This window comes from Pelecanus crispus, chromosome 2 (assembly GCF_030463565.1).
Source record: "Pelecanus crispus isolate bPelCri1 chromosome 2, bPelCri1.pri, whole genome shotgun sequence".
In the NCBI taxonomy this organism is placed as follows: Eukaryota; Metazoa; Chordata; class Aves; order Pelecaniformes; family Pelecanidae; genus Pelecanus; species Pelecanus crispus.
The window spans coordinates 48,587,555-48,659,643 of NC_134644.1; the positions used below are offsets into that span (position 1 = coordinate 48,587,555).

The 72,089-nt window shown below is 39.5% G+C and overlaps 2 protein-coding genes across 2 annotated transcripts; both read left to right on the forward strand.

Moving 5' to 3' along the window:
- Nucleotides 1-951: 951 nt before the first annotated feature.
- Nucleotides 952-42,305, forward strand: COL6A6 (collagen type VI alpha 6 chain). Its single transcript, XM_075705824.1, is given in 32 exon segments — nt 952-1,042; nt 2,105-2,710; nt 4,837-5,403; nt 6,429-7,043; nt 7,930-8,490; nt 9,737-10,300; nt 12,501-13,076; nt 13,903-14,469; nt 16,172-16,518; nt 16,631-16,709; nt 18,860-19,005; nt 19,241-19,333; nt 21,482-21,535; nt 23,078-23,149; nt 23,254-23,280; nt 23,668-23,712; nt 23,799-23,852; nt 25,277-25,339; nt 25,731-25,796; nt 26,778-26,831; nt 27,176-27,211; nt 27,925-27,987; nt 28,080-28,142; nt 33,673-33,735; nt 35,315-35,377; nt 36,389-36,439; nt 37,796-37,831; nt 39,987-40,049; nt 40,860-40,922; nt 41,993-42,028; nt 42,128-42,169; nt 42,171-42,305. Coding segments are annotated over 32 exon segments (5,961 nt in total).
- A 2,257-nt stretch (nt 42,306-44,562) lies between these two features.
- LOC142592873 (collagen alpha-6(VI) chain-like) lies at nt 44,563-58,779 on the forward strand. Its single transcript, XM_075705006.1, has 5 exons — nt 44,563-44,605; nt 45,514-46,007; nt 52,260-52,353; nt 54,142-54,813; nt 58,643-58,779. Exons 1-5 carry the CDS (start codon nt 44,563-44,565, stop codon nt 58,777-58,779), a joined length of 1,440 nt encoding a protein of 479 aa, XP_075561121.1.
- The last annotated feature ends 13,310 nt before the right edge of the window (nt 58,780-72,089 follow it).

Consider the following 72,089-nt stretch of genomic DNA (forward strand, 5'->3'; position numbering starts at 1 on the left):
CTTCAAGCACAGGCAGCTGTGGGTGTAGTATTTCCATGATGCAGGATGTTTACAGGCATGGACAAATCATAGCCTGAGATTACGAGGAATGTTTACAGAATAACTGACTTAAGGTTTCCTGTGAAAGACTGGAAATTATTTCTATGAAATATTTTTGCTTTTAAAAGCCTGTCAGCTGGCAACTGAATTGGAATGCAGAGGGCTTCACCTTATAGGGAGGGTCAGGAGTGACGGATCACTCACAGAGATGTTTAAAGTGCCATTTTCCACAGCACAACCCACACTAAAATAACCTTTATCTGGCATAGGTTTACTCCTGCAGCTGTTCAAATTCAGCATAGTGCAAACAGAAAAGCTCACTATTAAATGGGACTTTTCCTCCTCCTTTCATATGGCTATCAAGAGCAGGAGCAACATTCAGGAGAGCAATGACTCCTTTGGTTGTTAGTTTATTTCCATAAACTTTCAGCATCTGAATACTGTTACCCGATGCACACTGAATATCAGCTAAAATAAGTTCACACAAATCAAGCCTCAGAGTGCAGTCTTGCTCCCACTAAAATCAGCAGAAGTTGGATCATCTGTCAATATTGTGTAAAAAGCTTCTCACCGCAGATTAAAAAACAAAATGAAAACCTTTCATGGAAAATAGTAGTTTTTCAGTATAAGATACCCAGCTTTCCTGAAGTCACAAACATGCCCATTCATTAAGGGCTAATAGCTGTTCAAAAGACACATTTCTGTAGTAATTATTTTTGTTATAATAATTACCATTTGATTAACAGCTGGCTAGTTAAGTGCTTTCCGCTTTCCCCCAAATTTAAAAATAATACAAAGCAGGATGCATTTGGACCTCAATAGAGCTGACTCTTTCTGATACACATGCATGGTTAAAAATCAGTTTCTTCACCTTTCTGACTGTGACCATTCTTTTCACCTCCTTCAGAGAGGATGCTCAGAGGACTCTGCCTTGAGATGAAGATGCTGCTGGCTTTGTTCTTCATACTCTCTGAGATGCATGCGTCTGTTCCCCAGAACATTGGTATTTTGTTATATCTTTTTCTAATGCAATTCTTAATGGGAAAATGCTGTCCAGAAGCTTGAGAGGTTAAAGAAACTTCTATGCACAGTAGCTGAGGCTGAGTTTGGATGGCAACAGGTGAAGTTTGAGGTGTAAGATACGATGTGGGAGGTAAGGTGAGAGGTGATGTGTGAGGTAACGAGGTGTGAAGTGACATTTGAGGGGTGAAGTTTGAGGTGAGATGTGAGGTGTAAGGCAAGGTTTGAGGGGTGAGGTGAGATTTGAAGGGTGAGTTGAAGTGCGAGGTGAGGTGTGAGCTGAGATTTTTGGGGGTGAGGTGAAATTCAAGATATGAACTGAAGTATGAGTTGTGAAGTGAGGGCTGAGGTGTGAGCTGAAGCATGAGGTGAGGTATGAAGTGAGACACTGAGGGGAGGGGTGAGGTGAGGTGAGATGAGATGAGGTGAGGCTGGCCATTTTCCAGAGTGCAGCCTTGCCTGGGAATGGGCTGCAGGAAGTTGGTCCCTGCCCTGACCCCACCTTGCAACTCATCCCCACAGGCATGCCAGGGGATAGTGTAGCTGCCAGTCACCCCCATACAGGGTGCCTGGGCATTTTTAAACATGGTTTGCTGTGGCCCTTTTTGCTGAATTTCCCATGCTGGCAATCTACCTCCTATCCTGTTCCTCCATGTTTTTCGTGAAACAGTGAACTCTCCCATTCTCGGAAAATTTTACTTACGTGATGATCTTCTGTGCAAGAGAAACAACCTAAGTCTGACTTAGGCGTAAGCAGGCAAAACAGAAAGAGGTTATATCTTAGTCCTGCTCTCCTTCATTTGTATGTTGTTAGCTTGCTAAGTGAAGCTACACTTGATGGAATATATGATTAATTTTGTCATGGTGCAGTTGCCTAGAGATTTCCCTATCTGCAGGCATCCATTTTTCTATGTGGTCACTAGCACACTTAACTGAGGTTTAGAATTTCTTTTAAAGTCTTGTTTCTTGACAGCTGCAGCGTCTGACTATTTTATAACTCCGGAAGAGAAAGGCAGTGTAGCAAACTAAGTTTTCTGTGTTTCAGTCCCTACAGATATTGTCCTCTTAATTGACAGCTCTGACGCTATGAAACCTTCGTCTCTCCCCTATGTGAAAAAATTTATGATCCGTATGATTGAAAACCTACCAATAGGGCCTAACCAGTTTCGGCTGGCGCTTGTTCAGTACAGCGATGATTTGTCCATTGAATTTGTGCTGGAAGCTTACAGAAAAGCGAGTCCTATGATGAATCGTATCAAGAATTACTTTACATTTAAAGGCGGGAGTTCAGTGCAAATTGGAAATGCCCTCAATAAGGCTTATGAAACCTTTTTCCAAAAGTCAGCAGATGAAAAAGAAAGGCAGCAAATCATTGTGATTTTGACATCAGCACCCTCAGAAGATGATGTTCAAGAAGCTGCCAGAGGCTTGCAGAGCCTTGGAGTAAAGATAATAGCTATAGGGACAAAAGAAGCTCCATATAACGAACTTTTTGAGATGGCCACCCCACCATTTTATTACAAAATTCCAGTGATACAGGAGCTGCCTAAATTCTCAGAATATATGCCACAAATCATTGATGATATTATCCAAGAACACAACGCCGACTTAATAAGTATACCTGATTACAATGATATAGCTGTGCAAGAAGGTAAGCTGTGCTACTTCATGTCAGTCCCATAGAGAGTAATGATAATTTTCAATATTCTAATGAAAAAAAATCCATTAGAAAAGTTGGGCTATATTGCATTGTATTTCAAAATGTTAAGACAACTTTTGTGTAGCATTTAAAAAGGAACATCAGTTAGCAAATATTTCATCTGGGCTTGTGGCTAGATGCCAGGTTCTGAACACTAGTTCAATATTGCATGTGTGATCTGTAATGTATATTGTGTGGTCTGTACAGAGAGGCAGCTGGAAGAGAGAGAAAAGGAAAGAGCACAACATCACCTGTGGGCTTTTCCTTTTTGGATTAGGCTCCTTACCGTTCAGCTGGACTAAGGCAATAGCTCTGTGGCAAATAAAATGGGAAGATTGCTTGTAGTCTTAATCTTTTCCCTCCCCTCTTTAGACTCCTCCTAATTTTTAAGTGTGTGTATCGCATTTCTGAAATACAGTTTTTGGCATATGCAGTAGGCTCTGCACTGAAGCTTTAGTGCAAGCCATATTTCTTCCCTAACTGCATCCTCAGTGAGAGCTGTAAGGGAGTCAACAGGCATGCAGGCTCTTGAGTGGCACAATAAATTTCTGTGCTGAAGATCAGACCTTGCTGATGTAGGGAACTTCTTACAGATATTATGACAGTGCATAATTTTCATATTTCAATTTACAGTACTAGAGTTCCACAGGATGAATGCATTTGCAGGGAATTAAAAGATACTACTCTGAGATTAGGGCAGCTTTTTATTACTTTTAAAATATTTGTCAGGCAGGGGGTCCTAAACATCATTTTCCTGGAGTTTTTCTACCATCCAGAGGGATGTTAAGAAGGGAAGGAGGGGAAGAGTTATGATTTGTTACAGGAGAGAGTGATCATGCCAAGTGATCTCATGGCCCATTTCAGGCAGTTGCGCTGCTTGAGGGCAGTGTTACTTTTACTGCTTTGAGCATTTCTGTCTGGCAGTTGTTTCATCCAGCTGCCTAAACTCTCCTTGGTAAGAGATGCAAAGTAAAAGAAATATTAATTTTTAGCTGTATGCAAATTTCCTAAATCTGGATAAAACTTCTGTGGGATAAAGCTGTTTTCCCACCTTGTCTGAAAGGGCTGCGGTAGACAAAGGATGTGTACGGTTTCCTTTAAAAAAAAATTACTAAACTTTTTCAGCAGAAAGTCTCAAATAACTCTAAACATAGTTAGTGAAACTGTGAATTCTCCTGTATTAGACAAACTTCACACAGAGAGAAAGTTAAGGTTGCCAAAATGATCCCTGCAAAGGAAGGAAAGCATAAACTGAAAATTTCCTGAGCAATGTTAAATAGTACTCCCTCTTGCATGTTAACTACAGGCTTGTCTTTGGTCACTTTCTAATTTTTCCCATGAGGACTCTGTGTCATGCAGAGACAGGGTGTCTGGGTAGAAAAATTGGTGCTGACAAGCAGTTCTGAACCGGCCAACTTCCAAATGATAGATTTTGCAACTTTGTTGTGTGTTTTATTCCATTCTTTGAAAAATTTGTTTCCATTTCCATATTAAAGTGTCTGTGAAGAATTAGGTATTTGGAGCAGAACTCCTGTGCTGGGTTTTGACATATGAAATATTTCAAAATATGGAATATTTTGAAATATGAACTGAATCCAGGCCCTTGATATTTGTAACTGAAAGAAGACACAGGAAAGAAATTGTTTTCAAGAATTCAAATTCTGAAAGAAATTGAATACTTGAAAGCATTTTCTTTACTAGGAGTAATGTAAAGAATTCATTTCCTTAATAAGAAATGTAAGATCTCAGTGTTTCCTCAAAATGAAGTTACAGTCTGATCTTGAGGAATCACGGATGCGGCAGCCTCTGTTAAAGCCAGCAAGTATTTCAGAAGTTGGGCAAGTCAGCATTTGTCTTGAACCCCATTCGTTGAATGTTCTAACAGTGAAAAGGCTTTTAAAAAGTAAAATTATGTAGACCAGCTTCTAGGTATAGAAACTGTTTAAGCTTTTCTATTTCCACTCCTGGACTATTGCTGAATGAGCACTATGTCACTTTATTGCCTCAACATTGTGTTCTTTGTATCTGGAATCTTAGTTAAAAATTCTTAATGCTATGTTTTTGTGTGGCCTCTGCAGATAGTACAGATATAGTCCTGCTGCTTCCTGGCCAACGGGACACGGAAAATTACATATTTCCTTACATGAAAGACTTTACTAGCAAATTGATATATGATCTGCCGCTGGAATCTAACCAATACCGTCTTGCACTTGCCCAGTACGATGATGATGTTCATGAAGAGTTTGAACTGGACACATATAAAACAAAGAAGCAGATGTTGATGCATGTGCAAGAAATGCAAGCACTTCAAGGCGGGCCACTCAAAACTGGCAATGCCCTTCGTTACATTTATGAAAAGTATTTCAAAGAACCAGTTAATGGAGCAGATAGAAATCAGGTTTTAGTGGTCCTGTCTTCTTTGCCTTCTGAAGATGATGTGGAAGAGTCAGCGAAAATGTTACAAGACAATGGAGTAAAAGTGATAGCCCTCGGGGTACGTGAAGCTGCGATTCCACAACTGAGATTGATGGCTACACAATCATTCTATTATTATTTTCGTAAGGAATGGGACCTCCCTATGTTTTCTAAAAATGTCTCCATTATTATTGAGGAGTTCCAAATAGATAGCATTGAAGAAGAAGAAGGTAAGAAAATCAATAATATGGGAGATGACATTTAAGAACTTAGACCTTCAGTCTGATGCTAGCCACTCTAGGCCTCATGTACCTTCTCATGTCCAGCAAATTGTGTAATGTTCAAGATGCACAGGCTGCTAAAAAAAACAAGTAGGAATGTGTTAGCCAGGGTTTTAAATACCTGGCCTAGCCTTAGCATGTTTTAAAATAGGGAAGTAAGAATATGGATGAGATGGACATACTCTTGTGCCCATGAAGTTTTGCGCTTGGCATTATTCTTAAAACTTCGTGCTTTTACATGTGTAGGTGTGTGTGAGGCACTTGTACTCTCTGATACTAAAAGGAATGGAGGTGAAGTAATCTTTTTTTGCTTTTACTAATTGGTAATTGATACAACTAGTATCTGTTAATGAAATACAACTCCTTATGACACTATGAACCCTCCAGAATTAGTAAATTAATGAATAGTCTTTGAGGACCTTTGGCAAGTGTGAATTAAAGGACTTATATTAGACTCTCTATTATCAAATCATTAATGGTACAGCTGAGAAACTTATACTTTTCATGTAGCATTGAAAATAGGTTTGTGTATTGAGATTTTTCTTATATATATCAGATGAGTGATTAAAAAATAAATAAAAAACCCTGTACTTGAAGATTTTTAGCATGCATGGTCCAACCAATATCCTTACATATGTATCTTCTGGATCAATACACTAGAAAATACAGGTAAGAGTTGAAGTTACAAGAATATGCTTCATATAAATACCGTAAACACTTCTGTTGTTATATCTCCTAGCTTTTCTGATCTTTTGGTCATTTATTTTAACTTAAAATGAGGTTTTATCAGTTTGTCTTTTGGTAGCTTGTCATCTTTGGCTAAAAAACTTTTTTACAAACTTGTTTTACTTTAAAATAAAGCAGAAAACCTTGTCTTAAAAAAAAACCCCAACAGTCCAAAGTTAGTTAATTATAGAGATAGCATAGAAGATGGCCACTAACATTGCTTTATTCTCATCCTTTTTCCACTGCAGTATGTGATGGACACTTGGTTGCTGACATTGTGTTTATAGTTGATCATGGTACTTCAAAGTCAAACTTTGAAGAATTAAAAAAATTCCTGCAAAACCTAACATCCTCATTTCATGTGAATGAGAAATGCATAAGAATTGGACTGGTGACGTACGCTGACGGACAAGAAGTGGTGTCTCATCTGAACACAGATACAAACAAAGCTGAAATTCTGAAGATAATACAGGACCTTTCTGCTGGGTCAGGAGAAGCCAACACTGGTGCAGCTATTAATGTCACAAGGCTAAAACTCTTTACTGAAAGTGCTGGGAGCAGAAGGAAGCAAGGGGTAGAGCAAATAGCTTTTCTTCTTACCCACAGACCCTCTCAAGACAATGTGACTGATGTTGCTACTCTTCTGCGGAGAAGTGGCGTGACAGTGTTTGCCACAGGTGTTGGAGATGCTTCTGATCAACAGCTGGTCCAGATAGCTTCTTATCCTCAAGAGCAGTATGTTACCCGTCTCAAGGTGTTTTCTGATCTGCAAAGGCAAAGTACGACGTTTCAAAAGAAGCTCTTAAATGAAATACAAAACAAGCTCTATGTCCACTCTGAAAGAAGAGAGATTCTCAAAACAGGTAAAGCTTTCCAAATAACTTTGGTTCTTTCCAGGTTAAGGGGTTTTAACTGAAGACTTTATTTGTACCATTATTTAATAGGAAGGACTAATACTGGAAGAAACATTAACTGTTTCTGTTAGAGAGTAAGCTAAAAACCTACTAAGGCACCATTAGAGCTTGATCTGTTGGAAGATGCTGCATCTGAATGAGATTTCCCTAGGAATGTTAACCTTCCAGTCAGTCTACCCTTTATTTTGATCAAACCTAGATAATAGACGGGAATGTGTACATCATGGGTTTTTGGGCAGATCTTAAGTCATCAGGGTGTATGTCCCAGCAAAATGAAGTGGCTGAAGGTTTCAGACTGGTCTAGAAGCAGTAATAACAATAGAGCAGCCTTAGATATTTTATTAAAAATTACCAGTGGATTTATGCCTGAGAGCACTAAAAGTCAGTGGTTTCCTGCTGTGAACTATCAGAACGTTAAGTGGACTGCTGCTGGTCCATGGAACCTTATTCAACGGTAAAACCAGTCACAGTGGTTGAATGTTTAACATGGCTGTGTAATGATGCATGATCAATTCTGATTGTTGATATAAGTGGTACTCAGAAGTCTGGGAATTGCTGGAGGTAGTTGCTTAAAAGCATTTCAGATGTGTTTGAAAACTCCAAGCTATCAGTTTTGTATTCTGTGGGGAAAGCAGTCATATAGCCATGGATGAAGTGTTTTGTTTCTTGCTGCCATGCCTAAGAGAACTAGCAGATTAAGTCTGCCAACTTTTTTGTTACCAGATGGAGAGTTTATCCATGTATTAGTTTATTATGTATTACAAAAGGAGTGGAGATAGGTGATCTGTCCATGTGCACAACAGTGATGTAATGGAGACTTTCTCATTCTGCATAGGATGCCTGGACACAGAAGAAGCTGATATTTATTTGCTCATTGATGGCTCGTCAAGTGTTGACTACTCGGATTTTGTCGATATGAAGAATTTTTTGAAGGAAATTATTACGCTGTTTGACATCGGAACAAAGAAAGTTCGATTTGGACTCGTGCAGTTCTCCCATTTCAATGAACTGGAGTTTGAACTTAATAAATACACTTCAGCAAGTGATTTGATAAAAGGGATTGAAAACATTCGGCAAGTAGGTGGAAATACCAGTACAGGGGGAGCTCTAAGTTACATGAAGCCATTGTTTGAAGAGGCCAGGAGGCAGCGAGGAGTTACAGTGCCTTGCCATCTAGTTGTTCTCACAGACGGAGAGTCACAGGACAGTGTGAAGGAACCAGCCATGAAACTCAGGGAAGACCTGATTAACATTTATGTCATTGGTGTGAAGGAAGCTAATAAAACTCAGCTTTATGAGATTGCAGGAGTGAAAAACAGAGTGTACTTTGTACATGATTTTAGCTTGCTGAAAGACATTAAAAATGAAGTTGTCCGAGAGATCTGTACCACAGAAGGTAAGACCATGCTTTCACTTTGCCTTGACAACACAGAAAATAAACAGATTCCTTTTGATTTGATAGAGAAATTATTTCATGAATAATGTAAGATACCATTTCTCTAGCTTGAACAATTTCACTGCCAGTCAGTTGAAATTTTCAGAGGGTGATGGTGATTTTTGTGTAGATTAAATGTTGGCCAATATCATGAAAAGGTCTTATTTCCAGAAAACACCAAGCATCTCTTGCCTGTATATTACAAACTTTATTCTCTGCTTGCCCAGAGAAGTTGTGGATGCCCCATCTTTTGAAGTGCTCAGGGCTTTGAGCAACATGATCTAGTGAAAGATGTTAGACTAGATGATCTTTAAAGGTCCCTTCCAACCCAAACCATTCTATGATTCCATGATTCTATAAAATCAACCTACCAATGTCAAAGGCACCCAAAATCACATATCACTGTAGAATGACTAGGTCCGTGAATGTACCTAATTTTGAACATATCTTTCTTAAAGCTAGCTGTTGAGCCTGCTGTTTTCCTTATCTCAGACAAGCCAGTCTCTTTTATCAGGTGTAGATAGGCACAGCATATCCCTCAAAGAGGATTCTAGAATTGAGATGTGCAGAAGTTAAAATAAGACAGTTTTACAATTTAAAGTAATGGTGTAGAAATAAGTATTCTCTAAACAGTAGCTTTTTGGCTAGCAGTCAGCAGGAAACAAGCAAAGGTTGTGTTGCACTAATACCTTCATCCCTGGTTTATTTCTTACAACCCTATAAAACATTAATGAAAAAAATGTGCTTAAATGTGACCCACTAGTGTGCAGGCTGTCCATTTGTCCCTACCTATTGTTTGGCTCACCTTTTTCTGTAAAACAAGTTGCTGTTTCCTACCTCACTGAAATGAAGAGAAAATTTTCAGGTTTCTCAGGCTCCAAAACTTGACCAGCAACATGCTATAGATTTTTATTTCAGAAATTCCTTGCTGATCTTAAGACGCTGCTTCAGTTGCTTAGCTGTGATTTAATGCTGACTGAATTGCAACTGTTTAAGTTAATGATGCCCTTGTTCAGATCTGAGGGGGCATTTTAGTCACAGTCATAACTTATCAATGAAATAATAAAATCTAAAGTTTGAAAAGGCTTATGCTGATTTTTTTTTCCTGTCTTTTCTGTTTATGAGGTTATTCTGTCTAACCTGTTTATGTTTTTTCTCAAAAAAAATTTAAAAACCCTAAGCCTAAATATCTTTTTTTCCTTGACAGTCTGCAAAGAAATGAAAGCTGATATCATGTTTTTAGTGGACAGTTCTGGAAGTATTAGAAATGAGGATTTTCTGAAAATGAAAAACTTCATGAGACAGCTGGTGAATGGAACAGATGTTGGTGCAGACAGAGTGCAGATTGGTGTTGTCCAATTCAGTGACAAACCAAAGGAAGAGTTCAAGCTCAACACCTACTCCACCAAAAGAGATATCCTCAGTGCTATTGATAGGATATCTCCCCTTCAATCCTCCACACTGACAGGAGAAGCACTGAAGTTCATGCTTAAATACTTTCAAGCCAGCAGTGGTTCACGTCACGCAGTTAAAAAAGTTCTCATCCTGATCACAGATGGGGAATCGCAAGATGAAGTTAAAGTCCCTGCCACAGTACTCCGAGATAAAGGCATTCTTATCTACTCTGTTGGAGTTTTTAACGCAAACAAAACTCAGCTTGAAGAGATTAGTGGGAAGCGTGAGATGGTATTCTATGTTGAAAACTTTGATATTCTAAACCAGAGAAAAAGCGACCTCATTTTTCAGATTTGCAGTAGTCCTCCTGATGATAGTAAGTATGGTAACTCCGAGTGATTTATTAATGCATGAGCAGTCATGGGGTTTTTGTTCTGAACTTGTTATGATCAAGTGTTGCAGTCACAGAGCTGGCTGCCTCTCTGTCCTAGTATTAGTTTGTCCCATGCAAATTCTCTGTTTCCCACTGTTCTGTCTCTGAGGGGGGCACTTCACAGGTCTCCTAGGGTACCACTCTGGGTCACAGGGCTCTGACCACTCTCTGTTCACACTCTGGAGGTCTAGCTAAGCACGGGTGCCTCTGATTCTTTCCCTTGGGTGTGCGAGATTAGACACCTGCGTGGAAAAGTATGGGTGTTTACACAGGGTGAATAAAACTTACAGAGAAAAGGCTTCACTCACTCCTTCCTTTGAAGTCTAACTGCCATCTCGTTATGCACGCCTTTCAGCTGCTATTTCTGCGGACTCCACACAGGGGCAAGAAAGGGAGCTGCTGATGACTCAGTCTCATTTTTTCTGAGTAGCAGTGTTGGAAGGGCCCACACTGGCACTGAATGCGGTTCTCAGGGGCCAGAGGCAACTAGAGTGCAATCAGTGTCTTTGGCAAGAGTACATTTGTAATCCCACTTGAAATTTGTTATTCGTCTGTGTTCCCTGATGTTGTCCTTTCTGGACAAAACCAATTAAGAATTCAAGCCATTCTCTTATTTAACTAATTTTTTTTTTCCCCTATGCAGATTAAATTAATGTAGTCATATTAAACCACACTGGCAGGCAAGCTTGCATACAGTATTTATAAACTTTACAGACTTGGCCAACTAAGTGAACTGGATTGTTTTTTTCTTGGGATGATAACTTTAGCTAAGGGTGTAAATGGGGAAAGTGGTCAGGCTGCAAAAAGAAGCAGATGGGGTTTCCTGTTGCTGTGGGCTCTCGTGGATGTCAACCAGGCTTGCAAACATGAGACAGGATTTTAAAAAACACTTGAGTAGCAGCTATGCATTGTCTGACTCAGCTGCACTAAGGCGTGCTGTATTGCTGTGACACTGCAAAAGACTTTAAATGGTGTGTGCTTTTTGCTCGCTCTCTCTGCTGTATGAACATAGAACATAGAGTAGCTTGCTAAAACTCACATTCAGAGTTGGTGCTTCAGTCATGGAAATTGCATTCATTTAAAAGAGGTGGACCTAACTGTTGAGTTCAGCACTGAAGTCTACCCAGCATCCAGTTTCTGAGCTTTCAAAACTCCCTTCACCTAGGGGTGAGGCAGCAGGGGCAGGGGGCAGAGTGGGGACAAGAGCAAAGCTTAAGGCATGCAAGCATGATTTGTTCAGAATCCCAAGAGGTCCAAACAGTCAATGTTCAGACATGTGGCTATGTCTTTGCGCTACTGCAATACAGAACTTGTAACTAACAAGAGTTTTTAAGTACTACTGCAATTAGCCAAGATGCTAAGCATCATTTTTTCTTCTCAGCAATTTTGGAAAAGGCATCAGTAGCTTATGTAATGAGAAAGATCAGGTGTAAACAGGGAAGCTTGAAATATAATGAGTCAGCAGCTATCACCTGTGCTGCTCTGTATGTCTGCAACTGGGAGAACATGGCCATTCAGAGGGACCAGACTGTTCTCCCACCAGGGAGTAAGCTGGAGGAAGGGTGTTAGCCCAGCTCCTCAAAGCAACAATTTACAACACTGAGACTGTAGGAGGCAAGCCCACTGCTATATTTAATTCAGATGTGAAATAAACTTCTTGATTTTTTCTGCTAGATGTTAAATATTAACGGACAAAATGTGCTGTATGCAAGAAGGGGAAAATTTCAGTTAATATTCATATCCTGTGTAAGGATAGCTTTAGATATTGTAAGCTAATACAAACAGTTCCACAATATCAACTGAAATATGACAATTTCTGTTTGCTCTATAAGCCCTGTACTGTGGTGTCCAGAGCAAAAGGATAGCATTTTTGCTAACTAAGATGACATTCAGTTTAGTCTAACTCTGCTCTGATTACTGGAATCATGAAGTTCACACCGAACAGTCTCACAAGCAACAAGAATCTGTCATATGTGCAACTTGCTGATAGTAACAAAACAGGTATCTGTGCAAACACCATTCAGTTAGCAAAGTTATACAGACATTGCAAAGAACTGGGAAATGGACTTGAGTTATAATAATCAGTAAGATTCTGCATAATTTTACACATTAAATCTTCACTTTTGTCAATTTTCTTTTACAGAATGCAGAAGAATAGAACGTTTAGACATTGTGTTTGTTATAGACAGCTCTGGAAGCATAAACTACTTACAGTACCAGGCCATGAAAGACTTCATGATTGCCCTGGTGAAACAATCTGATGTCGGCCCAGATGGAGTTCAGTTTGGAGCACTAAAATATTCTGATGATCCAGTAGTGCTCTTCTACCTCAATAACTATACTACAAAACAGGAGATTAATGAGACTATCCAGCGAGATACCCTTCTAGGACAATCAACTTACACGGCAAAGGCCCTGGTCCATTCAGAAATGTTGTTCACTGAAGAACATGGCAGCCGCAAGAGCAAAGGAGTTCCCCAAGTCCTAGTAGTGATAACTGATGGGGATTCCCATGATAGAAATCATCTGGATGGTGTGGCCCAGGGATTAAGGAACAAAGGAATTACCATCTACGCAGTTGGCGTAAAAGGAGCAAGTCGAAGTGAGCTTCTGACAATGGCTGGATCAGAGGACAAATGTTTCTATGTGGATACCTTTGAAGGACTTCAGAACTTAACTGCAAATATAACAAATAACATATGTGATATTTCAGTACCAGGTAAGTGTATACTCACTACTGGTTTTTGTGTTCAGTTTCCTCTTCCCCTACAACTGCGTTTGAAAGGAAGTCTTGCAAAGACATCAGATCGATACAGATAACATAATCTGTTCTGATTAACGTGATTTAAATTACAGTCATCTCTGTTCCCTGCTTGTTCGGTTCAGCTCCTGTAGTGGCTACTCTTTCCTACCTTCTCCTTCTGCCATCTTTCTGAATGGAAGTAGCTGTGGCTGCTCTACTTTATTTGGAAGTCGGTCCTTTTGGGCTATGGAAAGCATGCTGAGAGCAACTTGGTTCTTGGACAGGGGAGACACCTCATCTATGAATCCCGAAGAGTCTCAATTTTGTATATACACAGAGGATGGGATTTATCTTACTTAGTTTTAGCTGTGTATAGGTGTCATATCTAGTCACTGTAGTTTCCCTTTCTAAGCAGCATGGAGAGAAATAGGCATTTTTGGTGTGTGAGGCACCTGACCTCTTTAGGCATTTGCATGAGGCTGAGATTAAACGTGCCCTTGCCCTGTGAACATTTGGTTAGGCCAACATAACTTTGTTTGCTCAGTAGGTAAGAGGGTAATGTACCTATGTTTACTCTGCAACATACGTGCTTACAGGAGTATGTTTTGTGTTCTGGGACTAGATGTCTGAATTTCTGTGTACATAACATTTTATGTGCTTAACTTTCTTTTTGTAGATCTATTTGTTGGGGTTTTTTTTGTCAATATAACTAGTAGGATGTGGGAGGCAGAGGCAGGATTACTAATGATAGACATAGAATTGTGTACTTTATTAATAATATATTTTCCTTTATCTTCTGCAGAATGTCCAAAGAAAGCAGACATCATGTTCCTAATAGATGGTTCCAGAAACATAGATGAAGAAAACTTCAGGATAATGAAGGACTTTGTGACAAATGTAATCAATCCAGCTGTTACTGCTCAAAATACCAAAATTGGCTTTGCACTGTATGGTGGTGTCTATAAAGAAGAGTTCAAACTAGGCATTTTTCCGAACAGATCAGAACTAGAATTTAAAATTCAAAGCGTCAAACAAATGAGAGGACACCGAAGTAATATTGAAAATGCACTTGAGAAAGTGAAACTCAACTTCCAACCAGAAAACGGCAGCAGAATACATGAAAATATCCAACAGATTTTACTGGTAATCATTGCTGGACGAACAACCAGTAGAGCTGCAAGAGCAGCAGAAAGCCTGAGGAAGAAAGGTGTTGATATATACGCCATAGGCGTGGGAAATGTTGATCAGTCCCACCTAACACAGATAACTGGATCATCAAGTAGGAAATATGCCGTTGATGACTTTTCTAACTTGAAGACCATAAAAAAAAGACTGGTTGATATTATGTGTGAGGATGATAATAGAAAAGGTAAACATCTCTGAACCAAACTGTTCTAAAATCTCTGTGTGCTGCTTTAAGTATGCTTTCCAGTTAGAGTGGTTCTTTAGAATACATTTGGTTGATCTTCTGCAACACTCTAAAAACAGAATAGAAAAATTCTTCTGACTCACATGAAGATAATGATCTCTGTGGAAATAATTAGCTACATCCAGTCCCTCTAAAATTGCTGAAAGAAATGACCTAGATGTTTTCTCTTTGCTCCCTCCATAGAATAAAGGATATGAGATGACAAACAAATAACCACCCATGTCAGTTTGCATTGTGTTAGCTTCTCCCTTGCTGCCCATGCAAATACTCTTCTTCCCTGGTACGTAAGGTAGTTCCCATTTTCTCCCCTTCAGGAAGGGTAAAAAGACACACGTGAGCAGTTGCTGTGAATTCACTAATTTTTCTGCAAGCTCACACCCTACTGTACTCCTCGTTAACTTATCCATGCATTTATGTTCTCATTTCTGCAAATTTGAACTGATTGATTAAGATCACACAACCCAGGCTTGAAGATTTTAGGTTTAATTGTTTAAACTTCTATCTGAGCTTTAGAGTGTATAATTTTCTCCTGCTTCCTTACTCGAAGGACAGCTTTAGCACTTTCAAATATGTTTTGCTTCTGGGTTAACAGCAACTGTGATGCCATATCACCCAAACACTAATTTAAGAAAGTTGGAAGCAGTTACAACTATTGCAGAGCAGAAATAAAGTACTACTAGCAAGAGGTGTACTTCTTAAAAATGTGTATTTCCTCCTCTCCTGAGTTGCAGACAGAAATAGTACGAGAAAGACATTAATCTCATAGAATACCCACGCAGCAACTCAGTCATCCTACAGATTAGAGTGACCTTACATCTAGTTAAACAAGGGACACGGTGGCAGTACTTCTCATTTTGTGGCATGTGCTTTCATTTCACTTCTGATTTTCCCATCACCTCACATGCAGTGAGAAATTATGCTAAAATGCATATTGAGAGTTGGGGGCCCCTGCTCTGTCTGCTAACTATGCAGAGCAGTGCATGCCACAATGAATGTGCAAGCACAGGTAAAAAGCATGATGAGGAGCACAGAAGGGAAGTGATTTGGTATTGACCCAAATCTTAAACATTAGGCATAGCATTACTTTTAAAGTAATGAGACTACTACAGCAGTTATGTGTTAACTCTCCAGCACAACATGTTGAAAACAAACAGCCGCCTGACCTTCTAAATGATACCTGCTCAATTGCCTGTAGCTGGGAAATAAGAGGAAGGAAGGGCCAAAAACGTCTGAATGGAGAAGTACCTCCAGTGAAATAATTTCTGAAGCTGATGTTGCTATTAAGAAGGATGGGGTCTCAGATTTGTTATATAAGGATAATTACAGAACACATTTTCAGTTAAAGGCATTTAGGGATTTTTGACAGCTTTATCTATCCAATGTGCTTTTCATTTCCACAATTTTTCTCTAGAAATTAAAAATCTGTCTCAGTGGGTTTAAGATGAACGTGTGTCTAAATGAATCAGAGACCTAAAGATTCATTTTAGATAATCTCCCTGAGGCTTGGAGATGACAGATTCCAGAGGCTCCTGCCTACTTTGCTGATGTGCATTGGTCTCCCCTTGTCGTGTTTTTTCTTTTGTGTTTTTCTTTACCTGAAATGAAAATTGTTTGATGCATTTATTTATGATTTTCCCAACAGTAGCTTGTCTTGTGGATATCACTGTGGGATTTGACATCTCATCACAGAGAGAAGGCCACCACTTTTTTCATGGACAGACCAAACTGGAAAAGCATTTCCCTGAGATTTTGCAAGCCCTCCTGTCTCTAAGGGACGTGAGCTGCAATGTTGGGTCCCAGGCACAGAGCAGCGTGGCTGTTCAAGTGAAGAATACTGTTACTCCAATATCCACAAAGTTCTATATTGACAGTGAATCTGTCCTGCGTAACTTGTCAGATGCTGTGATCAAGAGACCATCCCAACTTAATGTTGAATTTTTGCAGTCACTCTGGGAAACATTTCCAAACAAGGATGAGACCCGACAAAAGGTAATGTGATGACTTAGGCAAAATCCTTTGGTCAAAATTGTGTAAGAAAGATTGAAATACAATTGTTCTTGGTTTCTGTGTGATTTAAATTCTCTCTTTTATGTCTTTGTAGGTATTACTTGTATTTTCAGATGGTGTGGATGATGACTTAGAAGCACTTGAACAAAAATCTGAAGAACTTAAAGAGAAAGGTATCTATTTTAGAAAAGTCAGATTGTTTCATTTCTCAGGTGCCCTAGTAGTGGGGTGAGAAGAGGTATTTAATTTTTTCTGCAGAAGGAGCAGAGGGAGATTAGCAGCAAATAAAAGGAGTTATAGTCTCAGATGCCCAGTCAACATAAATCAGAATAGCTCCATTGAAGTGAGATTGACAATGCCAGGTAAGACTGTCTTCCTAGCTTGGCCCTTATCTTTGTCTATGGCCAGTAGTGGATGTTTCAGAAAACACCTAATAATGGGGCTAAGGAAACAGTAGTGCTTCTTTGGGGTGACTTCCCCATTCAGAGATTTTATGACCTGGAACAATCTTTCTTACAATGTTTAACTAACTTTCCCACAGCCACACACCTATTGTGTTTCACCAATCAATCTGCCTTGTCCTTGCTATCTGTTATCACCCAGAAACCTAGCAGAGTGGGGAGAAGATAGATTGAGTAGTTATCTTCACGCCTCCCCTGTAGGCTTCAGTATCTGCATCAGCACCTGATTTCAGAGCCCAGCGTCAGAGAGGTAGGGCAGGAGGAATAGAGAAGCTGCCACAGGCTTAGCCTTTCTGATGCGTGCAGGAGACTGTCATGCAAGAAACAGTGAAGAACAGAACTGGAGTTGAAAGGGCTAGATTTGCTAAAGGGAGATGCAAGGGGCTTCTCAACTGGTACTAGGCCCTTTGGTGTGTGCTTGTCCCTCATCCCAAACAGACGTCTGTTGTCTCATGTCTATTGTCTCTCTCTCTTCCCAACAACAACCTTGCAAAGAATTACCTGTTCTGAACAGCAGGCAAGTGGCAAGAAGAGCTATAGTGGAGTACAAGGGTGACAAGTGCAGGCAGTAAAATGGAGCATAACAGTCCTCTTAGCAAAGATGCTATTAACTGCAGAGCAGTAATAATGGGGAGAACATGAGGCTTCTTTTGACACCATGGCAGCCACATGGGAAAGATGAGAAGATAGATAAATATGCCTAACAGCTTGCTCAGCTGTACCAAAGACTGTTTTCCTTGAGGTGTTGTGCATTGTTGGTCAGTTGTGTTGCATCAATAAGCAAATTAGGTACAGAAGTGTGATTTGGGATTGAGTTTTAAAATAAATTTTAAAATATCTTTGGTCTTAGGTTTGGGTGGGTTTTGTTTGTTTCTGTTGTTTTTCAATTTCATTTGCTGGGGCTTTGGAGCATCATTCAGCTAGAGACTGCTCTCATCTCTGTTCAAGTGAGTCAAGAGTCTGTCTGCTAGATTCCGGGAATTTACATCAGAGTATGAACTTTTGTTTGGATTTGAATCTGCTGAAATTGCCAGCTGTGTTGTACAACTGTATAAAAGGGACTCAGGACCAAGCCAGAAAGCTGGAAAAGTACTGCTTGTTGCTGTTGCTGTGACCAGCATTTGGCTCCTTCCTTAAGTCTCACCCTGCAATCCCAATATACCTGTATTTTGCCCTGAATTGTTTCCTCACTGTGCTTTTTTCCCTTGCACAGGGAAATAGTCTTTTCTCTGTTTTTTCTCTGAATGATCTGAGTTCAAGGGGAGTACTCTAGGATGTTACTGCACATGATATCTCTTTGCCTCTTGCTTTGCAACCTAAGAAATTGTGTTGTGGCCACAGGCTTACTCTAATTTCACACTGGTGTCTTTCTAGATCAATGTAAAGACATGCATTCTTACAGCAAGACTGGGTTGGAGAAACAAAGAATTCAGATCTGTAATTTCTCTGATGTCTACCTCAGCTTTAGATCGCTATTGTAGCAGATGGAATGATGACTTGGAGCCACCAATATTTGTTATTATTTTAATGTAAAAAGAAGTGCAACCTAAAGCTTCTGTTTTTCCTAAGAGCTAAATGATTAAATGAATATTTATGTTGACACCCAAATCAACCATGTGGTCTTGAATCATTAATCATTATTCAAATAGGAAGATTTTTATGTTGATCCTTTTATTGGCTCTTCATTGTCACTAGCACCTCATTTAAATCACTTACAGAATTGTATACCATCAAAAGTGTGGCTTTTACAGCTGGCATTTCTAATATATATTATTCACCTTCTTCATGATGCATGTATATATAAGGTACAGAAACCGTTTTTCTGTGGAACTGATATTTATATTCATATTTACTACAATTAGGTTTGGATGCTCTTATAACTGTTTCTCTGGAAGGAACCTCCAATTTTCAAAACCTCCAATCTATTGAGTTTGGAAAAGGATTTGAATATGGAACTCGCTTAGATATTGGCATGACAGATATCGCTAGCAGGCTATCCAAGTTCTTGGTAAGTTATTTGATAAGGAACCAATGTACACAGTAAGATCTTGGGTAAGAGAACTGCACAATCAGACCGTAAGTATCAAGTCTGGTAAATATGACTAACAAAGGAGTCATGCTATTAATAGAGCATAATGTCCAGTTGTATTCTTATGGTGAATGCTTCAGTAAGAGCAGGAGCAGAGCCATGAGAAAATTTTTGGAAAATACATTTTCATCTGCAGTAACTTCTTCTTTTTAAGAACAATATTGCTGAGAGGACCTGCTGCTGTTTGTCTTGCAAATGTACTGGGGAAGAAGGTGAAATCGGCGATAGGGGAAGACAAGGGATGAAGGTAAGAATACATTCTAGCTTTGTATTGCTAAGTTTGAGTTGTAAATAATGATGGGCTGCATGTGGAAAAAAATCACACCTTGGGGCCCCCACCTGCAGGTGGTACTTACTGCCTTTGCCACAGCTACTGATGAGTGCAATGCACAAAAATGATTCTGCAAGTGAATGCAATGCTGCTGGTGAATGTAATCAGTATTCAGTGATGTCTTTTACCTCTGGGAAGGCCTCTTGCCCAGCCTGATGCTATTACCTTGCGGGTCAGCAAGAAGAGCTGAACAAACTGTCTGAAAGACAAAGTTCAAAGCAACCCCTTGCAGGGTAGCACTTTGCAGTGCTGATGACTAAGGGGGGTAAAATTTGGGGGGTCGGACACTCTCTCTTCTTAGCCTTCTCTCTCTCAGGAAAGAGCATATATGAAGACTTTTCACTTTCCAAAAGTCTCTCTCAAAATATTGTGCCAAGGTCAGCAGCTTCCCCTTCCTGGTAGCATACTCCAGGCACACAGAAGAAAACAGCCACTCACACGAAGCCCTACCTCAGAATTCAGTATAATGGCTGTTGTGCCAGGCTAGATTTTCACTCTCCAGACATTACCCTGTTGCAAAAGAGGCCTCTGAATTCAGGAAGGAGCTTCTTTTTGGCCTATGAATCTTTTTTTGCACAAAGGAAGGACAATGAGAGATTGAAAGAATGTTCTCTCATCCTCTGTTCTACACAAGGCTCATTTAATACTGAAACATTAGGAGCACTGTTAAGCCTGTGCTGAGACTCAAAGCCCAGGACAGCTGTTTCTGGTGCAGCTTTCATCTGTGTGGAATCACAGGACAACGGAAATGTCCTCCTTGGATTCAGAATGGTTTGTTTTGATGGTTAGATTTCTCCTAAAACAGTTCTCATCAATCATACACATTTTAAGATACAATCCCCACAACTTATTTGTTTGCTAGTGTCCCTCTTTCTTCCTGGGCTCCAAACCAGGGTGAACAGTGCACTCTCAACTCTTACATAAAGATATGTTACATGAACTCTTTCAAAAATAATTGTACTAGAATAAAAAATCATATGAAAGGACAACATTAAATCAGAAACTTTAAGAAATTTTGTAACTTTTGTGGTTATAAAGAATATAGTCTGAAAAGAGATCGACTTCTAAAAACCTGCTTGGACCACACAAGGACGGACTCTGCATAGAAGCTCTAAAATCTCTGCCATATCTGTTCAGAAGTATTTCCTGGCTAACATCTATTTGGGGCTTATTTTTTAAAGTACATTCCTTTCTTACAAGGGCAGGTACCAGACTCTCTTGGGTCAAATCCTTAGTTTGGCTTATGTCAAAAGTAATGGCTTGGAGAAGGCATGCTTTATCCTATGAGTGGCAATTGCTCTGTGGTCATCCTCGACATACTTTCTGGCTCATCCAGACTGACAAATGTGGAGCCATTAAAGCAATCAGTCTCATGCCAGTGTGGAGAATCTCCAATCATGGAATCATAGAATGGTTTGGGTTGGAAGGTTCCTTTGAAGATCATCTAGTCCAAACCCCCTCACCAGCAAAGACAGAAGAGCAATTGGCTGACTACTATTGATACAAAAGACATTCAAGAAGAAACTATTTGAAGCAGAAGAAGCCAATGACACTTGTTTTCTACCCAAGCCAATGAAACATTCTTCATAAAAATGCAAAATAAGCATTTATGTATGACAGATTATGAATCTTGTACAGGATTTTCTTTTTCTTCCTATCAATCAGCTTTTAAAGATTCAGTAATTAAGGTATATCTCAATGTTGTCTTGAAATGTATAATTAGTTGCTGGAGACACTTTAAAACTTTGGAAGAGCTTTTCCTGGGGCCTGCAGTGAAAGAAAATTGTTTCTTTCTGGAGCATCTGATAAAAATATTGGGCCACCTTCAAATTTAAATGCGGGACAAATAATGCATTAGTGATGAATTAAACATTAGGAGAAAAACTATCAGGAAAGAAGTTGTCTGTTATTCAAGTTTTCAACAGTGTTTGAAGCCCAGAGTAAGCAGAGGGACAGAATAGGCAAAGAACAACATAATGGCCCATTGAGTTTTTCCAGAATTCCCCAATAGTTTCTGAAGGTCAACCAAGTATTATAGCATTATCTTTCATCTTTTAACTTCAGGGACACAATGGTGTTAAAGGCAACCTGGGATATCTTGGAGATGAAGGAGAACTGGTAAGTTATAACACTTTAAAAACCTGTGTTTGGGAAAACTAAAACTTTTGAGCAGGAAAAAAAAAGAGCATCTAAACTAGTTGGATAGTGGATTTACAAAGCTCTATTACCTTTCCAAGGTGAGAACACCCTCACATCATTTGAATAAAACACAAACAAGATCGTAAAATGTTCAGTAACATTTCTTGGGATATAAAGGACACACATTACAACCACCTGATTAGCTCATGTATGTGGTTGAGTGGGCGCCTACTTAGCAAAGCTATTTTGGAACTTATTTTTATTCCTGTAGAAGACTTCTACAAAGAGTGGGGTTTTGTTTTCCTCATTTTTTTTCATGTTTTCCTGAGTTGTTATTGAAAAATCAGTGTCTTGTATGTGGAAACTAAAAGTAAACAAATGGAGACAAAGCCAGTCATTTTCTGCCAAAAGAACTGTTAGTAAGCCAGTTTTGGCCAGTCAAGACCAGCTCTTTGATATAGACATCCATTTTTAGATATATTTGGTTGTATCCAAATTAGATGTGTTTTTTGAAGACCATCCAAAGCATATCTTCTTGACTTGACCTAAGTGTCATATTTTTTGATGCTGGTAGGTTGCTGAAACCAAAAACATGAACGGGAAAGAGACTGGGAAGTGTACTGCAAGGCTATGACCACCTCTTGATGGATACGTTTGTTTGCTCCCAAAAGAGCAAACATTTTTCATCTACATAGCTTTTGTTTCAAATTAAAAAAAAAACCCAAACTTGCTAAATGAGCAAAGACCCATCAGTGGAAACTAAAAATAACTACAGTGACAGTAAGGAAGTAGCATAGCAGTGTAATGGATATTAGAGAGGAGCCTGGCCCAAGCTGTCATCAGGAGGATGCAGTAACTGTTTCTGTTGGTGTTGTCAGCCTGTTTATAATAGTTTGCAGGTGTTGCTCTGGAAGACTGCTTGCTTTTTTATATGTTAACATGCAGTACTCCAAAAACAAGCCTGCAGATGTGTAATGGCATCATCACATTGTATTTGCTTTACTTTCATCACACTATGCAGGAAGAAATTTTTCATGGAAATCATGTCAGCCAGGCCCACAAATACCAGTTCTGCTCTGTGAGATTTCTGTAGTTCTATGTAGTTTCAAATTTAAGTATAGTGATACTTTTTTACAGGAGTTAGATTTGTCAAAATGGTAGCTGGAGACTCAGGACTGTAAGTGTAATGTGAATATTAACAGAACAATGCATATGGCTAAAAAGAAGTCAAAATTATTGCAAGGGAGATTAAAAATATTTTAACATTTGCTAGGATACTGCTAATATGTTTGGTCTTTCATAGAAGGTCACTGAATTATGAAGATCTTGCAGTTGCACATTTCTCTGTTGTTGCAACCCCTTTAATTTGCAGTCCACCAGGGACTTTACTGGAGCTACAGTCTTGAGAAGAAGGCTTTCCAGGACTACAGGACCAGATATCTCTAACAGATAAATTAGCTGCCAGCTTGTGTAAACCTCACATAACTTTAAACAACTGGATTCTTCTTTTCTCTCTTTCAGGGCCCAAGAGGACCACCTGGACCACAAGGCAGACAAGGCAACATGGGGTGTCCAGGCAAAAGAGGTTTAAAGGTTAAACAAAAATTCTGAAAATACCATTTCATTGTGATTTAGAATAATCCTTGAATGTTTTTATTACATGTTATTCTAACATTTGCTATCTTTTTTCTTTTCAGGGGTTTCGAGGATTTGTTGGAAAAAAGGTACAGTATGACTCTAGACAGTTTGAGTTTGTGAATGCAATATTCTTTAGAGCTTTGTCCTGCACTAAATGGAGATGTAGAAAGTTTTGCAGAGATGTCAGTGAGTGTTAAGTCAATGTTATTTTTTTTAGGCTGCTTTGCAGATGTTAGCTGCAATGCCCAGCTTATGGTTGTGCCTGGGGAACATACGACAAATTAAACTTCAAGCATTAATCCCTGTGTTTAGTTTTCCTTCTTCTTCTTCTTCTTCTTCTTCTTCTTCTTCTTCTTCTTCTTCTTCTTCTTCTTCTTCTAAATCTTGGTCTATGTCATCATATACTTGCTGGAGTTTGCAAATGTGCTCTGGTTGGTTGTGTGAAAAATTCATGCACATTTGTATTATTTCAGGGTGACAATGGGGAAGATGGGACTGATGGAATTACAGGAGAAGAGGTACATTATTTTCTTTCTTTTGCCTTCTTGACCTTGAAGTTATTGAGTGATAGAAATGAATTAATATGCTATATTTTGTCTTTAAGGGATCTCCTGGGATTCCTGGAAAGAAAGGAGAGAAGGGTGACATTGGATATCCAGTAAGATTTTGTTATCTTTTATTGGTCAGGGTTTGGATTTAAGAACAATGGTATGGCTATTTTGTGAAACTGTCCCTGTAGAAATGTCTTTAATAAACTCTCAAGCACAAGGAGTAGACCTTGTACCACAAAGTTATTTGCACATTTTTTGTTTGAACTCCTATCAGGAGACTTATTATAGGACTTCCAGCATCTGAAGAAGAGCAAATTACTGATGAATAGCCAGCAGGTATTTTTGTAGATAGGGTATATATGCAGAAAATGTTGCTCTGTAGGATGTTTCTATTTGAAAGAGAATTTGAAGAATAATTAGGTCCTTACCTTACAGTCTTCTAGGTGGGCATTTTCTGGTATTTATTAAGGGATCAAGTAATTTCTGCATATGACATTTTAATTTGGCTAAAGATAGATATGAAGCCTTCTACCTCTGTAGTACCCTGGCAGATTCACATACATGAGACAAGAGGGTTTTTTGTTATCTGTTTGCCAACATCAGAGAGCTTGTTTTTCATAAAGCATGGAGCAGCCCTGTTGCCTTTCCAGTTACCTTGCAGTCTGAAACAAGGTCTGACTTAGGAGACCAAATGACAAAAAGAGATACTGCCTTGTGGCAGCTTCGATAGACAGTTGGAGAATTGACCATTTGTCTTTTTGCTGATGAGAGACCATTTGGAGAGTGGCTAAGTGAAGCAAAAAACCCAGCCTAGTAGACACTGAACATTTTGGCTTAGTCCATGTAATAAAAACAATCCTCAGTGGGAACCAAGGTGATAATTTGGGTGATTGGTTACAGTTAACCTCCACAATTCAATGGCTGCTATTAGGGATAGCAGGCTGGTGGGTGGCCACCGTGCAGCGCTGTGCATTAACAGTTTGCACTTGCAGGAGCAGCAACTGGATACCTGTTTCAAGTGTAGAAAACAATACTCTCAAATAACTGCTTGGTACCTCACTTCTAGAAGACACTCTTACCCTTTCTGCCCTTACACAAGTGCCCAAGGAGGCACAGGGCTTATTGCTACTGAGAAGACTCTGGTTATTCACAGATGAGGCACCATTACGTTCAAAACATGAAATGTATGTTAACATACGCCTTTCAAAGATGTAGTCTACAAACAAAGTTTTTTGATATTTGGAACAATTTCTGGTTTGTTGCAGTAATTAATTTGAATTTATTCTTTAGTTAAAAAATCAACAAAAAACAAAACATGAAACAATACATGGAGCACAGTGGCTGTTTCTGTATTGCTTTGTGTCCAAGAGCCCCCAGGTTTCTGGTTTTTTGGGAGTGGAATTGGGGAAGAAACTGTGGGTGAGACTATTTAAAAATGAAGGTTGAAAGGTTGGAACTTGGACATATCCCTTGGCAATTCCTGCATGAAAGTAGTGTTTCAGGTTCTTACTGAGATATGTTCTGCTTTCAGGGAAGTCCAGGGCTAAGAGGACCCCCTGGTGATCGTGGCCAGAAGGGCTTTCGAGGAGATCCTGTATGTTTTTTCAAGTACATTATTATTTTCTAGATGTAGACTGTCTTCATGTATGTACTCATAAGACTTTTTACACAGTCTCCTGTGCACCAGGGCAAAAATGAGATGTTCTTCCAGTGTGTTCACATGATATTGCAATGACTGTAGCATGTCTAATACATAGGCCTTTTATTAACCCTTCATATGGGTATATCTCTCTATTGTTTTTCTAAAGCAGAATGTTTAGAGTTTTTAAGTGGTATTACCAAATCCTTGATCTGTTCTCTCTAAACAGAACTTCTTCTGATGTTGGCAGTAATCATATGCATTGGCTAAGGACTGACTTGTTTATTTAACATCTCAGATTTTGTAAGAGCAAGCATTCTTACTGGGAGGTGTTTCTTTTTTTCAGGGTAACCCTGGACTGAACAGTGCAGTAGTAGGAGTAAGAGGCTTTCCAGGAGAAGAGGGGGAAGAGGTAATTGTTTAGAAATATGTGGAATTTCTGTAAGATATCTGCTTACCAGTAATACACTGTCCTCCTCCTGTCTGCACTATTTTAAATATGTCTTTGCTAAGGATATAGGAACTTATCACTTATCAAATGTGATGCTAACTAAGATACGAAAGCTCTTTGAGCAGAACTACCACTGAAAAGGAATGAGTATCACTGCCAGCATCAAACCTGCAAGGCAATGACAAACACCTGATCTGATTCCAACGTGCAAATCATTTAAATTTTCCAGTTTTAAGAGAAGATTTTATGATAGCCACTGAATGCCATCGGCTCTGGGACCTGGGAACTCCTCCTTCCCAACCACTGAAGCCCAGTCAAGTGCACACTAAGACCTAGGAGGTCTCTCTGTCCCAGTGCAATGGATGCTGCTGCTGCTGCTCCTGATTGCAGGTTTGGCCAGTAACCTGCAAATTATCCCTCGTTGCTTTCAGGGAGAGTTAAAAGACTGGGTGAGCATTTTTTGCTGTCATACAACAGTACCAGTGCTTGCCTCTTGTGCAATATTTTCCAGTAAGAGTATGCCCTCACAAGCAGTCTGTGTCATTATCCTCAGTGCAACAAAGGAAGAAAGTGAGGCACAGAACAATGAGGTACCTTGCCCAATATCAAAGAGCAGACTAGAAGCAGGGCCAGGGATCTGCCAACTCTGTAACTCCCAGCCCTGTGCTCTTAACAAGGGCCTGCAGGAATCTTTCTGACAAGAGTGGTAATGGTATTTGCCAGTTCTTAGTTAGTGCTATCAGCCAGGCCCATTCAGAGATGTGTAACTGGCTGGTTTTGGTGGTCAATGCTATTTACTGACAGATTTTGACACAGAATGGTGTTGTGGGGAAGTCCCACAAGACAGTTTTTGACAGTCTTAAAAATTTGGCATGAAAAATGGACAAAAGAAGAAATGAGAAATTGCAGTGATGCAAAGGAAATTAAATTTTCTGTGTGCAGGGTGAGAGAGGACAAGAAGGCTCAAGCGGCTCATCAGGAGGCATAGGCAACCCGGTAAGTTCCTAACTTGCATGGGCTCAATTTAGTGGGAGAATGCTTTTTAGCCTCTGCCTTGCATGCACTTTTGATAGCAATATTTAATTTGGTGAGTAGCAATACTCTTACCGTTAAATAAAAATACATTTTCCTAAGCAACATCCAGAATGGCACTGGAGGCCAAAACTAGACTCCTGTTTTTGTAACTATATATTTTTTTTAAACAAGCATAAATTTTGCATTTGTTTATCTTTCAGCTGAAAATTTTTAATGAAGTAATTGCAACAAGTTATACACTTTTAACAGCATTCAGATGATACCTAACTTGGCCTGACAGCCATTTTTTTTTTACCTTCTTTTAGGGAATACCAGGACAAAGGGGACAACGGGGACCAGAGGTAAGAACTATTCTTTTTTTATATCTGCCCTTTTCCACATAGGAATTTAATCAAGAATTTGAACAAGAGAATTCAAAGTAGTTGCAATAGATGTGTTTGAGAAACTTTTTTTTTAATTGATCGGGAGTCTCATCTGGACTTTTATGTGTATGCTTCATGCTATTACACTAAAACACCTGCAGGAGTATGTTCAAAATATCGCACAGATAAAAATGCAAATATTAGGTATTTATAGCTTGCATGTAAGTATTGTTAGATACATAAAATTCCTTTTCTCATTTATTTGTATCAATTTTCAGCATTAGGCCTTTGAAACCAGAAGGTGCTGCTTTTAGTGCTCAGCAAGTCTTTCCCGGTGACTACAGTATTAAATGATTTTTAGTGCCTCGCATATTGTCCACACACAAGATTTTATTTCAAGAACATTATCACTGTGTGGTTTCAGGACTACTGTCTTTGGATTGTTTGTGCTGTGTTGATTACTAGTTCATTCGGGATCTGCAGTGCTCAACATGTTGAAATCAGACTGGTTAGATAGATTCTCTGGAATTTTTCTTGACATCTGTAAATGCAAGAAAATACGTTATCCAGAGCAGGAAGATGTAAAGAAAAAAATAAGCCTTTTTAATACAATAAATCCCAACATGTTAGTGTCTGTTAGATCACATAAGAAAACCTTAACAAGACAAAGATTTGTTGTCATTTAAAAACAGGGCAATCGTGGAGACCCTGGTCAGTATGGCTTGCAAGGAAAACAAGGATACAAAGGACCTCAGGTAAACATTATTATTATTCACAAAAGGAGAAAAACCCAACACTAATGGTTTGTGTGTGTTAACTGAACTCTTCTGTACACTTTGTTTTTTAGGGACAAAAAGGCATTAATGGTCAAAAAGGACAGAAAGGGATACCAGGACTTAAGGGTCCTCCAGTAAGTAATATACTGAAAGCATGCTGTGTTGTTTAATTGTAAGGTACTGGATGTGTAACCAAATGAAGGTTACAATCTGAATGTTTTTCATTACATTGATTTTTCAAGTTTCTTTTCAATACATGGTATTGTCCAGAAAAGGAGATACATATTGCTAAGAGACAAAAGCAATAAAAAATTTCCATAAAACTTAAATATTACTGATAAAATATTAGCTTTCTAATAATGCCACCTTCCTAGCAATAACGGAGAAAAAAGTGATAGTGTAAGGCACTTCTCCTGCATCAATATTTTTTCCAAGCTGTGAAAAATTCTGCAGTTATACCTAATACATTTCTGTAGTTATCTATAGCAAGCTATTAACAAAGGACTTGACAGTTTTATTATAGTAAGCTAACAGAAAAAGAGACGACAGGTCACAGATTTGGTGTGCAGAAACTATGAAGTATGAATTAATGTGCTTAATCTAACAATTACAATAATTTTAGTTCATAGGAATTCTAGTTCTTTCATTAGTGAAAATCTGTCTTAGAGAGGTTTTCTGCCTTTGCTCCTTAATCTCCTTTCTGGGTGTAAATCTTGTTCCAAGTGCTGTAGCATGGGTTTTTTGTAAGGGCTTGCTTTCTAGAGCAGTGATGGTATGGATGTTTTGTTATGAGTGTATTAATCTTTTTGTTGTCCATGCTCTGACTTCCTACAACCTCCTGTGCATTGTCAACCAATCTGTATAATTGTATACTTCAATTCAAAAGCAAAGTAGACAGACTGATTTTCACAATCAGGCAGAATAATTTGGCCAGACAGGCTAAAAGTTGGTGGTTAAACACATTAAGTAATATGAATGAACTAATACTTCTCACCTGGAGTACTGCATCCAGCTCTGGAGCCTTCAGCACAAGAAGGACATGGACCTGTTGGAGCATGTCCAGAGGAGGGCCACAAAAATGATCCAAGGGTTGGAGCACCTCTCCTACGAGGACAAGCTGAGAGACTTGGGGTTGTTCAGCCTGGAGAAGAGAAGGCTGTGGGGAGACCTTATTACAGCCTTTCAGTACTTAAAGGGGGCCTACAGGAAGGATGGGGAGAATCTTTTTAGCAAGGCCTGTTGTGACAGGACAAGGAATAATGGATTTAAACTAAAGAAGAATAGATTTAGACTGGACATAAGGAAGAAATTTTTTACAATGAGGGTGGTGAGGCACTGGAAGAGGTTGCCCAGAGAGGTAGTGGAGGCCCCATCCCTGGCAACATTCAAGGTCAGGTTGGATTGGGCTCTGAGCAGCCTGATCTAGTTAAAGCTGTCCCTGCTCATGGCAGGGGGGTTGGGCTAGATGACCTTTAAAGGTCCCTTCCAGCCCAAAGCATTCTATGACTTTATGATTCTATGAAATGTGTGTTCCCGTAAGCCCTCTTATTGGCTCCTGGTGATAGGCTTCCCAATACCACCAAAATCCCAGGGGAATCCCTTGCTCACTCACTTCTTTCTCTGGAACTACCATTCTGTCCTCTGTCAACTGCCAAACATTTCCCACCTCCCACACAGCTGTCTGTTTTCATGAGCTCATTTACCTTGTACTTCGGACATTTTTAGGGGGATGTGGAGAAAGGGAAGTATAGCTGCTGCCTTTTGTACTGAGCAGATCAATGGTCATGAAACCAGCTCAACCTCCTGCTTTCTGGTCTGATTGCCCTTGCTGTGAACTCATCGGCAGGGCTACCAGGTGGAAAGCAGAGGAGGGGTGAATAATGTTAGTCTCTGCAGGCATTTCTTCCCCCAGCTCATTTGTTCAGTGTAGGCCCCTGCCCCCCCACCCCGAATTTTTCCACTTTCCTTATCAGTAGGTGTCTGGTACACTAAGGAGACAATGCTGAGTTCCCATCTGTGGCAGCCTTCCCAGATCTCCCTTTGTTCCTCACTTTGCTATTTCCTGTTGTCTTTTTGAAAATAAATATTGGCAGGATTCAAGCAAATTGTTGCTTCTCAGTAAAAAAGAGTGAACATACTAGTTGCTCTCAATAAAGCGGTACAAGCTAAATTGCTTACGTGGCTCCAGTTTGTTAGAATGCCAGTCAATCAGTGGCTTATAGGAGATGAGTCTTGTTTTCCTTGTAACATTGTTCCTTGAGACTTTGGTGTTGAAAGCATAATTAAATATATGAAAGGGAGCGGTCATATTGATGAGAGCAGAAGGCAGCCCTCTGTCTAACATCTCTGTGTTTTCTACTAAATTGATGCCTGATTTTTTTAGAACCTCATCCTGTAGAATTTGAAGCTACATTTTAGTTGGGGACAACCTTGGTGCTGCAAGGTCATGGTCTCCATAAACCTTTTTTAGAATCAAATATAATACACTGGGAGGACCAACTTTGCAACAGACTTGGAGCTGTAAATACCCAGTAGATCATTCACATATGTCCTCTTTGCTATTCTGGTGCCAAATTCCAAGATTGTCATGGAAAAGAAAAACTGTTTTCACTTGTTTTTTTCAGAGGCCACTCAATGTTCAAGTCTAGATAATATTATTCTGTTGTGTGCTTATCCATAAAAATGCTGTCTTTTTGTCTTGAGAACAAGACTCTTAAAACAATATTTTCTGCAGGAATGGAATGCTTGCTGTTATTTTGGAAAGACATCTTGAATGCTTCATTGATGTGACACTTAATTAATTTTTTATATGCAGTCTTATTTAAAGAAATGTTTCCCAGCAAACAATTTACCATGGGAACCAGCTGCTTATCTTTATCTTCCTCTGCCAATAGTGAGCTGAGGAGGCTTCAGTTTGACTTACGAAGCACGTCTCTCAATTGAATTTCACTTATTTTTGTCAGTTCTGTCCAAAAGGTGTCCGGTTTTCTCACTGTCGTGTGACCAGTCCTAGGCATTTTGACTGAACATGCTGTGTAGATGTTAATGTTGTGTTTATTTGCAAGTGTCGTGTTCAGTGACCAAAACCGGAATTGGTTTCCTGTCTTCCAATTAGCACTCAAATTGTCATGCTGTGTGAGGTGGGTCACAACCACCAACTGGTGACTAGGAATCATGTCTGACCACTTTTTTCCTTGCACAGTATTTGAAAATCTATTCTTAAAGAAATCTTGTATCAGAATATTTTTATACAATACATTGTGTGTTGGTGCATGACTCCTAGGACTGCTATTATATTCTTAGTGATGACCTTAGCAACTCCTCTGCTCCCCTAGCAGAAGTGCCATTATTCTAGGAAGTGGAGTCACACCCTGTTAGAGATCCAAATAGTCCTGGGCTGATCAGCAGCAGAGGAAGGAGAGGCAGAAGCAGAGAGCCAGGGATAGACTTTCACAGGAACACAGAATAGGTCACAGAACCACATCAACAGCAAAGGCCTAGTCACATTGCTTAATGCATTAGACTTTGTTTTGCCCCACTTTCTTTCCTGCTGTAGTTCACCACAAGGAAACTGCCTCTTGTTCTGGTAATATAATTTTTCCCCAGGAATGAATGCCATGTGGTTACGCAGTTCCTTACATCTACAAAGCTGTTTGTTGTGAATAATACTTTTGTTTTCTGACCATATCAACTTTTGTTTGGCAATAAACTATTCAACTTCCTTATACTCTAAAATACTCCATGCTAGGTACACTGTCATTTGAAGCATTTGAGTTGAAAATACAATCCTGTATTACAGAAAGACATTTTATTCTTCTATTTTTATGGCATTATTATCTGAAATTATTCTAGTCTGTGGTCGCTTAATCTTTTCATTCAAGTTAACTGTTCCAGTTTTCATTTCTGTATCACGTATTATGTGATATCCTGGTCTGGGCACGGGGGAAAGTATTGCCCTTTCTGATGGCCCTTCCCCTAACAACTCAGTGATCTGCAAGATACAGAGAATTTTTAATATTTCTACTCTGTGTTTTAGAATACAAATATTTAATTCACACCATTCCAATTGTTGTTGTGAAAGAAATAAAGTTACTGCCATTTGACAGCTTTATAGATAGTATCCCTAGCTACAGTACTTACTCTCACTGGTGTAAGCCTTACTTAGCACATAGTCAAATCAATTTCCAGCCCCACTCCACACACTTGTAAATATCCTGAGAGATGATGGAGATAGAAGTCTCCATGTATCTGTCCTGTATAGAGAAAAACATGCTTGTCACTGCATCCATTGCAAAGAGAAAGCAGAAGAGCACGTTTCCTCTTCATTACCCTGTAATGAGACTTGTTAATTTGAAAAGATGCTAAAGAAATGGAGATAGCTCTGTCTTCCTGTCTGTGCATTTTCTATGCCTGTGTAAAAAAAATGAAAAAATGTATGTGCTTCTTTAGAAACACATTAGTTTTGGCCTTGGAGATCTGTTACATACAAAGGTCCATGGTCACATTCAGTAACAGAAGCCATCAATCAGAGCTTCTGGAAGCCAGCTGTGAAGGGCTGGGAGGGTAGATCTGCCTTTGCTCTCATGTATCATCCAAACCCCACATCCGTTGATTTTCTTCAGAAAATGTTTAGAATAGCGTGGCTTTCTTTAGCATAATGCGGCAGCTGCTCTTCGGCTACAAATATGAGGCCAAGATGCTAACCTGGCTTGCTCAAGCAAAGTTCCCATTGCTCCTGATGCAGTATGGGCTCTCCTGTAATAGCAGTCAGTATTATGCCCTGCAGGTTTTTAAATGGCTGTGTTGATGGACAGCTGCTAGCAATTTTGTTAAGATATTTTTACTAAGTATAGAGTATAAGGATAAATAATTGTACTTGTTCGGAACTGAGAGAAGATTGGCATGATGAAGACTGGAAAAAATGTGCTATCCGAATAAAAGTAATAATGGCCTCTGTTTTTAAAGTTTCTGCTATTTAGGGGAGGGGAAAGGAAGAAGTGGTGTGTGCTATTTACAACTAATTTTTATTAAAAGCTAAGTTTTATTTACATTAGCTGACTAATCCCTGCCAAACACCTGGAGGAAAGCATTTGGTTGGTACTATATGGGTTGGTTATTGTAATTCTGCAGCCAGGTTATTTCAGAGAGAGGATACTAAAGGATGTGGCAAAGTTTGGTTAAGCCAAACTCTTGTTATATCAAAAATACCTACATTGGATTAAAGTCCTGGAGAAAATAGGATCATGTTCTCCGACCCACTTTCAAGACAAATTCTATCAGTATCCTTAATTTTAACTTACAAGTAACAGAATAGCACCTACAATTTTCTTCTGTTTAGTTTCCTCCTCCTTAGTCTTTCTGTTCAACCGTGGATTGCAGATGAATCCCGGAATCAAACAGGAAGCCTTAAGTGGAGGTTGAAGCTGATCTTATTGATACGTCATCTTGTGTGTTATCTGGAAGATCAGCCTTTTTCCTGGAACCTTGAGGGCTCCTTTCTAGAGGAGGGCTGTAAGGAGGCATAGATAGTGATTATGTAGCCTACAAATTTTATGGAATTAGTCAATTTTTATAAAATGTAAGTCCAACCTGAGAAAGAATCTGTGTGTTTTCTCTGTTTTCTTATTTTACATCGTAGTATTTGTCTCCTTTTGTTTATTTCAGAATGAACCAGGCGCTGTGGGTCCGGCAGGGAATCCTGGAGCTCCTGGGAAACCAGGAATTAAAGTAAGGTTCCCTTAGTTAAATTACTGTATTAATTTTGTTTGTTTAATTCCCTCCTTTAATATTGTTGATTTAAAAATGGCTTGCCTATTCTGTTCTTGGAATCCACATCTGGAACTATTTCCCAGGTAAAGGTGCAGGGGATGTCTGCAGGATCAGTCTCTTGATCTGAGTAGCAATTGTGTGGTGAAGTTTAAATAAGCTTTATCATGTTTCTTTTTGGATTGCATTTTGTATGGTACTAAAATTCCTTTGATAAAAAACCAAGCAAGTACAGCCAGCACAGTATGCATGTTAGTAATGGCTCTGGCCACAGCTGCACAGAGCTTTTCAAGAGTAAGCTTTTTAGATCTGGACTTTCTCTTATTTCAAAAGCCTCTTTCTGCCAAAGCGTGGACTAGAAAGTTCAGGGAAGCAGAGTTTTAAATGAATTTTGTTTCACCTATTAAACCTTCAGATGTAACTTCTACCTTCTGGATAGTTTGTTAATTCTGTAAATTTATAAGCTGTTTGTAAGCACTTTATAAGACTGGTATCATTTGCATGGTAAACGATGTTGTGTTGTGTAGTTCTTCTATTAGGACCTAACAGTTCATGTTTATTTGATTTACTCTTCCTGAAAGAAATTGTAAGCTCTGTGCCAGGCTAAAGTAACTATTAAAGGGGGTGGGGGAAAGCTTCACATAACCAGAGATCAGAAGAAGTGATTCCAATAAAAATATTATAATAGAGTTTCAGTGTTTCCTTTTAACTCAAACTTTCAGAATCATGATAAGCTGAGAATCCAAAAGAAAAATGCCTGACAAAATTAAGAGTAACAATCTTTATGGTGAAAGTGTAAGATATTTGAAATAGTTTATTTTTGCATTTGAGGATGTGTAGGATATCTCAAAAGTAAACAATCACAATTTTCATAGGCATAAATTTGGGTGTCTCAGGATATACACAAAACTTCTGGGTGAGAACACTCAGTCTAGCATTTGCACATCTAAAGGGTAAATGCAAAGTGGCTTTTAACATAAAAGTTGGGTTTAAGGTACTTTTCTGCCTGCAATCCTGAGGCTGCTTATCTGATTTTATAAATTGTAAGAAAGTAGCTTGAAGGTAATAGTGTTGTTATATCTTCTTTCAAAGAGTCAAATTCCTTCATTTTTCTGGATGAGCATGTGGGGTTTGTCAGCTGGTATAGTCAGATAGTTATTCCACAGGATGAAGGAAATTCTTCCATGCCTTTTGAAATTGAAATTTGTTTGTGAGACTGTAAGATGACTCTTTGGAGCCAGTGATTTTACTCCTTTAATACTCACAATTTCACATCCATTAATAGAGGCTGTTTGACCTGACACTAGAAAAGTTTTGTTCTTGGGTTTGGAAATCATATATTCTTTGAAAAATCTAGTTGTCTGCCCATATTATGAAAATCTTCCTTTCAGTCTGTATTTAGAGAGTTGAAGAAGGACCTTCAATACAATATTTCAGGTTTCCTTTGCAGAAACTCATTTTGAAATTCACAGTATCCCTTTAACCAAGCATGACTCAAATGAGTATGGGAATGGTTTACCTAATTATTTTTTTTTAATAGGGACAACCTGGTGATCCAGGACCAAAAGGAGAAACAGGTCCATATGGTTTGCGTGGAATGCGGGTTTGTACTTTTATTTTTATCTTTATGCTGCTTATTTTGGCTACACCAGACCTAAAGCAGGAGGCTTGTCCTGTCCTGAAAGATATGTAAATCAAGAATTTCAGTTTGGTCAATTAAGACCTGATATTAAGTGTAATAACAGAGAGAATAAATGTAATAACAGAGAATATAGATTTTTTTCTTTCAGAATAACTGAAAAAATATAAATTTTAAACTACTTTTTGCTGTGAGTCTTCTAACAGTTATATTAGAGTTATTCTGAACAAATACAAGTGTGAATTACAAGAGCAGATATGACCCCAAACCTTTGGTACATTCTACTGTAACATTACATTATTTCTATTAATAGTATTGGGAAGAAATACCATTTGAGTTAGTAGAGAATGACCAGGTGCTTTAGGTTTTGAGTTTGAAACTTTCTGTTTCTGATACTTTGGAATATGGTTCTAATTGTGCTGGTTGTGAAGAAACCATAAACAAGAGTTTGATCAGTTTCTAGTGGTAGTATAAAAATGCAGTTTCTTTTGGGGCTGGATTTTCTAAAGATTGGCTTTGAGGTGCAGTTAGAGACAGTGCAGTAGTATTTTCAGAGTAATCAATAATTGCAGGAGGATTTTTTTTTTGTGGACTTGGCTTTCTCCTCTATGCATATATAATACCTTCCCTTCTGTTAGACTGGGTCAGCTTTGGAGACATATTCCCACCATTCCTCCTGTCTTCGAGGCTCAAGCCAGGACCAAGTTCCACCTTTGTGTTCACTTTTAAGATCTTACTTCCCACAGACTGCAGAGACTTTGGGCTGGTTCAGGGGCACAGTGTGCATATGCATGAAGTGAATGTTGTAGACGTCATCTTGCTCTTCCCAAATGTATTGCAATTCCTTACAACAGACCTCCTGTGATTCTGTACTCCAAGGCACTTGAATTAACACCTGGTCGGTAAAATAAGGTGCAGATAGAATGCAAGAAGAGTACAAATGCAAATACTTCGGTAAAAATGGTCTGTTTACAGGGAGAAGATGGTCCTTTTGGATATGGCCTACCTGGAGAAAAAGGAGTAAAGGTAAAACTGCAAGAGGAATATAAGGAAATGATTATTTTCTCCATTATTTTAGAAGTCATTTACCATACGAGGGAAAGCTTGGGGAAATGCAAACAACAGGCACCATTTATAGCTATTTGAATTTCATCCCAAGGCATATGAGATAGAACTCTAACCTACACAACTACTGATTTTATTTCTAATTATCACTCACTATGACTAATTCACTAGCTGTTCTATGTGAGCACATACCTGAGACCAAACAATGAATTGTTAAAATCAGTGTGGTTCACAGTGGGTTTTGCACCCTTAACCTTAGACTGTAAGGTCCCTGTGGCCAAGAGGCATCATTTGTCTTGTCGCTGAAGCTAGTTCATATTGTGATTCTAGAATATATTTCTGCATATTGTAGGATGCAGGAGGCTTCAGTAGATTTTTAGATAAATCTTGATGCTTTCAGAAGTAGGATTATATGATATTTTGGCAGAAACATCAGGCAAATCATATAGCAAGTTTCCTTCTAGTTTTACATTCCTACAGTTTATAAGAGCTGGTGGCTGCAAAAATGTCTTTTATTCAGAATATAGCCATTAAGCTCCTTTATGCAAACAAGTGAAACACAAGTAATCCTATTCAAAAAGTCATTAGCAAGGTCCTGGTGAGAAGTGAGCAGTGTGGCCTTGGTGGTTTCCTTGGAAAGAGCCAGAGACTGTGGCAGTTGTTGGTGAAATTGTGAGCAAGGAATGTGCAGGAAGGAGAAGACAAACTGGAGATGCTCATCCCACACACTGGCAGAAGCATTATTGACTTGGTCCTGAGAAATACTGGAGAGAGATTCTGGATCCAGCAATGGCTAAATGAGCCATGAGTTTGTCTGTTGAATTAAAAAAAATAAGAGTTGTTATCGTCCTTAGATGTTGCTCATATGGCACATTGTGTCCCTGTAAGACAATGTCTCCTGGCCAGCACCAAGCTCTTGCTAGTATGGTTTTTGGAAATGAAAAATACAGCTTGGCATATCACCATCAACAAATACCAGCTTCTGCCCTACATCTGATTTACTAGAAACTTACCTCAAGAAATGTGCTAAGATTCATCCCCTTTAGGTGCCAGTGTAACGACAATTTCACTCTTTATTCATGACTGGGACAAGCTAAAGCTATAAGTAGATCCTCATCAGCAGTATTTTTATATATATATATATGTGTTGTGTGTGTATCTTTCCATATATTTTACATATGCAGTGTATATATTACACATATAATGTAAGTATTCATACATATACATACAAACCAGCATATTACTTTCAAATGCCAAATAAAAAACAACACTGGGATGACATTGTGAATTTAATTATCTCTACTCTCTATGTTACAGGGAAATAAAGGATTTCCTGGACATATTGGACAGAAGGTATATATTGTTTTTTTACCTCAGCAGTTCTCTGACTTTCATATGTTAGCTTAAATAATCTGTTCTTTACTGCATTGTGATTATACAGGTGTAACTCAGATGTAGCTGATAGAATTATACCATTCCAAAAATGGCAGATACTATTGCTAATATGTCTTTTTAAAAATGAGAATAGTTTTTGTAGATAACTTGCCATAGATTGAGTGAATTTTCCTGGCATTTTGTGGAAAGAAGTAGGATTTGGTTTTGTTAAAGGAGCAGGTGGGATAACATGTGTGAGTGGTAAATGACTGAAAGCTTTCATCTGCCATTCTCCCCTTTCCAGCCAGTGAGCACTAAATAAAAATGGAGCAGGTGTTTTGCTGGGAAGAACAAGCTGATGCTGGCTGCTATAAAATGAAGGAACTTTCACAGAGAGATGGAAAAGGAAGTTCTAAGTGTCCTGAATGAGCCCTAACTCTGAGGGAAACAACCTAGGCTGAAATGGCTTTTGGGAAGCCCACCTATTGTTTGCCTTTGTCCCTCTTATAGTTTACTCAGTAAAGTTGCTCTGTGTGCAGTCTTTTCAGCAAGGTTTGAATTTATTGCACCACTTTAATTGTTTAAGCAAAGATAGTGTTCGTAGGCAGAGGTTTCTTCTGACCTCCAAGGATCCAGAGGCTGCCACACAAGCGGGACTAGCAGTGGTTTTTCCTACTCCTGAAGCTTCAGACTTACTTGTTTATAGACAGGAACTTTGGGAAAACAGCTTCTGCCTTCCCTACAGTAAAAGTAGATGGACACAGGAGGTCTTGCTCTGCTGCATTGTATGACCATGTCAGAGTGAATTCATTCAGGCTAACTCTGTGCTACTAAAATATGGGCAAAGGAGGAAAAAGAATTTTGGAGAGAAATAAAATGGAGATTTATCAGCAGAAGTCCTGACCTTTCTTTACTTTCAAGTGCCTAATTTTGCAAGTCCAACAGTCTGTTGACATCATGTTTTATATGCCAAGAGTTTAAAAAAGAGAACTAAACCACAGAAATAATAATTTTCTGAACATAAAAAAGTAGTTGGTAATTTATAAAGTAAGACAACAAGCTAGCTTGTTGTGTGTTTCTATGTGTTTCTAAATCCAGCTAATTCATTGTGGCAGTCTTTATTTAATAAGCTTATGTTTGATATATGACAACCATTAATATTCCTATGGGCTTGTTATGAATTTTAGATTTCTTGTATGAAATGCCAAAATACATTTAGCTGGGGAAAAAAATCTTTTGCCCCTCCACTGTTTTGCAAAATAAAAGTGGTGTTTATAGAAGCTTTGGATAGGACCCGTTTTCCTAATAGGAAATCCATGATTGCTCAAAAAATTAAAAGTCAAGGATTTCCTTCAGTTAATTTATTAAGTAATACATGAACATCATGGCTTGGATACAATCTGGGCAAGTTGCGTGCCAGATCTCTGACCAAAACCTTCCTGGTAAATGGCCATTTGTGTACGGACTAAAGAAGAGTAAGGAGTGCCTCATGTTCTGACAGTTTGCTGACTGACATCCATTCCCCCATAGATGTAGAAAATCTGGCAGGGGCTTGTTCTTGTTGATATCACGACATTTTCCATGTTCTAGGCACAGCAATTCCCTGTTAATATTTTCTCCAATATTTTTACTTACACAGTAATTAGGGACCAATTAGAAGTTTTGTTAAATAAATTGAACTGCCAGCTCTTCACTGTTCTCATGGGAAAGCAGTGTGTGCTTTTGTTAACAAGTAGATAAATCACATTTTGGAAGCAGCATACTTCTGCCATAGAAGGTATTATTTGGAGAGAAGACACTGCAGTAAACAGTACGGTTTTGGCAGATTAGAGGGAGAAGTACTTTCACTTGTGTGAAACAAGATGTTGTGTGTCTTTTGTTATCTTATGATGCCGCATTGAAGTAACAGGTGCATCTCATTTTCTTTTTCCCTGGTGAAAAAATCATTGGCTGGTCATTGTGTAGGTTTGGTTTGGTTTTTTTTTACATAAATCCATGACTAATTTTTTGTGTGTGATCTTTCATGTCCCTGTGTTTCAGTGGCAAAATGCTGTCGTAATTTCTTGAGAAGTTTGTGTTTTTATCAGGAAAGCCTGTTTTCACAATCTAATTACATTTTTTTCCAATCATCTAGGGTGAAGCTGGGGACCAGGGAATCCCAGGGGAACATGGTCTAAAAGGGTACAGAGGCAGAATGGCAAGTACCTTATCATTGTTGTTCTTTAATGGATTTTTTTAATAGGCTCCTTCTTGATGTGCTGATTGCACACTTGTATTGATTTTTAGATGTTATGTCTGTCATTTTCGAAGGCTGCTAATGCTGGCTGTGCTCTGTCCCTGTGTACGCCACACTGAACAGAAGCAATGACTATTTCTGAATGTCCTACCTGCTGTTCCAGTTCACTTTCCTTTTGTGCCTTTTGGATAAAAAAATGCTGTAGAAGAAATTTGCTGGTTTAAGAGCAGTGTGATGATTGTATTTATTCCCCATTAACTTCTTTGTCCTGATTTTTCTTGCTTCTTGTGTGTTTCTTTCTCCCTTTTTTCCCCAAGCTTTTCCACGGCTGAATATTAACCAAGAAGAGTTTGGTCCCACTGAACTGTTTTTACTCAGCACTGCTTTTCCAAAAAGGACAGAAATTAAACAAGGCTTTTGCCACCAAAAGCAAGGATGTGCATGAGCTAATTTTATTTTAAGGATTGTATTTCTAAATGAGCTTTGAACATATTGGATGAATAATACACTTAACAAAAATGACGTGAACTACTAGAAGAAAATTGGTGCTTTGATGCTATCCAGGTTGTTTACCTTGTAAAGTGAAAATTATGTCAGACCTGATACTCTTTTCTCTTACTTCTCGTTTACACTTAAGTCAGTGGAACTTAATCATGTAGCAAATAAAGGAAGAAGGAAGGAAATCTGTTGATTTCCAATAGAAAATGTAAATTTTTTGTAACCTGTGTATGTTCTTTGAATACTACATATGTAACATGCTACTGTTCATAGGGTATTCCAGGACGTGCTGGTCTGGAAGGCAGTCCAGGAGACAGGGGATCTCCAGGACGCAGGGTAAGACCTAGACTCCATATATTTTGCCAGTCTTTTTAATTTTGAAGGGAAACTAAGGAATGAAAGAAAACATTTTCTTCCTGTTATGGTGGTCTGGAGTGGTAATATGTGCAATGTTCTGATGGTTCTGATGAATGCCATTGACATGTTGTGCATATATTGTAAATTGCATGATTGTGTTACACTGTAAACATCAATATTTTATTAAATAAAAAAGATTGTGGATTCATCTGTATGTAAGCACAAATCAGGTACCTCTGAATGCAAATGGCTAATTGTATACACATAATTTGCATAAGTCACTGTCTAAATGCCTAGCCTGTACATGTTTGTAAACACAAAAAGTGTACCTGACTCATACTTTGAGCCTCTTGTTTTAATTAATGCAAAGGACAATGCTTATGTATTTTTTTGACTGCTACTAGCACAGTATATTTTGCAATTATGTGTTTCTAACAAACCCTTTAGAAGTACCATTGTGGGAGTTCAGTGGTGTGTATCTTAAGTCTCAAATGAAAGAGGCTCACTTTAGAAATATTTATTTCCCCTTTGACTTTCAGCTTGGCAAATTCAACATGGTATAAAAGAGAGATTGGGTTTGGTTTTCTCTCATTAACTGTTACCGCTGCTAAGAAGTCTGCAGCTCATGCTAAGCTGATAGTTTCCCTGTACATCTTTGTCAGTATGAAATGATATACTGTGACTTTCTTATCGCTTCAAAATAGGATCATAGCTGAAATTAGTTCCAACAGCCATGTACACAAATTCCTCAAAGTACTAGAGGTCTGGCCTTGCAAACAAAAATACTGATCTTTTCTCACCCTTACTGAAATAAAAATGTACACAGATGACAGGCAGTAGAAACCTTCCATTCTACTGTAGACTTTCAATATCCCCAAGTCATGGCAGACATTAAATAAAAAGTATAAAAATGTGTAATGCAATCAGCCCTTGGCTTTCATTGGTTTGGTTTGTTTTTTTTTTTCCCTGTGGCTAGTAAAATATATGAGCGATTAGTTGAGATGAAGATAACACTACTGTAATCTTTTTTTTTTTTTTTTTTTTTTTAGGGGAGTAAAGGACCAAACGGACAAGCCTTATTTTCCGTACGTATCTCTAGCACACTCCACGTTACAACCACACACAATGCACATCTCATTGGGTAGTCAGGTGCCCATGTGTGTCTTTTCTGTTCTTGTCCACAGCCATGTGGACTCATCGACTACGTCCGCAAACACAGCCGTAAGTGTTCAATCTTGGTTTGATATTGTAAGCCTGAGTATCACCACTTGCTTTCTTCCCTGTCTTATTAATATCACGTTAGTTCTGTGTTCAGCGTGCCTGTGGACTTATGGTCTTAGCAGGCAGGTGCTCGAAAAATGAAGTTAGGGCTCAGAATGCAAAAATTTTTCTTTGGTTGTTTAGAATAATTTCTATTGCCAAAGTTACTGTAATACAATTTCTTAGAAATGTTAAGTGTCTTGGTATCCAGTGGTTCCAGTTACCATGAAGTAAGTTTGCATCAGTTTTCTCTAGTCTGTCTGTCCTAATTCCTTCGAAAGTGACCGTGCCAAGTAGTGGGAGTTTCTACAGCTGATGGCACATTTATATCTCTAAACTCTGGTGGAAACCCCTCCATGAGAATATTTGGTCTTGAGCAGGGCCAGGTCCTACTTGTCCTTTTACTCCATTCTCCAGTAAAACCAAAGGGAGTTTTGCAAGCATACCTAGCAGCGGAAGACAGTAACGCATGCGTCGTAAGTCGCTGAGAGTCTTAAAATCTGTACAACTATGGAAACTAAATTCAGTGTACGTTCCACCAGTGATTTCAGCTTTTATTTTTAAAACTCTTGAGATGCAAAATGTTTCAATTAAACTTTCTTTTTCTCTTTCTTCAGCCTGCTGGGATGGTGAGTACTGCTTACTCCTATGTTACTGTTACTAGACAGGCAGAATGGTGGTGTTCATTTGTCAAACTGACCTAGCAGAGGTCTCATATAAGCTGTGAACTACTTTGCCTTTGTAGTCTTAGGCTCCACTCAACCAAACCTTCCGAGCTGTGAGTTCCCTTCATAGGGGTTAAATCTGACGTGGAGAGTCAGATGTTTACTGAACTGGAGCTTTAGTTTGTTAATCCATGTTTAGGATGGGATATATCCCCTCTTAACTGAGCTATCTAAAATGCAAGTGTTTAGTCACCAGATGCTTCCTCTGCAGTTTGTCTCTCTCCACTAACGACTCCATGAGACTAAACATGTCAATATTCATAGCTGTGGTAGGTGTTCTTAATTAAAACCATCAGATAGTATTTGGCCATCACTAGCTCAGTTTCAAGTGTCACGTGTCTGTGATTGGCTCTACCGAGCCTGAGCGAACTGGGGCTTCGTAGTTTCTATCTAGCTCTGAGGTATGCACGCTGTAACACAGACATTTCTCCTAGCATGCACACATGCTCTTGCCATGTACAGAAGTTCTACTCCCATTCTGCAGGTGGAGCAGCATGGCATAGAAATGCTAAGCCTAGGAAGTCTGCGGAGAGCAGAGTTACACTCTCGGAAGCCCTAGAACAGATCTGCTGAGCCATCTAGCACATCTGCTTCTTCCTTCCTCCGAAAAGAAATGTTTTTTACTTCTCTTACTTACCTTCTACTTTTTGACATTTTCAACATTTTCCTATCCCCTTACGTTGCTGTTCTGTAAAACTGCTCAAAAGCTCAGATTTGTTTACTTGTGGTAAATTTCTCCTGGATATGCCTGACTGCTCTGCGTTGCAAAATCAAGGCATACCCCTCTTGTTTAACGCCAATAGTGGTGATTATCTTAACCACTACTGCATGTATGACCCGCATTTCCATTCCCTGAAGAGTAGGTGTGATACTAAGCAGCTGAAGATTCTCCCCACAGTAACATGGTGCTTGACGTCCCTGCCCCTGCTTTATACCCAGTGCATGTGCTGGCATGCATTTGGATGGTACAATGTGCTGTGAACTGTTCATGTGAAGGGAGGTAGGAGAAACTGAACTGGAAAAGAGCATTTTAAACTCAATGCAGTTCCTTCAAATCTTTTCTATATCACAGACTTCTATTTGCAGTAAAGGTTCACAGGCCGCCTTAGTGCCTCGTATCATTTTGTTTCAGCAGTATTTGATTTAACCCCCATTGGTAAGAGTATTGTTTGCAATAGCAAACTAGCATGAGTTCCTCCTTTGTAATTTTCCCCTCTTATCTATGTGGTGGTGTTCAGTTCCTGTGCATGTTCTTTTTTGTTGTTTCTTTCTACTTGTCCCTGAGAGATATAGCTAGCGTTATCCTTCTCTGACCCTTCATAATTCTAATTATCTTGCAGCTTCAGCACTGCAGAATAATTTTCTTCCGCGTCCCTTCTCTGACCTTCTTTTCTGTTCTTAACTTCACTCCCACCAGTTCCTCCACTGCTTTACACTGAGCTGCCACATAGTTTTATCACACCTATTAGTTTAAAACTTTCTTCTCTTTACTTGTTCGGATTTCACTACTGCTCTCCTTTGGTTTGCTTTGGGTTTTTTTCTTCCTCGCTAGCCTCTTTCCATTAGGCTCAACGTCCCTCAGTGCTTGGTGCGTTCCATGCCCAAATGTTTCTGATACCAGTTATGTATAGGAAATGGTAGTGGAATTTTTGTCCTACACCAAAGTTGGCTGGACTAGTGAGTCAGTCATCTCCTCCCTTCATGACTGCTAGATAAATGGTCTTGTTATTACTGTAGTTATGGTACCTGCTATAGCCTGTGGGGTATGAATTGCATTTTTCTTTATGCTGCAGCAGCTTGTTTTCTTTAGCACATTTTCTGCTTTTAGATGTAATATCATGGCTGCTGTCATTGCAAGATGAAATGTGTTTTACTCCAGCAGTGTCACCATGCATTATCAAATCTTAACAGTGCTCCTAAGAATAATGTAGTAATAATAGCATCTAATCAGTATCTGTGCCGCACGGCAGTACCTGAGTTAGTGTAGGCCCACGCTGTGCCCAAGAGGAGCTTTAAAAGGGAATACTGTGCACTGGAAATACAGGATACTTCTACGCAACCCAATGCAGACTGTTGCAAGCCCGCTCTGAGGTTGGTAGCGTAAGGTCTGCCTTACGCAGGCACACCCAGCAAGGCGGGGACAGACTGCAGCAGACTTGCATCCCACTGGTTCAGGGTGCGGGTGAATGGGGAGCCTGTCAGAATTTGGGCAAAACCCAAGATCATTTCTACTCCGGGCCCTCTTGTCGTCCTGCTTGGGTGATGCTGGAAAAGCCACTTTTACTCTCTGTGCTGCAGCTTCTCCACCTGTAAAATAGTGCTGATATCAGTTAGCACTATTTTTCAAAGATCTTTGTAAAACCTCTTCATAAGAACGAGCAATTTGTACTCTTCTATGCCTCACTTCAGTGTAAGTTGGGCAGATTTTTGTCTGGCTCCCTCTTTTTCTTTGTGCATGTATCAAGTGCAGGATGTCGTTTAGCAATATCTCATTTTATGTATGCCTTTTATGCACATTACTTTCCGGGTCCGAGATGCAAGGGAACAAAATGATTTGGGGGTGGTTTTTGTTCTTTTTTTCCTAGGAAAACTGAAATGCCCAGTATATCCAACAGAACTGGTGTTTGCCTTGGACACCTCTAGGACACTCACTCCTGAGACATTTGAACTAATGAGAGAGATTATAATAGCGATAGTGAGTGATGCCAGAATCCGAGACAGCAACTGCCCAGTGGGAGCCAGAGTCGCTGTTGTTTCCTACAACTCGGTTACCCACCACCTGATCCGCTTCTCAGAGTTCCACAACAAGAATAAGTTACTAAACGCACTAAAAAATATTTCTTACCAGCGATCCTCCAGTGAACGGGACACTGGAAGTGCGATGAGATTCATTGCCAGGAACATTTTCAAGAGAACTCTACAAGGTCCTAATGTGAGAAAAATAGCTGTGATTTTCAGCCATGGACCAGCTGCAGATGCATCTTCTGTTAAACAAGCTGTCCTGGAGATGAGTGCAGAGGAAGTTCTTCCAGTAGTTATTGCTTTTGAAAACACACCCCATATCTCCCAAGCTTTCCTGGTAAGAAATTTACTAAACTTTTCTTCTTTATGCTCAGTAATGTTAGTTTAAAACAAAAAAATTAAATGTCATGCTTATCCCACATGTAATGCTCTTGAGCATAGCAACTCACCTGTATAAAAAATTTGATCCAAATTCTGCACTCCGGTAGCTGTCAGGTAATCTTTAGTGATGCTAATGAAAGGTGTGGAAATACTGGAGATTTTATAAGAATACCTTAGCAGACCATGACAATGATAACGTGTGCAGACCATAAAATACATGGGTTACTTTATAGAGGAGAGATTTCATGGTCAATAACTTTCTGATTGAAGCATCTTTTACAACTCTAATACTTTGGAGCTATTCCCATCTGCTTATAATCCTATGAAGCAGATCATGGAACAGCAGGTTCTCAGCTCTCTAGATGGTTCACTCTAAAATAGTAAAGACTCACAGAATGTGTTTAGTAGAAAAACCTTCAATGTACCAGCAAGCCTTGTACAGTAAATGGCTAGGTGTAAATTCCTTGTTTTATCAGTTGGCAGTGAAGCTACCAAAAGAGGTGGAATTATGGAAAATGCTTCTAATGCATAATAAATTATTAAGAGTTAACCCCCCTTCTTGTTCTTTGTACTAGCATTTCCATAGCTTTAATGTATATGAAATACGTGTAGCAATGAATAGAAAGAAAAAAATCAAAGAACTAAAATATTGAATGCTAGGTAAAAAACACTACTAATGTCTGATATTAGCATGTTTGCATGCTAAGTGTTTTCAGGAACTAAGCACAGGAATAGTTAAGATAGCAAGAACTATCTATGGTTTTCCTGTTGTCTGGACTTCAGGAGTCAACTCTTGTGAGGATAAAAATGTATTGTTTTAACACTGGAGATTTCTGAAGAAGTCAATTCTTCCAGTGCACCTGGAGCATGCTCCATGCCTCCTTCTTGTGGCCCTGTTACTAGATGTAAATGATGTTCATCAAGGTGATAAATGCAACATTAATAAAGGACATCCACTTCTGCTGCCAAGGATACTAGAGATTCTAAAAACAATTTCTCAGATTAAACGTCAGGCTTTGTTTTCTAGGCGAGTGTGATTTGAGAGCTTTTACTGAGGTTCCTTTTCATCATCCTTTTGGAATTCTTTTTCTGAGAAACAAATGCAATGTGAGTAGTAAAAGATTGTGGTTATGTCTCCCAAGGTCTGTATGTTGTGCTTTCCTGGCAAAGTATTTCAGAAGCTCTCTTCTTTTCAGTGGCAAATGGTTCATGCGCTAGAATTTGTTTTTCTATGAAATAGCGTTGAAATGAGGTTGCTGGCTTTATCTCAGAGAGTGCTTATTTTTTAATTTGTCTCACTTTCTTACCTAGCATCAATGTAACTAAAGATTCTTCTCTGCCTATTCCATTATCTCTTTGCTTCCAAGTTCTTTCCTCATTGTAAAACAATTGCCCTGACAGCCACATCTATGAATGAAATGAGATCACATACTTGGAGATATAAAGTTAGGAGTAGACTTGTGTTTGTGGATTGGATTTTCAGTATCCTAGAATATGGCAGACATTGGCTGGAGTTTTGTCACAGAAATATCAATGGCAGTTCAAGGTGTGTACTCTTTCTGGTGTTTATCATGGAGGTGCCCTAAAACCACTGAAATGTCTGTGGGAACATTATGGGTCCATGTGTTTGGAACTCTGTGAGAGTAGAAGGAGTAATTTCCTAAAACCTTGCGTTAGCAGCACGGTAGTGTCTTGCTAAAGACCCTTAGGTGGATGTTTAAATACAAAATGTATAAAATAGGCCAGCTTTAGTGATGTATAGGGATGTGCATCTCAAAGGTACATCTCAGTCCAGCATCATCTTTCTATCACTTATGAAGGTGTTCATGATCAAGAATGGTACTAAATCCTTTCCTCCCTTCTTCTTTCATGGGTTTCTGGGAAGTTATAGGTATGAGGTATCATTCTGAAAAAACTTTTATGAGGGCACTCTGTCTCAAGGCTTGAGACCTGTGAGGCAGTGCATCTGACACAATTTATGCACCATTTTCACAAAGGAGAAACTGTGAAACAGCATGAGCGTAGGAAGTCTTTGGAGCTGGAAGACATAGTTCAGCTGAGTAGCCTGGCTACTTAGTTGGGTGTTGTGGCCTACATTGCAAATCTCTCCTATCCATTGGTCCAAAATCAATTATTAGAGTTATGTTATTAAGGTAGATGGCCCTTATCACTGTTGACTTCAAAATCCTCAAGCCAAGTGTTTCTCTTGCAAAGTATGAGGTGAATCAATGGTGCCCACAGAGCAGCTAATGAAAATTCAAAACCTGTTCTAAGGCGGTTTCTGCCTTTTTCTTATATTTTAAGTAATAAATCTCAAAATTATTAGTAGTCACGTAGTTTTTAATAGGGCATTTTGTACAAGTGCTGCAGGTAAATTTATCCTCTAAAATAAATTGCTACATACTGCAAGTTCACTAAAGTATGGATTAATTTTTATTATTCTGCTGTTTAATTTCAGAAAGAATGCTATACTCTGGTCACTTGCTGTAAAGAAAAAATGTTAGAATTTCATAACTGTAGCACTTCATTTAATACTGCCAAGTGGTCCTACAGGGAAATGTGATTTGTGTATTATAAATGTCCTAGAAAATAATGTAATTTTATTTTAGACAGAAAGGTTCAAATTCAATGACATATACTTGGCATTAAAGAATATGTTATGGAGTGAGGGTGTATTTCTATGGAATAATGTAAAAAAGATTGTGCAGTAACTATAAATTTTGTGTTGAGAGATTATTTTTCTGTCTGATGAGGAATGAGAGAAAGAATATATGAAAAAAGAATTGTGAGCAAGGCATGGAAGATTTTTACATTAAGAAAATGGAGCTATTGATTTAGATTATGTTAATGTTCACCAAAAATAATACATGACCTTGCAGAAATTATAATACTGCTACATAGGAAGGATTTTTATGAATTTAAAGGATGTATTTCTTCCTTTCTTCCCTACCTTATAAAGTAAAGCTGTTGTTTTAGAATTGATTAGGTTATGTTTCTCTAACATGCAGTTGAAACTCATGGAGCAATGTCCAAGATTATTTTAGCCTGTTAGGTTTTTATTCTGACTTGCATAATTGAATAACATTATCTGGGAAAAAGACTTCCATGTCATGCATAGTCTATTAAAAGACTATATTAGGTACAGTGGGACTTGTGTGGATAAGAGCAAAGGGAGACTGTGTTTCTCATTAAGACTGAATTACTTAGTCCCATTCCTGTGGTTTCTATTGTGGATGAGTTATCTGAAATGGAAACCTCTTCCTTTTGCTGAAGTGTCATGCTCAGCTTGCAGGTTTACAGATCATAGAATCATAGAATAGTTTGGGTTGGAAGGAACCTTTAAAGGTCATCTAGCCCAACCCCCCTGCAGTGAGCAGGGACATCTTCAACTAGATCAGAGTGCTCAGAGCCCCATCTAACCTGACCTTGAATGTTTCCAGGGATGGGACATCTACCACCTCTCTGAGCAACCTGTTCCAGTGCTTCACCACCCTCACAAATCTGGAGAAGAGGAGGCTGAGGGGAGACCTTATCGCTCTGTACAACTACCTGAAAGGAGGTTGTAGCAAGGTGGGTGTTGGTCTCTTCTCCCAAGAGATAACGATAGTACAAGAGGAAATGGGCTGAAGCTGTGCCAGGGGAGGTTTAGATTGGATATTAGGAAAAATTTCTTCACAGAAAGTGTAGTCAAGCATTGGAACAGGATGCCCAGAGAGGTGGTGCAGTCCCCATCCCTGGAAGCATTCAAAAAATGGGTAGACGTGGCACTTTGTGACATGGTTTAGTGGGCATGGTGGTGTTGGGTTGAGCCAGGAGGCATGAGGTTGCTACTCTCCCCTTAATTGGTTTAGTGGTGGACTTGGTAATGTTAGCTTAATGGTTGGACTGGATGATCTTAAAGGTCTTTTCCAACCTAAACGATTCTATGATTCTAGTAATTTCATGTTTCCTGGCTTGGTGGCTGGATTATTTTTTAATGAAAGTAAAAACTAGGAATCATTAAGGTTGGAAAGGATCTCTAAGATCATCAATCCAACCATCAACCCAACACCACCATGTCCACTAAACCATGTCACAAAGTGCCACGTCTACCCATTTTTTGAATGCTTCCAGGGATGGGGACTGCACCACCTCTCTGGGCATCCTGTTCCAATGCTTGACTACACTTTCTGTGAAGAAATTTTTCCTAATATCCAATCTAAACCTCCCCTGGCACAGCTTCAGCCCATTTCCTCTTGTACTATCGTTATCTCTTGGGAGAAGAGACCAACACCCACCTTGCTACAACCTCCTTTCAGGTAGTTGTACAGAGCGATAAGGTCTCCCCTCAGCCTCCTCTTCTCTAGGCTAAACAACCCCAGTTCCCTCAGCCGCTCCTCATAAGACTTGTGCTCTCCACCCTTCACCAATTTTGTTGCCCTTCTCCGGACATGCTCCAGCACCTCAATGTCTTTCTTGTACTGAGGGACCCAAAACTGGACACAGTATTCCAGGTGCAGCCTCACCAGTACCGAGTACAGGGGGACAATCACTTCCCTGCTCCTGCTGGCCACACTATTCCTGATACAAGCCAGGATGCTGTTGGCTTCCTTGGCCGCCTGGGCACACTGCTGGCTCATGTTCAGCTGTTGGCTGCTGACCAACACCCCCAGGTCCTTTTCCACCGGGGAGCTTTCCAGCGATGCTTCCCCAGGCCTGTAGCATTGCATGGGGTTGTTGTGATCCAAGTGCAGGACCCGGCACTTGGCCTTGTTGAACCTCATACAGTTGGCCTCAGCCCATTGATCCAGCCTGTCCAGGTCCCTCTGCAGGGCCATCCTACCCTCCAGCAGATCGACACTCCCACCCAACTTGGTGTCATCTGCAGACTTACTGAGGGCGCACTCGATGCCCTCATCCAGATTGTTGATAAAGATGTTAAACAAGACTGGCCCCAAAACAGAGTCCTGGGGAACACCGCTCGTGACTGGTCACCAGCTGGATTTAACTCCACTCACCACAACTCTCTGGGCTCGGCCACCCAGCCATTTTTTTACCCAGCAAAGAGTATGCCTGTCCAAGCCATGAGCTGCCAGCTTCCTTAGGAGAATGCTGTGGGAGATGGTGTCAAAGGCTTTACAGAAGTCTAGGTAGATGATGTCCACAGCCTTTCCTTCATCCACTGGGCGGGTCACCAGGTCATAGAAGGAGATCAGGTTGGTCAAGCAGGACCTGCCTTTCATGAACCCATGCTGGCTGGGCCTGATCCCCTGGTTGACATGCACATGCCTGTTGAGCGCACTCAATATGAACTGCTCCATAATCTTCCCCAGCACCGAGGTGAGGCTGACAGGCCTGTAATTCCCCAGATCCTCTTTCTGGCCCTTCTTGTAGGTGGGCATCACATTGGCAAGCCTCCAGTCATCAGGGACCTCCCCTGTTAACCAGGACTGCTGATATATAATATCTAATAATATAAAATATTATATTTATATATATTATATATATAATATATAATAATGTATGGAAACAGTCCATATGTATAAATATATATCTAAACACATGTATGGATGTTTATGAAATGTGTAAGATTTTTGTCAATAACATGATTTGATTTCCCTCTGTGTCCATCAGAGCTTTTAAAAATATTTTAAGAAGAAACAGCTATATTCAAATCCAAGTGTTGAAGTAATATTTTAAAGCAGACAAGAAAGCTGATATCAGAAACCTTTGGTAGTGTTTTAGATAGTCCCAATTTTGCAAGGGATTGCTGCATGTCTGAGACACAGCCATCAACTCAGATGGCTTAGATTTCTGTAGATAATTTTTCTACCTGGAGCTTTTGCCAGACATTTTGACCATGTTAAATATTCTACATTTGAAAATCTTTGTCTGTCATGCATTTTATCACACTCTGAGAATGCAGAAATTCCACTGGCATCTGTCAACTGAGGATCTAGCATAGACACAAATGGATATAAAGTCTTTTGTTTGTTTCACAGTAACGCTAGAAAAATGGTTTTATCTCATTTAACGGCTTAATTAGGAACAAGTCTATATGAGAATACCACAACTGGGATATGTGCACTAATCGTCTGCAGTGCACACCACACCCCACCCCGCAATGGGTATTCTGGGCCAAGTTTGTGTACTAAATTTACACTTCATCAACAGCAAGAAATCATAGAGCACTTACTCAGCAGTACTTACCTTTATTTTTTGTTTCTAGATGGATGATTCTGGATTGTTTCAGGTGCTAAATGTTCGTGGTGGACAATATAATGAAGTGTTAAAAAGATTTCAGCTCTGCACTTTGTGCTATGGTAAGACCAATACAGTATTTTGAATTGTCATTAAAGGAGAAATACAGTCCTATGTAGACTTGCCTGGTGAAGAGCAGTGGGATAAGCAAATGAGCTGAGGCATTCCTCTGGCCTTACATAAGCCTAGCAAAATTATTTGGCCTTGTTTCTTATTAATGTGTTAAATTCCTAAAGTAGAATCTATTTCCAGGAAGCATTATTTACTGGCAACCTATCACCTCGATTGTCATGATTGCTAAATCCATTTCAAAGGAAAATACTTAAATTGGAAAAACATGTTTTTCCACCTTAAGCTTCATCAAATCTAGTGTTAAACATCTAGAGCCATTTCCTTACTCCTATCTTTCTGGGACCTTCTACCTAGGATAAGCACATGCTTTTTTTTCAAGGTATTTGAATCCTTGTCTGACCCGAATGCCTGGTTGAAAAGAATGCATTTACTTGAATTGCATCCTAAAAGCAAGTGTTAAATAAATGTAACAGAGCAAGGGTATCGGTGTCCTTCAGCTGTAAAACCCTGCATGACAAAGTTTATAGACATTTAAGAAGCTGTAGGAATGATAATATGAAACCAGTATCTTCCCAGACTGGTGAAGACATGTAATCGGGCTAGAGCCTACATCCTTCTCTCCTTCCTTTTCCTGATTGTTCAGAAAATAATTTCTGATCTTTCCATCACTATGTAAAGCTGGAGAGTACCCCTATGTATTCCTACTGGGACACACAGTGGTCAGGAAGACAGATTAAGTGTTAACAAGGAATATCTCATTTTGTGACTCAGCTAATGGTCAGACATTCATGGCATGTGAGGTCCCCTGACTTCTTTATGGTGAATCTGTGCAGTGCAGCAGCTATTAGCACACCTAACAGCTTGGGAGAAAGACTTGTTATTCTGCTGGAATCTGGACAGTCTACTTGTATGTTCTGAGTCTGAGTTGGATTTACTTTTCATGGAAAGTAGTTTGAAAAATTAGCAAATGTTTTTAAAGTCTTGACTGCAGTCATTTTGCAATTTTTGGAATATTGATCAACTTTGACTCCTGACCAGAGTCCTCAACAATTTGGTGAAGGTCACCAATATCACAAAGACTCTCTTTTGTGAAGAACATCATTGTGAAGATTGACCTTTGTGCTTTCTGCAATACTGGGAAAAATTGCAATTCTAAAAATGCCATTTTCTTTTCTTGACCCAAAGTTCCTTTTCAAAAAGCATTGATTTCTCCTCAGTGCCATAATATTTTAGGTTTCCTCAAAAAGCTTCCAGCAGTTTTATTAGTTAGTATTAAAACTTCTATTTAAATAGCGATGCAAATACATTCTGACATGTTGCCCAAACGATAAGAAGTTGCTACAGTTGGTGTGTGTAGTGATCTCCGCCATAACAAAAAAAAATTGAATCAAATACATACTGAAGTAAGCAGGAGAGTTTTTGGGGTTTATTGATTTTAATGGGAAGTAAGGGCCTAGTTTCACATTTTTTCTAAATCTTGGGTTTTTTTAAATGTGTCCAAAAATAAACAATTACAATGTAATTAATTCTATTCCTGTGATCTTTTTTTATTTCAGTGGGAAATTGCCTTGTAGAACCTGGTGCATAATTATGTGTTTTGAGTCGGCCTTTATTTTCCTAACATGCATTGAGGTCTTTCTAGTGGTTTTGTTCTTTTTTTTCTTTTTTTTTTTTAATTGGCCATTCTGATACTTTAGACCTGTGATGACATTCATTGTTACATATTTGCTTTTTGATTTGTCTAAAACAATGCTAATTAATTTAACATTCTTTTGCAGACAAATGTAAACCAGATGCTTTTTGTGAACGTCCCAGGCCCCGTTTACCAAGGGCATATGTGGATGCTGCATTCATTCTGGATAGTTCACGGAAAATGAGTGGTGCTGAATTTGAGCAAGTCAAAGACTTCATGAGCAAAGCAGTCACTGCATTCAACATTTCTTTGGATCCAAAAACATCTGTTGTAGGGGATAGAGTAGCTGTGGTGAGCCATGCACTACCAGATTTCAAAGCCGGCATAGGGAAGAAGCCAGTAAAGAAAGAATTCGACCTTACTACCTACAACAGTAAAGACCAAATGGCAAGATATATTAAAGAATCTCTTCAACAGCTGAATGGAGAGGCTGCTGTCGGCTATGCTATACAATGGACAATTGCTAACATTTTCTCAGGGGGTCCCAATCCAAGGCCACGCAAAGTTATCATCATTATATCTGCTGGAAAAACGAGCCAATGGGACAAAGGAACATTAAAAAAAAATTCCCTTCAAGCTAAGTGCCAAGGCTATGCACTGCTTGTAATTTCACTAGGAAAGTCCTATGACAGAAATGAACTGGAAGAGCTCGCAAGCACTCCTCTAGAGCAGCATTTCGTTCAGCTTGGCAGAATCCACAAGCCTGAACTTGACTATGTAATGAGGTTTCTGAAGCCATTCATATATTTCCTCAGGAGTAAGTTATCACATTACAGGTGGTGGTTTTTTTTTATTTCCCTGTGAATTTTCAGTATTCTGCAAAAGCACTGGATGGATAAGATTGGGGTATACTCATGAGTGTGCATTCCTGGGCAGGTTATATTCATTCTCCCTTCACAGAGGTCTTCAGCCTCATTCTTTGGGTAAAATCAGGGATTATATCCATCCTCCTTCATTCCAGGAGTGTTTATTTTGGTGACTGACATCTATAGGGCCTGTTGTTTGCCATCAGTTTTACAAAGAGTTTAGCCAAGAACAGCTGATGGAATGGATATATGGCTCTGATGCTGAAAGAAGCACTGCTAAGATTGCCATTGCCATGGAGCACAGCTGCTTTTTCTTTGCCTAGAAATTTCCCTGATTTTGAGAAATAAATATTTGGTTGTAAAAATGTTCTTTTCAAAAGCACAGACACCACCAACTTGCTTGTGCAGAACACCCTCGCCATCAGACAGTTAAGGTTTTCCATTGCCTTTAGATTCTAATAGCACTGAGACCTGTGGCTTCTAATAGGATAGAAACTCCTCAGTGCAGTTCTTTGAGCGACTTTGTCCTGATCATATATTGTATGTTCACCAAGGAAAACATATAGCTAGAGCGGAAAATCAGCCATCATCAGTGTTGTTTAAATACAGGCCAGTGGAGAATGCAAATGGAACTGAGTTCAGAATTCATTTTATAATGTGTATGTGGAAATCCTGCTGCACTGCTGGGAGTTAGAAGAAAAAATTGAAAGTGGGGCTAGATGCTCTATACTGGAGTAAAACACTGACAAGTGCTCTCCTCCCATTAAAGATCAAGTCCAGCCGACCTTCAGTGGGATCTAGGTACTTCTGCCTCATCACTCAGCTTTGGAAGTCCAAGATCTAACTTTTTTGCTACTGTAAAAATATAAAATCTGTCTGTCAAATGAAAATAAGAACAGACTAATGATTGCCTGTATTCTTTACAAAGTGTGTTAAATTGTGAATATAGACCACATAAAAAGACATTGGATCTTATGTTATTCATAGACTTTGTTAGTGGCCTTTAGCTAAAAATTCAGAACAACTTACTAAGGAAATAAATAAATAAGTAATATAGTATAAATATAACCCTCACATTCATCTGAACTTAAGTTTATTTAGGTCCTTCATTTTTTCATTCAAGTTAATTGCGCTTTTTCGTATTGATGGGTGCAGAATCAGACCACCATAGCATTCATCTCTCTATATATAGTGTTTGTAGTATGTGTATAAAATTAATGAAGTCACTTGATTTGCAGCTATTCTTGGATAAAAAGCTAAGCTTTGCCAAAATCTTCTAAATCCCACAAAATTAATGGATTTTGTTACTGTCTTCTGAACAGGTGAGGACAACTACCCACCAGAAGAGCTCAAGGCAAAGTGTAGCAGACTTGACTTTCAGACAGAAACACCTGTGTAAGTCCATTACATAATTATTTGAATATCAGGGGGTTAATGGTGAATAAGATTTGCTTTTGGAGCACTCTCCTTCCTGGGTGTTTTCAACAAGTTTTTTGTTTGATTGTTTAAAAGTCAGCTTGATTAGCAAAGATAGAGTGGAACTGGACCATAATAAACACATTAGAAATCAGCAGCACACCATGTTATGTTTTAAAACAAGTCTAAAATTGTTGCACAAAGTGAATGATATCTCTTGTAATATTTTTGTGTTTTAAACTTACCTTTGTAGTCACACAAAAGTATACAGTGTGCCTTTCTGAAAATTTCCAAGTGCTGTAATATATTTTAATATTAAAAGGCTACTTTTTTGTTACATAAAGGCTTAAATCTAATGAGAAAAGAGAAATTAGACCTGAGGAAATCGGTCACTGATGGCAGCCATTTTTACGACTCCTCCTGCCAAGGGCATTGGATGGTTCTGAAACCAAATCAAAGTGCAAAGGGCTCACTTTCAATGCAGAGATTCCCTAGGGAACTGCCCAGTAGGACACACACCGGCAAAGTGCTGCAAAAGGACTGTGAGGCCAGTGTTCAGGTCAGCAAAGGAAACATGAAGGCAATATGAAACGTGACGACTCCAAGACACTGTCTTCAGAGTTACTTCCCTGAAGTGCAACTAAGGACAATGTGAAAGTTCCTGAAATTTTCCTGATTTGCATTACTACTGTATAGACTCTGTATAGAAGAGTATATATATTACTACTATATAGACCCTGTATATACTCTACTGTATGGAATCTGTTATGTAGGCAGGCACATTGTTAGCTTCTGTCTACTTGTTAGGGCAGCTTTAGCATAAGCCTGGGGAAGAATCTGAATTCTTGGATTAGAAAAAAAATGGTGATAGTAATGAGCAGAATCAAAGCTTTTGATACCCTTTCCTCCTACTCTCGGAGGAAAATAGCTAAAGCAGCTGGTCGAGAGTTCTTATTTCTGTTTTCTTATGTTTAGAAACACCATCTCTTATTTGCAGTCACCCTGTTCTGAGTATTCTCTAGCAGCAGTTCACATATACATTACCTTGGATCATGGTAGCAGTAGCATTGACTTGTAACAATCAACTTTGTTTCTTATTCTCACTGAAGTCTGTGTTTTCTTGAGAGCTAGGTATATATTCTTCTGCACTTCCCTGCACTGTGCAAAAACATTTCTAACCTTCACTCACATTTTTTTAACTATATATAGATCAGTTTTTAAGACTTAGTTTTTCAAGAGAAGTGACTGCAAACAGTCAGGAAAGAGAACATTGTTTCGATACCAAGAGAAAATATATATTTTTTTGTTCTGTGTATAAAGATGTTGCAGTTCTCCTAAATGGCATTTTGGCAGAGGGGTTTGGGGGGGTGGGGGATGGAGAACACTACACCAGGCAAAAATTTATTTTTTTCAGCCTATTAAATTGTAATTTCAGCCTGATTGTATTTCTGTTATAATTAGGTATTCAGTTCTGTCAACAGGCTTGAGCAATTTGCTCTAGAAATTCACTTCCCTTCTGATTTAGAAGGAGCTACCTGTGAATGTTTTATCACCACGCATCCTGATGGTGTCCTGTGTTTCTCTCTAGCTTTGAAACAGAAGAGATGTCTGCAGATGATGTCACCATAGAGGCTACTTCATTCACTCCTCCCTCGTACTCAAGAGGATTGTTGCAGGCTGATAGAAACTATATTCCTTTAAGAACAAGAGTTTTCACCAAGAAGAAACAAAAATGGAGTAACTAGAAATTTAAGGCACAATTTTCAGAAATGTGGAGCCCTTCAGCCCAACTGAAGACAGCGGGGCTGTGGGTGAAAGTAGAATCTATATTTGAAAGAAACAAGCAAGAAGGGAAAACAGTAACATTATTACACCAACTAGCCCTAGATGGATCCTAATTCATCCTTACAATACCAAGTGGAAGGAGGGGGATTTTTTCTCCAACCTTGCCCCTGCTTCAAGCTGATCTTTTCATTACTTTTCTCCTCTATTTGCAAGTGAATGATTCACATAAACATCTGTCCATTTTCTGACAGAACCCTCTCTAAGGGGGATGGAAATCCTGATGCTTTCTCTACTCACCTGCTGTCTCTTCCCAGCTAGCCTTTTAAAGCACAGAGTTGTGTTTTGGTTTCTCTCAGCTCCATGCTGTTTCCAAGATTTGAGTGAATACAAACTGAACTGCAGAGTAGGTATCAGAATAGTCAGTAGGTGCTTAGCTAAAAGGAGCAGACCTTGTCCTGGAAAAAGTCCTGCAAGTCATTCTTAACTCCTTCTTGAATTGAATTTCCTGAGAATGGGTTTTGGGGTTTTGCTATCAAATATTAAATCATGCTTCATAACTTTTTCCGGAATTCTTTCTAGCTTTCGTGCCCTTCCTGAGGTGTGAATACCAACCACAGATACCATGTTGTAAGAAGAAAATCATCAGTGCCATGAAGAGACGAAATGGCTTTCCCATGCAATTTTCTGCTATTCCTCATCCCTTAAGAATGCGTTAGCAATGTTTGCTGAAACCATGATGTGAGCATGGCTCTTTTGAAAACTGCTAGATGAGAAGTTATTTTTAGCAGTATCTGCTATGAAAAATGATGATGATGAATGCAGAGAGATACTTGGTCAGTGGGAGGCGAGAAGGCAGGAATTTCAGGTCTTTCAGAGGCAGATTTAGAGAGAGTATATCAGACTATATCAGATTAATTGCAGGTGGAGTTTATGGATTCTTCACTTTCCATATCCTTAGCTTTTTCATTTTTCTTTTTCTCCTGCATCCTTAAGAGGGAAAAGCGGGTTGTGTTTAGTTGTTAGGGACTACAGCTCTCCACAGTGATGAAAGATGTTTTATTCCCATCTATTTCCATCACAGGGTCCTACAGGAGGACTCATTAAGTCTGTGGGCTCAATCAAGCACATGGCTTGGGAAGAGATTTCCTCAACAAAATCCTTGCTATCTTAAATACAAATAGCATGCAGAAGATGGGGAGAAATAACTGAAGAAATAAATTTCTGTCTTCACAGGGAGATGGTTTAGTATGCTTTGCTTTTCAGATGCCTGGGAAAGGGAAAAGGAATGTGCTCCCCTTAGAAGGCACACAGTAACCTGAAGACAGACAGAAAAAGTTCATGATTTTACTCTGGAAATACACTGCATTCCAGAGGGATGTCTGCTTCTCTTCAGTGTTTCGGAGAACAAGGTCACTATAAAGATACTTGTTTTGAAATTACAGTACCTGTCTCTCATGCCTCAGAGAATTGAAAAACCTCCATTGCTTTCAGAAACCTGAAAATGTACCTGAGGTCTGATTTTAATAGGTAGCCTGCGTACTGTGCAGATGAAGCTATTGAGAAGCTGCATTCTACCACAGCATTGAGTCCATCTGGGCTCTTTACTAGTGCTAACTGATTTGCAAGGTGCCATGAACTTTGTGTTTTATTTTTTCTGTTGCTGTTATTAAGCTACATTGCAGGAATTCCATTTATCTCAATGGCTCTGTTATAACATGTATATACTTCCTTATTAAATGAGGGTAAAGCACAAGAAAGAAGTGTTTTCTTTGTCTTCCAAGAACCCTTGCAAGGAGCTGGGCCATAATGTAGTTCTGATACAGAAAAACAGGAGAGATTTGTAAAGAGAGAACACATTTGTTGCATTTGAGTTATGTAATTTCAAGTCATAAAAATGAAAAACATGATGACTGCTTAAGGGTTGCATTTTTCATGAAGCTTCAGATAATGATTTTAATAAATTAACAGCTAGAAATGAGTATGTGCCATAGGTCTTTATAGCTTCTTAATTATAATATGTCCAACACAGAATATGAGCTTCTTTTTATAGATAAAGCTAAAAATCTCAGGAAAATAAGGAGTCCATTCTGATATCATTAAAATTACCAACTAGTTCACACATGACATTATTTAATTTGGAATTGTGCTGTACCCAATATGACATGGAAGAATGGTTTTAAAATTGTGCTCCAAAACAAAAAATATTTAAAATATATCAGAACTGCCAGTAAAAATACACTAGATATGCCATATGTCTATAATAATGGGTTTCTTGCTGATCTAAACTTCTCTTAAAAATAAGTTACTGGACCTATTTTGCAAAAGGAGTCTAATATTAACTTTATAGAAGAGATTTTTTTTCATGTTATTTCTGTAAAAGAAGAATTGGATCAAGGTATTCATAAAGGACTGGTTACTCTTTCTTTTATTAAGCTATAAGAAACTGTAAAGTGAGTATGGGGCAATAAGGAAACAGTACACTATCCATTCTACTGTTCAAGAGGTCTTTCTAAAGAAGATGAGGTAGAGAAGGAACACCGCAACATTTGAAAAAAATGCTTTCTCCTGTGCAAAGTTCATTGGTTTTGTTCTTTGTTCATTCAAATGAAAAAAAAAAAAAAAAAAAAAAAAAAAAAGAACAGTTAATACTCTAATTAAAAACATTTGCATCCTTGGCCAGGCTGGGAGAGTAAGGAGGAAAAGGCTGGAAAGTGGGGTTCTCCCATTCTGCTCTCTGCCATCACCCCAGCTGTCCATAAGCATACTCTCAGCATCCTTTCCTCTTCTCTCTCCTCGCTTTTTCACAGCACAGTTGAACACTGAAATCCATTTAATTTATAGTTCTACCAGTTCTTGTTCTTTCAAACCCTTCTCTTTGCTCTACCACAGTCAAAGCAAATAATTCAAAAAATGACTGATCATTTTTAATAAGAAATTTGCATGTATTTTAACTGTTTCACAAAACCAACCAAACAAAAACTCAAAAAATTACTTGGAGACATATTAATTCTATGCCACAGCTGAAGTTAAGTTGTTCAATCCCTCTGCTCCTATCTTTGTGAAACTTGCCATTGATTCTTGCTTCACAGATCTTAACATAGCTAGCATAGAAGCACTTGGACTTTCTTGGTGATGGTTGCACTGTAAAACCTGAGGAATCTCTAAAATGAAATAGGTGCATATAATTGTCCATTGCCATGGCTGGGTATATATGATGTGTCTCCTGGATAGCATGGGTTGCAGCTGAGCTCACACCCCGCTCTTCCTCTCAACAGGGCATTAAATTTGTCTCTAGCCTCTGTACTGCTGGTCATCTTTGTAAAATCTGCAGGAACTTCACAACTTCGAGACCTCTACCTGCCTGTCACATTTAGTTGAAATTGGCCAATATGTTCACAGTTCTACTGTGGCAAGATAGACAGACAGACACTGTAATATTATTAACCTTATTTTCATTGGAAGGAAGGCTAAAAAGAACCGTAGAAAACCAGGATCAGTGCACTCCACCCTCCCTTCTCAAAATGGCAATGTTTTCATTGTACATATGGAAAACTTTCTTTTTAAAACTAACCCAGTTCATCAGATTCTGAAGAATTTTACAGGATGTCATATTTTTAAACTAAAAACGAAACCTGGATTGAAGCAGGAAAGGGATTTCCAGCTAATTTTCTTTGACTAAACTGTTCAATAAAAGCTGGCCCAGAAAGTTATTTCATAATTTATGTCATACATTACTAAGCTTGTGGTTCTGGATCTTTGCTGCCCTTCTCCTGTGGGAGCAGTGTCAAGCAGCCCAGTGTTGTCCTCTGTGTTGGTCACCTCATTACTTTAGCAGAAAAAGAATTTGTGATCAGAAGCCTGGGAAGACATTAATTCAGATAAAAGAACAATGTAGTACACCACTTTAAAGAAAAAAAAAAAAAATTTGTCATGATCTTTCTGACCATCTCACAAAACACCATTACATCTGTGGGTTGTACATATATCTAATATTGTTCATGCTTTAAGCTCTGAATTTCCTGAGTCTTTCATGCTTGCTGTGAAGGTAACCACAGCACTATTTGTGATTATATGATTTCCTGTGGCTGGTTTGTACTGACTGTCTTACTCTAGCACAATTTTTGAGAACACATTCACAAAACATAATACAGCATAAAATGCTCATTTTCTCCAAACGATATAGAAAAACCAATCGGTGTCCCAGCATAGTCTTTCTTGTACTGTGATACACTGATATGCACAGACTTTTGTGGCACATGTTATGTTTCAGTATGAGTGAAGTGGACTTGTGTGTGATGGAAAAGTGTCATTGAATGCCAGGGCTTTTTCTTTCTACTCAATCTTTTTATGGCTTAAGAAATAATGGCCTTTTCCTGCTTTGGTCTTAGATTAAAATTTTGGCTTCTGCTATTTAATACAAAGCTATACATTTATGCACGTTACATTTTTATTGTAAGATAATGATTTATGAATTTTAAAAGTCAAGTATTCTGTCTCCCTAGGCAATCCCCTTTTCATTCTGTCCTGTATATTTCGCTCAGCTGACATTTAGAAATAGATTCTTTTCAAAATTTGCTTTTACAAATCATCCAGGGGAGTTTCTTCATTTTACACATTATCTTTATTTCTGTTTTCACTTCTGCTACTCTATTTTTCTTGGGTTTATTTCATTTTCAGATACTAAGGCACTCTTGCAATTTTTGTTTGAGAAGTCATTCTTTTAAAACCATGCACAAGCAAGACATCCAAAATAAGTATTTTTTTTTAATATTGTTTGAAATAGATGTCTTTGCTTATGTATCCCAAAATTGCAAGAAGAAGTAATAAAAATGGGTATGTTCAAACAAGGGAGTGAAGAAGAGAAGACTGAACTGCATTCCGGCAGCTGCTGCTGGCAATAAACCAGATTATTAGGGTCTGACTTTCATTTCCAACGTTTCTCTAAGCATTCTACCCTCTTTGGCACAAGCACAACTTTCACTGCAGTCACAAACCATGTCAGAAGTGGACCCTCTATACTGCATCTTGCTGGCAGATCTGATATATACACAGAACTACCAAGGTAAATCTCATCTTGAAGAGATTAGTGGGAAGCCCAAGCTCATAGTTTTAACAAAAAAATTTGACATTCTGAGGACAATAGGAGACGATTGAGTCCTTGCCATCACCACTCATTACCACTTATGGTAAATTCTACAATTTACTGTAACTCATGTTGATCTCTGTATTTATGAATTCATTTCAGATTAAACGGTCAGTATTTCAATGAGGTAAATAACCAAATGTGTTTTGTTCTTGCAATGCCACCTTTTGACACAGCATGTACATGGATGGAGTTAATCCCTCGGGTGTGTTTATTCTGTTGGTTAAGTAGCATTATGCCAGTTTCCTCTGCAGGAGCCACCTGAGTTCAAAGGTGTAATAGTCTCCTTATGATCATCTGCAAAAGTAACATCAATCATCCTTGATTTGGGGTTCAAGAGCAAAGCTACATCTGTAACTCAGCTTGCTTGCATAATTCTCAGTTCTTTGTCTTCCCTGTCATTTTTAGCCATACTCTTCTTGTCCTCTTCTTTCTTTATATAAATCCTTGAAAGACCACTTCCTTTGGCCGTCCCTTTCTTTTCTGTGTACCTAAGAATATTGACTTCTTTCTTCTTAATTACACTAGCAAAGTCTTTTGTGATACAGTCTCTTCCCAAGAGACTATACTTGCTTTCTCATACCAAATCGCTTCTAGGTAATACCCATGGAATATATTGTAATAATATTCCATTTCAGTTTCTTCTAGTCTCCGATCCTCTCCTTCAAAACACTGTTTTTACAGACATATGTAGATGATAGTTTTATGTGTAATTGTCTCCTTTGAAGCTGACCCTTTGAAGAAATCAATGAGCAATGGAAATCATAGGTGAGAAAATAGGTTTCATTTCAGTCATTACCCCTACCCTGCAATCTGGAGTATGAGTGCCAAAATGGTGTCAGTTGGAATAGAAGAGTCTCTTGGAGGCTCCAGCCAGCACAGCACAACCTCATCGCAGTGGAGGATGAAAACCAGTGATATTTAACACTTTACTTTTCCCCCTCCCTGGTGGAGAAGAAGATCTGGACCATTATTTCCACAGGTAAAAATGGAGCTTTTACTTCTACTTTCAGAGCTGTTGCCAGCTTTATTTTACTGGCAGTGCTAATGGTTTTCCTTCTCTTCCAGAATTGATGGCACCTGGCTGCCTTATGGCAGCTGGTCTAATTTTGACTGGAAGTAAATTACCTGAGCAAAGCTACCTCTGCGTTCTCTATGGTCAGGAAAGACTTCCCTCACAAGAGTTTAAAGTTGGAAGCCAAGGGGATTTGTAATCCTGGCTGGATTTTTAAAATCTCAGAATAGTCAGGTGATTTCTAACAGTCTTGTTAACACAGAAACACTTCTGTTTTGATGGAAGACTGAATTCCATTCAGAAAGCTGTTTAAATAAAACTATAATTTTCTCTTCCATTGTACGGAAACCTGTGCACGCAAGTAAAATGATTTTTTTTCCACAGGCTGTGCCTGTCAGAAAATTCATGCTAGAGTTATTGCAAAATCACATCTTTAATTTTCAGCACGCCATTTTTGTATATAGCAGTTTTGTGATTAATAGCCCTTAAGGGATTCTTTTTTTTGCTCTGAATTTATTTAAGTATTATTTGAATACAGGCAAACCTTTGGTGTTCACAACAGCCCAAAGCAATGAGTTTCATTGCTTAATTACATGCTTTATGAAATAGTACCTTCTTTTGTATGTGTTTATCTCATCTTTTATTTGATATTCTATAGTTCTTGCATTATGAGAGCGAGCAAATAGTTATTGCCTATTCAGTTTTCCCTGTGTCATTGCTAATTTACAGATCTCTGTCATCTCTTTCTTTGGGCTTCTGTTGTCCAGATGCAGACTCCTAGTCTAGTTAATTAGTCTTTATATGGAAACCATTCTTTACCCATAATAGTCTTCCTCTGTGCTTCCCATAGTTGTATTACACATACTTTCATTATTAGGGGGAAATACTGCACACATTATTCATAGTAAGAGGACACCATGGATTTGTTCATTGGTGTATTAGCCTATTCTTTCCCCGATAATTCCTAACATTCATTTTAACTTGTGGATCAATACCGAGCACTGAGTTCATGTTTTTATAGGACTGTCTGTTATAACTCCAACATTTTTTTCCCCTAAATATGACTAAGCTATTCAGGACTCATTCAGGACTGCTCATTATAAACACAATGTTAAGACTGAGCTGTGGTTACCATGTGCACCACTTTTACCTGCTAAGAATTTCATTTGACATGGGATCATTTAGTCACCCACCATCATGAAATCCTTCTGTAACATTTTTGCAGTCAGTTTTACTTCCTACTGTCCCAAGTAACTTACTGTCTTCAGCCACTCTGGGCACATCACTGTTCCCTTCTTTTTTCTAAGTCACTGGTAAACATTATGAACAACACAGGTCTAAGCACAAATCCATGTGTCTCTACTGACAGCTTTCCTCTATTGGGAAAACGGATCTATTCCTAATCTCACTTACTCTATTTTAACTAGTATTAAATAGTGTTTAATTTAATAACTGTATTTAACAATGTTAATCTGTGAGAAGATTTTATATCAGGTGACAGCGCTAATTATTTTTGTAAGCCTTTCATTGGGGAACTGGTCAAAATCCTTCTGGAAATCCAGGACAATCAGGCAGACCTGTATTGTTCACATGGCTAGCAATTCTTTCAAAGATAGGTTTATGATAAAAGACTTCACCTTACATGTTGACTCTTCCTCAATAGAGCACATTTATTGATGTCTCTACCAACTCCGCTTCTTTTTATAATTCATACTAGTTTGCCTACTGCATACATTATGCTGGTCTATAAACTCCCCAGAATTTTTCTGTAAGACCTGATGTCAATTCTGCCAATTTTCCTCTGGCACATCACCTACACGTGCAGAAAAGGGACAGGATTCTAGCATAGGAATCTCCCTGAACGCCTCCATGGTGAACCCAGAAGCAAAGTACCCATTTAATTATCTGCCATGGCCTTGTTTTCTTTGAAACCTTCTTTTACACATTCATCAATTATTGGCCACACAGACTCTGTCAGATTCTCATTCCTGATATATTTGGAAAAGGGTTTATTATTTGGTTTTATGTCTTACAGACTTTTTCCCCTTGAATGTATTTTGCCTTGCTTTATTGCATTTTTACCTATGGTTTCCAAAGTTTCTTTTTCTCTGTTTTCCATTTTACTGTAATTTATGCCTTTTGAAAGGTTTCTTTTGCCTCATAGTAGCATTTCTTATGCTGGTGTGAATGTGTTATCTAAAAATGTTATCTTTGTTTAAATGTCACACGGCAGTAGGATGTCATCATCACGGCTGTTAAATGGAGTCTTTCATTGTTGGGCTTTCCACCTTTGCAGCCTCTGTAATTTCCTTTAACACACCACATATGGCATCACCTTTCTGGTAAAATAGTCTATGCTCTCTTTTGATGGGATTCCATGTCTTCAGCCTCCCTTTTGAGTTTTGCTGACTTCTGTCCCAGGCTTAATCTGAGGATACAAAACTTTTATTGACATCAACCCAAAGGAAACATCACTGCAAATATCATACTCTTTCACATCCATTCTCCACTCCCCTAGTCTTTCCTTTAAATATTCTGCCAAAATCTCTTTAATTTTTACTGTCAATGATGTGGTATCATTTTAGTTTAAATGAACACCATCTTTCCTGAACAAGCTACAAAATTTTCCCCCAGTACTCACTGAATCTTGGTTCTTACTCCTTACACCATTTTCCCATCAAGACATCGTGACTTTCTGGCAGTATGCATGATTCTGGAAAAGAATTTTGGAAAATATTACTGTGACAGTCGTGGCCCTTTACTTCCTTTTTAAAAGCCCAAATTTTGACTCCATAACATGTTTCCTATTGTTTAACCTGTCATAGGTGTCCACACAAAGATTCAACCAATGAGACCTCTCCAGACTTGCTAAGAGCCCATCTGGACATCTTGTATTACGTTTGCACAGTGACCAGATGTTGTGGTTTAACCTGGCAGGCAGCTAAACACCACACAGCTGTTCACCTGCTCCCCAGTGGGATAGGGGAGAGAACCAGAAACAGGAAAGTAAAAGTAAACTTTGTGGATTGAGATAAAGACAGTTTCATAGGACAGAAAAGGAAGGGAAAATAATACTAATAATGATAAAAGAATATACAAAATAAATGATGCACAATGCAATTGCTCACCACCTGCCAGCTGATGCCCAGCCAGTCCCCAGGCAGCAGTCACTGTCCGCCAGCCAACTCCTCCCAGCTTTTATACTGAGCATGACGTCATATGGTTTGGAATAGCCTTTTGGTCAGTTTGGGTCAGCTGTCCTGGCTGTACCCCCTCCCAGCTTCTTGTGCACCTGGTAGAACATGGGAAGCTAAAAACCTGTCCTTGACTAGTGTAAGCACTATTTAGCAATGACTAAAACATCAGTGTGTTATCAACATTATTCTCATACTAAATCCAAAACATAGCACTATGCTAGGAAAGAAATTAACTCTATCCCAGCTGAAAGCAGGACAGTATCCACCCTTTATGCTATACCATCTACGTCATGCCCAGGTCCTACCCTTTCCAACACATTCCAATTAATCATCACCACTTTCCCTCTTTTGGTATATACACACAGATATCATTCCCTTAGTCTATGGGCCATCCCTCTGAAATGTCTGTTGAGTTCATTTAGTCCATGACTTTGGGTTCCATCTGTCATAACAGTCTTCCAGGGCAGGAGAGATGATATGAAGTGTTAGATTGTTGCATGCTGAAGCCAGTTCTGGTTCCATTACCGCTGCACTTTGCTCAGTTTCATCAAAGTTAATTCTTCATTAATCTGGGTGATTCTTACTGTAATACCATTGATATGGCATAGAACAACCATAAAAGAGATGACTAGTGTTGACTAACTAAGTGGCTTTTACTAAATGTGTATCCCAGTGTTTGAATGTCCCACCAACCCATTGCTCTCAGGGTAGTCTTTAACAGTCGATTGCATCATTCGATTTTCCCAGAGGCTGGCGCGTGGTAGGGGATATGCCATACCCACTCAATGCTGTGCTCTTTGGCCCAGGTGTCTCTGAGGCTGTTTCGGAAGTGAGTCCCATTGTCTGACTCAATTCTTTCCAGGGTGCCATGTGACTGTAAGACTTGCTTTTTAAGGCCCAGGATAGTGTTCCGGGTGGTGGCATGGGGCATGGGATATGTTTCCAGCCATCTGGTGGTTGTTTCTACCATGGTGAGCACATAGCACTTGCCTTGGCAGGTTTGTGGGAGTGCGATATAATCAATCTGCCAGGCCTCTTCATATTTGTATTTCAGCCATCGTCCTCCATACCAGAGAGGCTTTAACCGCTTGGCTTGCTTGATTGCAGCGCATTTTCACATTCATGGATAACCCGTGCAATAGTGTCCATGGTTAAGTCCACCCCTCGATCACAAGCCCATCTGTATGTTGCATCCTTGATGGCCTGAGGTGTCATGAGCCAACCGAGCTATAAATAATTCACCCTTATGTTGCCAGTCCAGATCCACCTGAGACACTTCAGTCTTAGTGGCCTGATCCACCTGCTGGTTGTTTTGATGTTCTTCAGTGGCCCAACTCTTGGGTACACGAGCATCTACGTGACGTACTTTTACAACCAGGTTCTCCACCAGGGCAGCAATATCTCGCCACAATGTGGCTGCATTGGCACAGTGGGTTTGCCTCCAAGCTGCCTGTTGCTCTGCTTCCATTGCTGTAACCATCCCCACAGTGCATTTGCCACTATCCATGAGTCAGTATAGAGATAAAGTACTGGCTACTTTTTTTGGTCAACAATGTCTAAAGCTAGCTGGATGGCCTTTACTTCTGCAAATTGGCTCGATTCACTTCCTCCTTCAGCAGTTTCTGCAACTTGCTGTATAGGACTCCATACAGCAGCTTTCCACCTCCAATGCTTTCCCACAAAACGACAGGACCTATCAGTGAACAGGGCATACTGCTTCTCATTTTCTGGCAGTTTATTATACAGTGGGGCCTCTTCACCACACATCACCTCCTCCTCTGGCAATACTCCAAAATCTTTGCCTTCTGGCCAGTCCATGATTACTTCCAAGATTCCTGGGTGATTGGGGTTTCCTATTCGAGGCCATTGTGTGATCAGTGCAACCCACTTACTCCACGTAGCATCAGCTGCAAGATGTGTAGAGGGGACCCTCCCTTTGAACAGCCCAGCAGCCCAGCCCAGCACCAGCAGTCGGGGTGCCGGGAGGAGCTGTGCTTCAGCAGCAGCCACTTCCAAAGTAGCTCAAACCCCTTCATATGCTGCAATATCTCTTTTTCAGTTGGAGTATAGCAGGCCTCAGATCCTCTGTATCCCTGACTCCAAAACCCTAGGGGTTGACCTCAAGTCTCTCCTGGTGCTTTCTGCCAGAGGCTCCAGGTAGGGCCATTCTCCCCGGCTGCAGTGTGGAGCATATTTTTTACATCTTGCCCTGCCTGGACTGGCCCAAGGGTTACTGCATGAACTATCTCCTGTTTAATGTGTTCAAAGTCTTGTTGTTGCTCAGGGCCCCACTTGAAATTGTTCTTCTGGCTCACTTGATAGAGAGGGCTTACAATCAGACTGTAATTCGGAACATGCATTCTCCAAAGACCCACAATGCCTGAGAAAGCTTGAGTTTCCTTTTTGCTAGTTGGTGGAGACACGGCTGTTATTTTGTTGATCACATCTGTTGGGATCTGATTACATCCATTTTGCTATTTCATTCCTAAAAACCGGATCTCCTGTGCAGGTCCCTTGACCTTCCTCTGTTTTATGGCAAAACTGGCCTTCAGAAGGATTTGGACTATTTTCTTCCCTTTCTCAAACACTTCTTCTGCTTTGTTGCCCCATACGATGATGTCATCAATGTACTGCAGGTGTTCCGGAGCTTCACCCTGTTCCGGTGCCATCTGGATCGGTCCGTGGCAAATGGTAGGGCTGCGTTTCCACCCCTGGGGCAGCCAATTCCAGGTGTACTGAATGCCCCTCCAAGTGAAAGCAAACCGTGGCCTGCACTCTACCACCAAAGGGGATTGAGAAAAATGCATTAGCAATGTCAGTTGTGGCATACCACTTGGCTGCCTTTGACTCCAATTCATATTGAAGTTCTAGCATGTCCAGCATGGCAGCACTCAGCAGTGGCGTAACTTTGTTCAGGCCCCAATAGTCTACTGCTAGTCTCCACTCTCCATTAGACTTTTGCACTGGCCATATGGGACTGTTAAAGGGTGAGCAAGTCTTGCTGATCACTCCTTGGCTCTCCAGTTGACAAATCAGCTTGTGGATGGGAATCAGGGAGTCTTGGTTGGTGCGATATTGCTGCTGGTGCACCATTGTGGTGGCAATCGGCACCTGTTGTTCTTCGACCCTCAGCAACCCCACCACAGAAGGGTCCTCTGAGAGATGGGGCAAGGTAGACAGCTGTTTGATTTCCTCTGTCTCCAAGGCAGTTATACCAAAAGCCCACCGAGACCCCTTTGAAATACCCTCTCCTGAGATAGTGTATGCCAAGGATGCACGGAGTGTCTGGGCCAGTCACAATGGGGTGCTTCTGCCACTCATTCCCAGTTAGGCACACGTCAGCCTCCAATACAGTTAGCTGTTGGGATCCCCCTGTCACTCCAGAAATACAGATGGGTTCTGCCCCTGCATAGCTTGATGGCCTTTAGGGTACACTGTGCACCGTGTCCACTAGAGCCTCATACTCCTGTGGGTCTGATGTGCCAGGCCATTGAATCCACACAGTCCAGTAAACCCAGTTCTCTCTTTCCTCCACCTGGCTGAAGGCAGGGCCCCTCTAATCCTGGTCATAGTATTCTTGACTCACTTCTTGTAAATGCAAATCAAAAGTCCCTTTTTACGATTGGAAGTAAAATCAGTCCTTCTGCTCTGTCTGAGAAACTGCCCACTGGAAACTGGAGCAGCAATTTTCCTGGAAGAACCCCCTTTTGTGATAGTTTTTCCTTGCAACTCATATACCCGTGCCTCTAGGGTTGAGGTAGCTTTTCCATCCCACTTCCTTATATCCTCTCCATGGTCACGCAGGTAAAACCACAGGGTGGGCCATGATGTGTATCCACTATATCCTCTCTCTTGAGCAGAGGGATATTTACTCCTCATGGCTGAGATACTGGTCCGTACAGGTGGGGAGCAGGACATATAGGTCCTGCACTTGGGATGGGGCAACCCCCAATATCAATACAGGCTGGGAGATGAAGGGATTGAGAGCAGCCCTGCAGAGAAGGACTTGGGGGTACTGGTGGATGAAAAGTTGGACATGAGCCGGCAATGTACGCTTGCAGCCCAGAAAGCCAAATGAATCCTGGGCTGCATCAAAGAAGCGTGGCCAGCAGGTCGAGGGAGGGGATTCTGCCCCTCTATTCTGCTCTGGTGAGACCTCACCTGGAGTACTGCGTCCAGCTCTGGAGCCTTCAGCACAAGAAGGACATGGACCTGTTGGAGCGGGTCCAGAGGAGGGCCACAAAAATGATCCGAGGGCTGGAGCACCTCTCCTACGAGGAGACGCTGAGAGAGTTGGGGTTGTTCAGCCTGGAGAAGAGAAGGCTGCAGGGAGACCTTATTGAGGCCTTTCAGTACTTAAAGGGGGCCTACAGGAAGGATGCAGAGAATCTTTTTAGCAGGGCCTGTTGTGACAGGACAAGGAATAATGGATTTAAACTAAAGAAGAATAGATTTAGACTGGACATAAGGAAGAAATTTTTTACAATGAGGGTGGTGAGGCACTGGAAGAGGTTGCCCAGAGAGGTAGTGGAGGTCCCATCCCTAGAAACATTCAAGGTCAGGTTGGATGGGGCTCTAAGCAAGCTGATCTAGTTAAAGCTGTCCCTGCTCATGGCAGGCAGGTTGGGCTAGATGGCCTCTAAAGGTCCCTTCCAACCCAAAGCATTCTAT

Bases quoted from the DNA above. Each gene is read 5' to 3' on its own strand.
- LOC142592873 (XM_075705006.1), top strand. From the start codon at position 44,563: ATGGTAGTGGAATTTTTGTCCTACACCAAAGTTGGCTGGACTA. The intron at 52,354-54,141 runs GTAAGACCAATA...ATTCTTTTGCAG, and splicing joins GCTCTGCACTTTGTGCTATG to ACAAATGTAAACCAGATGCT. The intron at 54,814-58,642 runs GTAAGTTATCAC...AATTCTTTCTAG, and splicing joins ATTCATATATTTCCTCAGGA to CTTTCGTGCCCTTCCTGAGG.